The following is a 61,102-nucleotide window of genomic DNA, read 5'->3' as shown; positions in this document are numbered from 1 at the left end:
TATTTATCCAAATACAAAAATTGAAATGTGAAATTATACAATATAGTATTGCAAGTCTCAAGATGGAATGACTCAAGTATTTGGGGGTATGAGAGTGACTGAACTTGGACCAAGCTGGGTTTTTTATTATTCACCTATACTGTTATCCCCCCACCCCACTTCTGAATTTTACTTTAACATTGTTAATTATTATCTTCATTTGTGCTTGGAAATATGGAAAAATCATTACAATTTATTGCTTTTGTGACGAATGGAAATTTGATATTTTAAAATAAAGCGCCTGACCAGGCAGTGGACCAAGCATTGGACTGGGATGCTGAAGACCCAGGTTTGAAATCCCAAGGTCGCTGCCTTAAGCACAGGCTCATCCCGAGTGCAGGGTACCTGCCTTGAGAGTGGGATCATAGACATGACCCAGTGGTCACTGGCTTAACCAAGGGGTCACTCACTTGCTGGAAACCACTGGTTAAAGCACATATGAGAAAGCAATCAATGAATAGCTAAGATGCCGTAATGAAGAATTGATGCTTCTCATATCTCTCTGCCTTCCAGCCTGACCCTCTCCCTCCCTCTCTCACTAAAAAAGTATTAACTTCCTATGCCTCCTTACTAAATTAGTCTTCCAGTTCAACATTTCACCCATCCTCACCGATATAAAGGGACATAAATACATTTTTTAAAGTTTAAAAAATATACTTTTAAAAACTTAAATATACTTTTATTTCAAATAACTTTGAAATAAAAGAGATGTGCGGCTATCAAGTAGAACTTGGTAACAAAACTATATGACTCTAAAGTGCTCTTAACATGCACACACTAGAAGTCTGGTTGTTCTGAGTAGGCATGCAACGCTGTTCTATTCTGCCACATCTGAATGTGTTATTCTAACTGACCTACAAAACTCTCTTTGAAGTGGTTGATTCTGCCTGTGTATTACTTCCTCTAAAAGTTAAGAGAATATCTTCTATTGTTAATATTATTCCTTCCTTAAATATTTATAATTTCTAATCATTTAAAATAAATACAGATTTGCTTGACAATGTGGATCAAATTCCAAAAGATAGTTTGAATCTCATTTGAGTCTCAGGCAAGTCACTTTTCAGGAAGTTATCTTTAATGTCTATGCTAAATAAATAACATTTACACACAAGACAAAACCAGCACTGGCTTTTGTAAGAATCCAAAGTATAAGAATCCAAGCAAAATATAGAAATGAACAATTATTTCAAAATTCTAGAATCAAGTATCAGCATGTAAGAAATCTTTATTGAATTTTTCAAATTACATTATTCCTCAGTTTTAAATTCTATACTGGAAAAAACAGATGTAAATGTATCTGTGCAAATTAATTTAAAATTATAGTTTGGCTTAAAAGTCATCAATTATTCCTGCAGCATCATACTATATAAGCACACTAGAGTCATTATTCTACTTCTGCCATTATTCTTAAGTGAGCTCCCTGTATGCATCTACGAGCAACAGAAACCTAATTACTTCCCTCAAATAGGAATAAAGGGTTCAGATGCTACTGAAACAAGTTAATTTCTAGGGACCTGATGTTTATAAACATCAATGTAATTCAAGTAATAAGACTGCAAGGCTTATCTTTTCCCTTTATATGTTAGAAATTTCTTGTAGAAACCTTATCTGACTTAGGAGGAATAACAGGAGATGGCTACAACTCGTTCTATTCTTCCTATCACACTTAAGAAATAAAATTCATGCAATTTTCAAAAACTAATTTCTTATAAACCCAGTCAACAATTTCTTTTAAAAAGTAAAGTGTAAGCTGTTTTAAGAAATAACAACAAAATTAAAGTTTTAAATATTGCCATAATTAAGGAAAACAAAGAAGTCATTTTTACAAGCCCAAGAATCCAAGTTGCTTGTGCAGTGAAATTAAAAATCTATCACGGAATGATCATCCTGAGCTACAAATTAACATGTAGATTACCTTGCAAACACATCACCAACTGCTCATTTTATTTACATTAAGACAAGTATAACATTAACCGATTACAAGTCTACAGGTTTACTTGTTGGTAGCAGTTGAGCTTTTCCAATAGGATTTTTGGGAGAACCTTTATACCAGGCCCTTTCTCTCTCTGACGGTTTTCTAAGGACCCTGTTATTTATCCCAGGAAAAAAGCCCACATTATTATTTACAACAGATTTTAACATATCATAATTTGTCAGATCCTCCAAGGGAACCTTAGTTTGGCCATCAGATAACACTTTCTGTTTATAAACCCTGGTTGACCCAAGAGAAGCATTCATGGAGTCTGGGTGCCTCTTCACCCGTGAGAAAGATTCAGAAGTTAATTCCGTGCTTGATCTTAAAACTGCATCAACATTTGACTGTTCACATGATGCGGACTTCTGTTCTTTAAGTCTTGATTGGGCACATAAAATTGAGGAATCTTTTGATATATTTTCTTTACAAGAGGAAAGGGCACTGTCACAGCTCACTGATTTAACCAGAGGAGAAGCAGTATCATCAAGATGTGCCAATTTATGCCTTACAGGTTGTCTGTTATACTCCAGCAAAGAATTAATTCTTCTGACAGACTGACGGACAGGTGTGCGCTGAAATTTTAGAGGTGATTTAACTTTTGTCTTACTTGGTTCATTTAAAGAAAGCTTATTAAACCACTGTATGTGGTCTGAAACCTTCCCAGGCTCTGCTGCTTGTAAACGTTCAGAAACCACCGTATCACACGTCTCCACCAGTAACTGCTGTTTAAACCTTCTCCCGGGCCTCGGTTTTGACGAGTCGGACATATTACCTGTAATCTGCTCTGAGGAAGAGGTGTAAGCCTCATCCTCTCTAGAAGCTGTGCATTTCAGTAAATTCTCTCCAATCATGTTCTCCTCCTCTAATTTAGTATTTAGTTTATCCCTTGGGGATGGCTGTGTTTTTCTTTGTTTATCACTGGGCAATTCTTGTTTCTTTAAGTAATTATTTGAGATATTTAAATGAATGCTTTCATCATGTTCCATCTTCATCTCAGTTGCTTCTCCATCTGATTTTTGAGTTTGATGTAGTAAGAAATCTCTTTCTGGAAAACTATTTTCACCTTCACTAGTGTGGTGTTCCTTTGATTCTGTCACAGTCAAATCATTAGTTTCAAATTGATTTTTCCCTGGGCTATACACTATAGAAGATATTTCATTTACTTTTATTGTCCCCACATTAGTTAGTGATGACTGCCTGTGATTTATCAATGCATGAAGCTTACTTCCAGATTCAGAAAATGCTCTCTGAATTTTCACCAAAGTTTCTGTACTCAAGTTATTTTCACCCCCACTAAACAAGCTTCCAGTTATGTTGTTGTTATGCCTACTGTGTACAATAGAAGGGGTGAGTTCATATGAATTGATAGATAACTTTTCCACTATAATATCAGGCTCCAAAGAAGAGTTTTCCATCTCAAGATTTCCCTCTAATGGAGAAGCTTCGTTTGCTTCTATTTCTTGAAAACTTGATTTACTAGGTCCTGTCCAAGACATTCGGTAGCTTGTTCCATCTAGTCGCTTTGGAGTTAGTAAGTTTTCTTCAGACTTACTGATCTTTTTTGAACCTAAAATAAAGCAGTCCAGGGTTTTTAATCATTACATATGACCTAGTTTTAAAATATTATCCAAATACATGGTAAAGGTACTAAGCATTTAATTACAATAAAGATTTGTGTTGAAGTAATTTTTAAATGCCAAACACTTTCATATTTATATTTATAAGCATCCTCCAATTGTTCACAGAAAAATACAATGCCAGTTCAAATATTTCTATTTAAACATGAATTTTAAATTTCTAGAACAGTAAATTACTTAACATTTTTGATCATTAAAGGAACTAAAGATTATGTGTCAGTTATATCTCAATAAAGCTGAAAACATACCTTTACCTTTCTTTGTTAGTCTGTCATCAATATCTGGGCTAAAAAGTAAACCTGTTTTTACAGATTCAACCCTATCTTTTAAACTTTGTTGATTTGCAAGTCGTCGACCAATATTTTCATGTCTATTGACACCAGAGCACCCAATCTGTACAGAAAAAAATCAAAATGTTTTGGTTAAAAAACAAACCAGTTAATTTTCAAAATATTAAGACAAAGTAGATTTTTTATAGTTATCAAAATCCTCTAAAACTAATTAAAAATAGTATATACCATTGAGAAACAGTTTTCTAGCAATTATATTTGCATGCATGCTGATAAAAACTATAAGCATTTGACTTGGCTATTACTAGATATTTTATGATCCAAAATAAAAATAGTATCACATATTCATTAACTAAAAAGATTAAAAAAAAATAAGCAAAAAATTAAGAATTTATAATGAGTCTGTGCCAGGGTTTATTCACAACAGTGAAGGAAAAAAGGAAAACAAACAGGCAAACCCTAAGACCAAAATCTTACCTTCATAAAATTTATATTCTAGATGGAGAGATTCAGACCAGAATAAGATAATCAGGCAATTATATTGTATAATATATAACACAAAAGATGAAAAGTGCTATGGAAAAAAGTAAAGTACGGTACGAAGGACATAAAGGGGTAAAGGTGGGGATGCAACTTTAACCAGAGTGATCATAAGATGTCTTGTGGCCCTGGCCGATCCTTAAGTACTGAACTATTTTTAGTGCCTGAGGCTGCCTCGGACCAACTGAGCTATCCTCAGCATCCAGGGCCAACACTCGAACCAATCAAGCCACTCGCTGCAGGAGGGGAAGAGAGAGAAAAAGGAGAGGAAGGGGAGAGGGAGGGGAGAAAAGCAGATGGAAGCTTCTCTTGTGTGCCTTGACCAGGGTTTGAACCTAGGGCGTCCATATGCCAAGCCAACTCTATCCACTGAGCCAGCCGGCCAGGGCTAATGCCTTTCTCTTTCCCTTCCTCTCCTTTCTAAAATAAATTTTTAAAATAAGAGAAAAAAAAGAAATACAAAGGAATGCCTGCATAGTTTCTGGCCTAAGTGGCTGGAAGAATGAGTTGCCGTAACTGAGATGGTGAAGACTGCAGGTAGAAGTGTGGCTGGGAAGGGAGGAGTGCAGAAATAGAGGCAGTAAAGAAATGCATCTTAGAGCTCTATTTGGGGTGTGTTACACTCGAGATGTTTACTGAATTGACATCCACGTAGGGAAGCCAAGGAGGCAGATGTTAAGAAATGGCCAAGTTGTTCAGGAGAGCATTCTGGGCCAGTGATATAAACTTTGCAGCTTTAAGTAAATATGCTTACAACTGACAATCACCTTTGAGTGAGTGGATAGAGAAAAGAGAAGTCCAAGGATGAAGCTTTGGGCACTCCAAGGCAAAGGGGATTAGAAAAGTAACCAGTGAAGAAGGAAGAAAATCATGAGAGCGCAGTGTCCTTGAAGCAAGGAAAGAAAGTGTATTGAGGAGCAAGTGATCAGCTGGAGCAAATGTTGAAGGATCAAGTTAAACAAGGACAGACATTCGTCCAGCACTTGAGTAACAAGGAATCCATGCGTGACCCTGATGAGAGCAGTCGTGAGTGCTAGGGATGAAAGCCTGGAATGGATGTAAACTGAGTAGAAAAGGGGAAACTGGAGATATGCAAGTGTAAGAGGAGTAGAGAATGGGAAAGGAACTGGAGGGGAGGCAGGGTTGAGAGATCTTTCAGCATCAAGTCTACAGCTTTATGCCAAGATACACATCAATGAAATGGTGAAAGCCACTTACTACATCTTTGTTACTTTTCCCCAGACTAAATTTCAAACGAAGAGATCTTCGTACTTTTTCTTTACGACTGATTTTAGGAGAGAAACAGCCTGTTTTTCCTGATTCTACCCTAAAGAGAGTAAAATTTAAAATGTCAGTTTAAAAAAACTGGAGAAATTTTTGCTAAATAAAATTTGAGAATACCAGAGAAAATCATATTGCTAGTAATTCAACAGAGTAATAATTTCCTAAAATCAATTAAACTTTAAGATACCATATATGAATACATTGTATTTACATACAAAATGGTATTTCCTGTCTATCACAAGAGTTGGTCATTTTTATAACAGAATCATTAGCATAAACTAGGTTTTTAAATTAACCAGAAATTTAAAATAACACAGATCAACATAAAGTAGGATTTTAAGCAAGCAAACAACTCAAATTAGGAACCTTTCTCTAGGATATATAAAGGGCACCTGATTGCCTGACCAGGCAGTGGAGCAGTGGATAGAGCATCAGCCTGGGACGCTGAGGACCCAGGTTTGAAACTTTGAGACTGCCAGCTTGGGCTTGGGGTCAACCAGCTTGAGCGTGAGGTCACAGACATGACTCCGAAGTCGCTGGCTTGAGGAAGGGGTCACAAGCTTGGCTGGAGCCCCTCTCCCCCACCGGTCAAGGCACATATGAGAAAGCAATCAAACAACTAAGGTGCTGCAACTACGAGTTGATGCTTTTCATCTCTTTCCCTTCCTGTCTGTCTGCCTCTCTCTCCTTCTCTCAAAAAAAAAAAAAAAAAAAAAAAAGGACCCCACTAATAAAACTATAAACATGGAGGAAATTCTTAAAAATCATGATTCTCAGTATAAAGACAAAACATTTTATTAACCATCTATACCACGGGTCGGGAACTATGGCTCGCGAGCCAGATGTGGCTCTTTTGATGGCTGCATCTGGCTCGCAGACAAATCTTTAATAAAAAAAAATAGTGTTAAAAATATAAAACAATCTCATGTATTACAATCCATTCATTTCCTGCCGCTCATGTTCATGGTTGCGGGTGGCTGGAGCCAATCACAGCTGTCCTCCGGGAGAACACCAAATTTTTATTGGATAATGCGCAACGTACAGGAGTCATTGTATAGCTCTCAGGAATTACATTTTAAAATATGTGGCGTTCATGGCTCTCTCAGCCAAAACGGTTCCCGACCCCTGATCTATACCATATATTTATCGAATGAAAACAAAATATCCTGGATAAATTACCTGCAAACTTTTCTGTTTGCAATCCTTTTGCTTCGCCTCAGCACATCTGTACTAATCAAATGATTTCCACTCATGGCTACAGGAGAGAGTGAACTCTGCGATGACCCTTCCGGGCTCGTATCAAAGTGAACTATAAAAATAATCATATGTAACATACCAAGCATACTTATTTTATTTTTCAAAATAAAAACCATTAATAGCAATTAGAATTAAAGTCTTAATTTCTACCCCTAAACCACAATAAAAATCATATAATTTCTGTTTCAAAATATCAGGGGCCTAATAACAGAACTCAACTAAAATATATATATATACATCAATTTTCTTCTTTTTAGATGGCAATGAAAGGTCCAATTGGAGTTTTGCTTTACACTCATTTAGAAATACAAGGGAGGAGTGGGCACTGTTACCAACTGGAGAAAGAGAAGTTTTCAAGACTGACAAAGACTTGGTTTTGCCCCACTACTAAATGGCTTTAGGCTCTGAAAATAGATTTCTATGGCAAATATAAGTATTATTGTAATGTATATAAAATTTCCAGCACGGTACCTGATTAATACATAATATTAATTTATACTATTACCTAAAATAAATTATTGAAAAACAATTTAGAATCTGAGTATTCAGTCTATACTTGCTAGCCAACTGCTGTCCATCTGACTTCAGTATAATTTGTCCAATATTTTTGGCAAAAAAAAAAGTTACCTCTTAAACATGCCTAGCCAGCTTTGGCTACTGCCATGTTCTACGCTAAAAACTGGTGGTTACATGTCATTTTGATCAAGTTATTTAACCCTAGGTCATAAAATTAACTAAAAAAGAAATTAGAAAAACAGTAAAATACTTATGAAGAAAAGCTCCATATACTTTTGACTTATATTTGAAATATGCCCAAGATACACTCCACAAACATAAATCCTCTTAACCCTTTGAGTAGTGAGTTTTTTTCATGCTCGCTGACTCTGGGAGTGGGTTTTTTATTCTTCAAAAAATGAAATTAGTTCCAGTTAGTTTTATTAACTTAAAAACTGTTAAGTTTTTTGTTTAATAACCAATTTATTTGGTTTGTTTGATAACCAATTTATAGAAACAAGAACATACATTTGCCTTTTTTTAATTTTGTCTTACACATTTTTAAAACAAATCGATCATACTCTAGATGGTCAGGAGAAACGAAGACAAACATGAACATTTATACTACTCAAAGGGTTAACTCGTCACTAGTATTGACAAAGAATTCACGTGGGTCCCCAGAGACATCCACTTTTTGTTGTTGTTGTTATAAAAACAGAAAGTAATACGATGGTTACAAGAACCCTGGGATGCATATGACTAAAGAAAACTTTGGAGGTCAATATAATACATCCAAGGTAGTTTTATTCAAAATGGGCTGCAGGGACCACAAGGAGGCTCAGTCAGAATAGCTGGCATAATGCAGTTAAGTTACCACACATATGTGAAAGAAATTATATGTAGGTACTCATGGACTTTAGATAATACTGTTGTCTTTATACATTAAAAAAAATTTTTTTGCAGATGGAATTTATTGATTTGTGCCTTAGAAAGTAGGGCCAAAAAAATGGTGAGTTAAAATAATAAGATTACTGTTGTTGAACTCATTAATTTTTTACTTAAAAAATTGATTGATTAAGCAGGCTCTAGTAATATTATTAACATTTCAATAACACAAGAATGGTTAACCTATTTTGGGGGAGGCTTAGAGAAAAGGAATAAACAGGTTCATCCTTGGGGAAGATGTAATGCTAATAAACAAAGGCCAGTAAAACTACACTTCACATGTGCCATTTGGAAAAAGTTCTCCGAAGTGGAAAAGCCTTTAAATATCGAAAAAAAACCATAAAGCTACTTTAAAGAAGTTGAAGTCTTCAACTTCTGACTATAGAAAAGCTACAGACATAGCCTCCAAGTTCTGACCATTACACTTTAATGAACCATAGAGAACCTGTGAAGGACCATCAAGAACAAACTGTTATTCTGTTCAATTTCTAAATAAAATAGACAAACAGGAAAATAAAACTTTCAAATAAAAACAAGAGACTTTTGAGATCTCATAACCCAGTTAATGAATTCAAAATGGAGTTCTTAACATTGTCAGAAACCAATAAAAATCTTGAAGAATGAGAAATCATCACATTCTGACTAAATGTGAGACAAATATGAGATGGAGGACCCCAGGTTTAGCTATGGTTTCATTTTATTTTGGGTTGGCTGTAAGGTTAATATGAGCCGACGGTATTCTATACATGCTAAAGAAGCCAACTCAACCTAACAGCACACTAAAAGAAATCTGGTATTCAAAATGGCATGATCATATTGTATTATTCTCTGGAGCAGGGGTTGGGAACCTATGGCTCGCGAGCCAGATGTGGCTCTTTTGATGGCTGCATCTGGCTCACAGATAAAACTTTAATAAAAAAAATAATGTTAAAAATATAAAACATTCCTATGTATTACAATCCACTCATTTCCTACTGCTCATGTTCCTGGTTACGGGTGGCTGGAGCCAATCACAGCTGTCCTCCGGGACAACACCAAATTTTTACTGGATAATGTGTAATATACACAGGTCATTGTATGGCTCTCAGGAATTACATTTTAAAATATGCGGCGTTCATGGCTTTCTCAGCCAAAAAGGTTCCCGACCCCTGCTCTGGAGGCTCTAGTTGGCTACATTAGGAACTTGTAGTTCAGTAGAAAGTAAATGGCTTGGCTGGTAAGGGATCTGGAAATCACAGTACAAGAAACAGTATAAACAAAGTTTGTAAAGCTTTTATAAAAGCTAACTGAGCATAAAACATGCAACCCACAATGGTTCCTCCAATGGTACTGCCCCAACTCTGGATTCAGAGGTGATCAAACTTCCAGCAACCTCAACTCAACAAAGACAGTACCACAGCTATAGCTAGATGCAGAACTAAAGTAGAATTCAGGATGTTCAATCATATAAGACCTGAACACCAGTGCTATCCCCTGAAGCCCTAACTCTCACTCCGAGTCATTTATCAGAACTTTCAGTGGGCATGGCCATAAAACACACACACATTAATTATGCTGATCAGTGTCACTTTTTAAATTTAGGGGACTTTATAAAAATTCAGATTTGGTAAAAAGAGAATAAAGCTCTGGCTCAAGGGTGATATTAATATGAAACAGCACTTTGCCCAAAATAGACAGTCATATTAATGTTTACAACCCAATTATATAAATTATGTTTGCTACCTGATACTGGTGTAGAACTGGTACCAAAGAGATTACTCGGCAACAACTCAAAGTTAAAATTGTGTTTGATGGACTTCCTTTTCTTACTTGAGAAACCATGAGAGCACTCCACTGGCAGTTTACGTTTAGCATTTGGTGTCAGAGTCACTGGCGACTCAGACGGCTGGGCTGAAAAAAAAAGTCCATTTATTGTTTCTCCCATGAAATAAATAAAATAAATAAAAAAGCTTTATAAATTTACTCATAAAGCTGTTACTAAGGGCTAAACAATGAGTTGATATGTTTACATGATCAAATCTATGATATATAACTAAACTAATTCCATGCAATTCCATAAAATAAAAAGGCAAATTGCCAAGAGGCAAGATTCTTAAAACAGTAAAACTTAAACCAAATAGACTAAAAGATGCATATAATCCACATTAAAAAATATTAACATAAGGAAGAAAATTATAATCAAAGAGAAAACAAAAACCTAAATATCATTTTTGCTTTTCATTGTAACTGAGTATTAACCAGTTAATTTATTCTATCTGGAAAACAAAGAAAAATGATTATATTGTCTGTTACTGGGCTGAACAATTTCAGCCGCAAGCAAACTAAGATTTTAAAAATGAAATACACTAATAAACTTCTGATTCTAAAACAAAAATAAGATTGAGATATTTTTACATGTTGAAAAGCATGATTTAGAAGATTAAAGATATAACAGCCTAAAAAGAAATTCTTAACTGTAATTTGGGATTCATTATAGTCCATGTAATTAGCATGTCACAGCACAGTATTATATTACAGTATCTCCATTTTAATATTGGATTTGATTAAACCAAAATAACTTAAAAATTTTCATTTAAATAAATAAATACAAAACCTACTGATTCTTTCTTGTTGAGGTGTAATAGATGGTGTTCTGTTATATTTAAGTTTATTTAGTGCTCCACTGACAAAATCTGAAATGCAAGGCACACAGAATCATGTAATCAGTTATAACTTAATAATTACAATTACCTATCTTTCACCAATAATTCATATTAATATTTGTGGTCTTCTACATCTAAGTTTGTATCAACTTATATGTTTTTAAAGTCATTCAAGTTATTGAAAAGGAGTTATTTCAAAACAGGATAATTAACTAAGAGATATATTTTTCTTCCATTACACTTATATTCTCCTATCTATCTCAAAAGAAACAGAAGATATACAATACCGAATGCAATGTAAAATGAGTATTTATGATGTACAGAAAGAGTACAGAAAGAGTACAGAAGAGGAAAGCATTACTTGGAGATGAAGGGAGGAGGACATGGCAACCAGAGAAAGAGCTTTGCAGGATAAGCAAAACCTGGTCTGTGTTCTGAACAGTGATTTGAGGCTATGTGAATAGCATATAAAGGGCAGGTACATAAATACAGTATTTATGTATGTATACTAGAAACCAGTAGTTTGGTACTGTTAGAGGAAACAGTGAGCAGTGGATATGTTAAGAGATAATCCTTCTATATTAGAAGAACAGGGCTTGTGTGTCATTTTGAAAAACTTGAACTTCTCCAAAGGCTAAGGGGAGCAAAACTGATCTGCATTTTAGAAAACTACTCTAGCAGCAGTGTGAAAGTCAGACGGAAGGCAGCAAGCCTCTTTGGAGACAGGTGAACTAGCTGAAGGTTCTTCTAAGTACATTACTAAGTCATTCAATAATTATTTAATTTGTACCTACAATCTTTCAAGTACCATACTAGCATTAGATATACAACAACAAAACAAACATAATTTTTCCCTTTATGGACTTATTCTGAGAGGAAATGAACAATAAATAAGGAAATACATAACTACATAATGAAAAGTGTGTTAAGTAGACTAAAGAACAAATATAACAGATTTATACTGGGGAGTCAAAGGTGTCCATAAGGAAGTGGTTTTTGAGACCTGAAGAAGAGTGGAAATTAGCCAGGCAAAAGCTAAAGGTCTACACAGAGGCAGGAACAGTGGAAAACAGACGCAGAAAGAAAGGTATTAAGGAGATTAAAGTTACAAGATTTGGTGAGCAGTGTGAGCTGTGGGGAGGAGGAAAGAGTAAATGTCATATAAAATTCTGATTTTGATGACTGAGTAGACAATGGTGCCACCAAAAGAAAAAGAAAATGATGAAAGAGTTAGACGTGGCTATGCGACACTGAGATGGATATGAATCCATTTGTGGAAAGAGCTGGCCCAGAGAAGTAGACTGGGCAGTCATCAGCCCAGAAATGGTAGTTTTTAAAAATGAAAGTGAATGTCCCTGGCGGGAGAACTCAGTTGGTTAGAGCATCATCCTGAAGCACAGAGGCTGCCAGTTGGGTGCCTGGGCTGGGCACATACAGGAACAAATCAAGGCTGTTATCTCTCTTGCTCTTAAACAACAAACAAATATAAAAAATAAAAATGACATTGAATGAAATAATTTAAAAAGAGGACAAAGAGTAAGATCATCAAGTATGAAAGAATGAAACATTTAAGAGGTGTTTAGAAAAATCTCATTAAAAAATGAGACAAGCCTGACCTGTGGTGGCGCAGTGGATAAAGCATCGACCTGGAAATGCTGAGGTTGCCGGTTCGAAACCCTGGGCTTGCCTGGTCAAGGCACATATGAGAGTTGATGCTTCCAGCTCCTCCCCCCTGTCTCTCCCCTCTCTCTCTCTCTCTCTCTGTCTGTCTCTCTCCCTCTCTCTCCTCTCTAAAATGAATACATAAAATAAAATAAAAAAATTAAAAAACTAAACAGAAAAATGAGACAGAAGGAATTGTTTAAAAGGTAGGAAATCCAAGTGGCATGGGAGGTTTCCTTCGTCTCTCCCCTTGAAATCTGAACAGGTATAACTCAGTAAAGGAACCCCACCTCGGTGTACAGGTACACCTAAAAGATCCGCACATTGAAACAACTAAAGGTGGGCAGACAGGTGGGGGGAGGACAAAGCTCTGCAGCCAAGAGCTCACAGTGGGGCTCCAGAGAGGGAAGGGGTGGAGAGATTCGGTGGGCACTCTCACAACAACTGTAACCACGGCTGAGTGCAACAACCAGGGCAGCAGATACAGCTCTGGGACATTGCTGGTTCTCCCATGGTCCGCATTCTAGGCAGAGAAACAGAGACACAAAGCCCTGCAGTGCCGCAGCCTCCCAGAACTTGCCTCCCTTCGCCCTTGGTGCTGCGGTGCAGCATACATCAGCAGCATACCTGAGAACTGACACTAAAGAACCACTGTTTTCCAAGCCAAGGGAGTATGCCGTGTCTGGTCCCCAGAAAAGGCACAGGGGAAAGCATGTGGAAGCCCCAGGTCACCAATGCCAGAGGGGAGAACAAAGAAGACAGCTAGGCTCCCCCAGCCCACCACATCCCCAGTATCATGGCTACACTGACGACAGCCAGCATCAAGCCGGGAGTTAGCAGTGGGATTTCAGAGAGCTAAAAACTGCAATTCAGAGCCACCTACTGGAAAATAATAGAAAGACCTCTTGGAAAGTAATCTAGAAATAAGAGCCACTCACACTAATGCCTAGACAGAGGAAGAGTCCATGGAATACCATGAATAAACCAAGTTCAGGAACGACACAGTTCAGGAAGAAAATTAAAAAATCTCTAGAAATCAAACTTAAGCCCGTGCAAACGATATAAAACGACAAAGTATTCAGAATTGGTGTTTAGAAAATACTCAATGAGAAGCCAGGAAACACTGATAGGTAATTTAATATACTCAGAAAGATACTTAACAAACAAAATGAATACTTAACCAAAGAGATTGAAACTTTTAAAAAAACAAACAGAAATTCTGGAGTTGAAGAATTCAATAAATGAGATCAAGAATAAACTAGTGAGCATAGCAAATAGAGCTGACCAGTTGGAAGAAAGAATTAAGAGATATTCAAGATAGAAATCTAAGATAATGCAGAGGGGAGGAGACTCAAGGAAAACACACACACATACGAAAGAGCTCTATGAGAATTAGCTTTCTACACCAGAAAGACCAATATAAGAATAGACAAATCAGCAGAAGAAAGGGAGAAGGGAACAGGAGATCTATTCAAACAAATAATTGATGAGAATTCTCAAACCTATGGAAAGAGCTAGATCCTGGAACCCAAGAAGCAAACAGATCCCTAGTTACCTCAATTCAAAAAGGCCTTCTCTAAGACACACTATATTAAAACTGTCAAAAATTTAATGACAAAGAAAGAATACTCAAGGCAGCTAGAGAAAAGAACACATAAAGGAAAGCTCATCAGGTTATCATTAAATTTCTCAGCAGAAACTCTATAAACCAGATGAGAGTGGAACCAAATATTCCAAGTACTTAGAGAAAGGAATTACATGCCAAGAATAATATATCCAGCAAAGTTATTGTTTAAATATGAAGGAGAAATAAAGACTTTTCCAGACATGCAGAACCTAGGGGAATTTATCACGACAAAATCCCCATTGCAGGAAATTCTTCCTGAAACAAAAAACAAAGCACCACATAACTATGAGTAAGATCTCCGACAAACTTGCAGCCAAAACAGAAATAATTGGTGACGACAGATACATAAAAAGAGAAAGGGTAAAGGCTGAAGTAGCAAAGGAGGATAGAAGACAGAGCATTCCTAAAACAAAAGACGACTGTATACATGAAATCTTCTCAATAACCCAATAGCAACCACCCACCCAAAAAAATAAAACAAAAAACCAAAACAAAATACTGAGATACATAGCTTTAAAAAAAGAGAAAACACTGCTTGGCCTGTGGTGAAGAGAACATCAACCTGGAACACTGAGGTCACCAGTTTGAAACCCTGGGCTTGCCTGGTCAAAGGTACATATGACAAGCAATCAATTAACAACTAAAGTGAAGCAACTATGAGTTGATACTTCTCATTCCTCCACCTCACCCTGTAAAATTAATAAAATCTTAAAAAAAAAATAAAAAGAGGAAATGGAGAAAAAAAAGTATGGAATACCACCAAACAAAAGCAACAAACAGAAACACACACACAAAAAGAGCCAGTTGAGCCACAGAGCTACCACAAAACAAAAGATAAAATGGCTAGAGGAAATTCTCATGCCTCAATAATTATCATAAATGTCAATGGACTGAACTCACCAAAAAGAGGCGCTAAATTGTAGACTGGATTAAAATACAAAACCCAACTATATACTGCCTTCACATTAAGACACATTTAAGCTGCAAAAACAAACTTAGGCTCAGAGTGAAAGGGTGGAAAATAATTCTCCAAGCAAATAACTTCCAAAGAAAAGCAGATATAGCCATACGTATAACTGACAAAACTGATTTCAAGACAACAAAGGCAACAAGAGACAAAGATGAACATTCTATAATGATAAAGGGGACACTACATCAAGAAGATCTAACACCTCTTAAGATATATGCACTTGCCTGACCAGGCAGTGGTGCAGGGGACAGAGCGTTGGGCTGGGATACAGAGGACCCAGCTTTGAAATCCCAAGGTCTCCGGCTTGAGCGTGTGCTTATCTGGCTTGAGCATGGACTCACCAGCTTGAGCATGGGGTCGCTGGCTTGAGCACGGGGACACTGGCTTGAGCATGCAATCATTGACATGACCTCATGGTCTCAGGCTTGAGCCCAAAGTCACACTGGCTTGAAGCCCAAGGTTAAGGTGCAACAAGGAAGAATTGATGCTTCTCATCTCTCTCCCCTCCTGTCTGTCTGTCCCTATCTGTTCTTCTCTGTCTCTGTCACACAGAAAAGATATATGCACCTAACCACAGAGTACCAAAATACATAAAACAACTACTAAAAGAACTATAAAAAATATAGACCAAAACACAATCATAGTTGGGGATGTTAATACTCTATTCACAGCTCTAAACAGATCACCCAAACAGGGAAATCAATAAAGAAGTATCAGCCTTAAATGACATATTAGACCAAATGGACATAACTAACATTTACAGACCCCTTCATCCTGGAACATCAGATTATTCATTCTTCTCCAGTGTACATGGAACATTCTCAAGGATAGTCTATATGTTGAGTCAGAAAAATAGCCTCAACAAATTCAAGAATATTGGAAGTAAGGAAATCCACAAAAATGTGGAAATTAAACAATAAACTTCTAAAAATGGACTGGGTTAAAGAATAAAAGGAGGTATCAAAAGATACATTAAGACAAATGGGAATAACAATATGACATATCAAAATTTCTGTGATGCAGAAAAAGCAGTAACTTTATGTCATTACAGGCCTATCTCAAGAAATAAAAGAAATCCCACGTAAATAACCTAATGTTACATCTTAAAGAACAAGTAAAAGAATAAAGACAAACTGAAGTCAGCAGAAGAAAGAAAATAATAAAAATTAGTGAAGAACTGAATGAAATAGAGAACAAAAAAAAAGAGCTGGTTGTTTGAAAAGATTAATAAAACCAACCAACTTCTGGCTAGATTCACTAAGGAAAAAAGAGAAATGACTCATATACAGGCAGTCCCTGAGTTGCCAACACAACAGATACGTTCTGTAGGTTTGAAAATGTTCAAGTATTTATACACTCAGAAAGGTAAAAATAAATACTATTTTATAAGAAACATCTAAGTTGAATTTAATAAGTAAATGTGACAACTTACAAATTCAACATAAGAACCAACCTATAGAACCCATCTCCTTTGTAACCCGGGGCTGCCTGTAAACAAAATCAAAAATAAAAGAGGAGAAGTTACCACAGACATCAGATATACAAAGGAACATACTAGAGTACTATGAAAGACTATATGCCTCCAAATTCAATAACCTAGAAGATAACTTCATAGAACTATACAATCTTCCTAGACTGAATCATGAAGAAGTGGAAAATCTAAATGGACCAATAAACAAACAGTGAGTAAAGTAAAATAACCATGAAAACCTCCCAAAAAATAAAAATCCAGCACCAGATGGCTTCACTAGTGAATTCTACTAACATTCAAAGATTTAGTCCTTCGCAAACTTTTCCAAAGTACTGAAGAGGCAATAACTTCCTAACACATTTTACGAGACCAACATAACCCTGATACTAAAACCTGGCAAAGACAACACACAAAAAAAGGAAACTACCATATCACTGATAAATACAGATGCAAAAATCTAAACAAAATACTAGCAAGTAGAATACAACACTTTAAAAAAAATAATATACTACGATCAATTGCAATTCATACCAGGAGCACAAGAATGGTTCAACATATGTAAATCGATCAATGTAATATATGACATCAACAAAACAAAGAACAATCATATGATCCTATCAATAGATGCTGAAAAGGCATTCAGTAAGATACAACATCCATTTATGATTAAAACACTCAGTAAAATGGGTATAGAAGGAAAAGTGCCTTGACATAATGAAAGTCATATATGACAAACCCTTACCAATACCATATTCAAAGATAAAAAACTGAGAGCTTTTCCTCTAAAATCAGGAACAAGACAAGGATGTCCACTCTTACCACTCTTATTCAACATAGTTATAGAAGTCCTAACCAGAGCAATCAGGTAAGTAGAAAACCTCAAAGACTCCACCAAAAAACTAGCATACTAGAAACAATAAACAAAATATAATAAAGTTGCAGAATACAAAATTAATATACAAAACTCCACGACTTTCCTAGATGTTAACAATAAAACCTCAGGAAAAGAAATGAAAAATGTAATTCCTTTTACAATTGCAACAAAAAGATAAAATACCTAGGAATAAACTTAACAAAGGATGTGAAGGACCTATATACTGAAAATTGCAAGGCATTATTAAAAGAGATTGAAAAACACACAATATGGAAAGATATTCTGTGTTCATGGATTGTAAGAATCAATGTAGTTAAAATGGCCATATTACAAAAAGCAATATACTGATTTAATTCAATCACCATTAAAATGCCAATATCATTTTTCAAAGAAATAGAACAAAAAAACCCATCAGACTTGTACAGAACCACAAAAGACTGCAAATAGCCAAAGCAATCCTGAGGAAAAAGAATGAAGCCAGAGGTATCACACTGCCTGACTTCAAATAATATTACAGAGCTACAATAATCAAAACAGTATGGTATTAGCAGAAAAGACACACAAATGATACAGAATAGAGAGCCCAGAATAAAACCACAGGTATATGGGCAAATAATTTTTGACAAAGGAGCCAAAAACACACATGTAGAAAAGAAAGCCTCTTCGATAAATGGTACTGGGAAAATTGGAAAGGCACATGCACAAGAATGAAACTTGACTACAGTTTGTTCCCATGTACAAAAATTACTTCAAAATGAATCAAAGGCCTAAATACAAGATATAAAACAATAAATTACATAGAAGAATACATAGGTACTAAACTTATGGACCTTGGCCATAGAGAACATTTTCAAAGGCAAGGGAAATAAGGCAAAAATAAACAAATGGAACTATATCAAACTAAAAAGCTTCTGCACAGCAAAAGAGACTGATAACAAATCAAAAAGGCAGCCAAACAAATGAGCGGTGATATTCACACATAACAGCTCTGGCAAGGGGTTAATATCCAAACTACATAAAGAACTCATAAAACTCAACATAAACAAACAATCCAATTAAAAATGGACAGAGGACCTGAACAGACACCTCTCCCATGAAGGCATAAAAACATCCAACAGATATATTTAAAAATGCTCATCTTTACTATCTATTTGAGAAATGTAGATCAAAAGTACAATGAGATACCACCTCACACCTGTTAGATTGACTGTCATCAACAGATAGGTAGTAACAAGTGCTGGAGAGGCTATAGAGAAAAAGGAACTCTCATTCACTACTGGTAGGAATGCAAACTGGTACAGCCACCATGGAAGACAGCATGCATTTTCTCAAAAAATAAATAATAGAGTTATCATATGCCTCAGTATTCCTTCCATTGGGTATATGCCCAAAAGACCTGAAAACATTTGTTCACAAAGACACATGCACCCCATGTTCATCACAGCATTATTCACGGTGGCCAAGACAAGGAGATAACCAAAGTGGCTTTTGTTTGAGGATTGGATAAAGAAGATATGGTACATATATACAATGGACTACTACTCAGCCATAAGAAATGACATATTACCATTTACAACATGAATGAACCTTGAGAACATTACACTGAATGAAGTAAGTAAATCAGAAAAAGCTAAGAACTATCTATGGCTGGTGGCACAGTGGACAGAGCATTGTCCAGGAGTGCTGAGGTTGCCAGTTCAATCCCATGGGTGTCAGCTTGACCCCAAGGTTGCTGGTTCGAACCCTGGTCAGGACACGTATGAGAAGCAATCAATGGGTACACAACTAAGCAGAACGAAGCAATCAATGGGTACACAACTAAGCAGAACGAGTTGATGCTTCTCTCTCTCTCTCTCTCTCTCTCTCTCTCTCAAAAAAAAGCTAAGAACTATATGATTGTACTCATGTGCAATATAAAAATGAAACTCCTAGACATAGACAATATAAAAATGAAACTCCTAGACATAGACCCCTCCCAGAGGGAGGGGTAGAGGGGGCCAATATATGGTGATGGAAGATGGTTTGTTTGGGTCATGGGCACACAACGCAATATACCACAGAGATGTACACCTGAAACCTATATGGTACTATTACCCAATGTTGGCTCATTAACTTTAATAAAAATAAGTAAAATTTTTAAAAAGGAGGCAGGAAAACCATTAAAGAGTAGTATTAAAAACAAAAACAAAAAATAAGGAATAGAAAAAAAAAATCAGGAAGGCAAAGAAATGTTAAGTGGTCAGAGGTTCTCAATACAGGCCAAAACAACATACACTGAATTTAGCTACTAGGAAATTGTGACTTCAATAGGAATACTTTCATGAAAAAATATGCCCCTAATTTTCATTCACACTGAAACACAAGTCTTTTAAATATGTTAATTTACCTGATTAATCACTAATTACCACTCAAAATAGTTATTTAAATTCAAGCTTAGCTATAGCCCACTTATATACTGAGAAATCTTAACATTCTCAAGTGAAGTATATACAAACCAGAGAATACTGAAAACATCAATGAAGAGCCAAACATAGGCAATGCTTTAACTCGCAGCCAATGGCTAACCAATTCAACCTTCATGAAACCTGGATAGATAAACAAGGTTAATATGGGAGGGGGAAAGAAAAAAAGGAAAAAGAGAAAAGAGAGCCACAGCAGAAGAAACAACAAAGCCACGACCAAGAGTGAAAGCACCCGATTAGACCAGCACATCAAAATCAGGAGGAAGAAAGACAAACTTTTTTCTCTATAATCTGAAACCATCCTGACTGCATCACTGAAAGTCCAGGCCAACTCTCCAGAGAAAGGAAAAGTTATGTCCCAATTCCTGTAACAGTCTCATGAGCTGACTGTATGTATTTCAGGAAGTACCACACTAAGAAGGACATCATATTAATTAAATCAGCTCAGCACTGTGTTACAGTCCATGAAAGATAATTTGTTAGCACAAAAACAATAGAGAAGCACACATACTCAAATAAATACACATGCAAGAATGGGGGAAATGGGAAAATTATAACAGGTCAAATTCCTCTTGCTTAAGAGTTTGCTCATGGAATTAAGTGGATTCTGGAGCAATACAACTGTCATATCTAACATAAAATTAAGCTAGAGTAACTAATTCATAATAAACAGCAAAAAGAAGTTCTAGAGATTGACTATACAATGTGAATGTACTCAACACTACCAAAGCGTACACTTAAAAAATAGTTAAGATGGTAAATTTTGTTATATTCCACAATTTAAAAAGTTAAAAGATTCTTCAAACAAATGCAGTCAGATCACACTGATGTTTGTAGCATTTCAAAGTCAGATGCTAAAAAAAAATGCTTGCTATAACACAAAAAATATAAACACTGATGTTTTAGAGCTCCTGAGCAGTTTCACACTGCTAATGATATTCATGTATTTCACGACACTTGACAAATACTACCATAATCTGTTTGAATAAATACAGTACCTCTGGGTTTAAGCCAAATATTATTAACTCAACTAATTGTATTCATTCACTAGTTTACACCTATTCAGGAAAAAAACACTGGGCTGGATACAATGGTGTATAAAACATGATGTCTACTTTTAAAGAGCATTAAATATAATAGGTAAGAGAGTCATGCACAGGGAATAAATATAAAACCAGATGAAAACTACCAGAGTCTACAATCTTATAGAATGTAGAAAAAGAGATTTCCCCACTAAAGAAAGGGAGGAGGAAGCTTGTTTGACAAGACATTTAGGCTGAATTTTGACAACTGGATATAATTTGAACAGCAAAAGCAGATGGAAGTATAAATAGTATCAATAAATAGTATATGCAGAAGAAAGTGTCAAGAAAACATAGAACACAGACTACAGTACAGATTGCATGAAGGAAAAACAGGAAACAGTACAAAGGCATGCTGAAGCAATCCTGTGAAAGACCTGTGTCAGTATCAATGCAAGTTTCTGAAGGGTATGCCTGTGAGATACATGATTAGTTACACATCAAGAATGTCAGCTTTAGGCCCTGGCTGGTTCGCTCGGCGGTAGAGCATTGGCCTGGAGTGTGGAAGTCGGGGTTCGATTCCCAGCCAGGGCACACAGGAGAAGCACCCATCTGCTTCTCCATCCTTCTCCGCTCTTTTCTCTCTAGCTCTCTCTTCCTTACCCGCAGCCAAGGCTCCACTGGAGCAAAGTTGGCCCGGGCGCTGAGGATGGCTCCATGGCCTCACCTCAGGCTAGAATGGCTCCTGCCACAACAGAGAGATGGCCCGGATGGGCAGATCATCGCCCTCTGGTGGGCATGCCAGGTGGATCAAGGTCAGGCGCATGCGGGAGTCTGTCTGACTGCCTCCCAGCTTCGAACTTCAGAAAAATACAAATAAATAAATTAAAAAAAAAAAAAGAATGTCAGCTTTGACAGCAATGGCAGAACAGATTCAAAGAACCGGCACAAAAACCAGGAGATTCTTAGAATAAAAATGCAGTAAACACTGCAGATAGAATCTTACTGAACCTGAAAACTGGGAATGTAGCTGGTAAGAGTTAGGCACCAATGGCTTAAAGTCCAAGGGATTAGAGAATGGCAGTGCTGTTTATAGGAAAAGCACTATAAACTGGTGAGCCTAAAGCACCAAGGAAAAGTAGAAGTGAAGGTGTCTGCCTAGAAGACCTTTACTAAAATGGAACTGATGTGGTTAAATAGGAAAATTGTTATTAAATAAAAGTTTATATAAACTGTTAAAATAAAGTGAAATTGACATTTGCAAGATAATAGTGAATGATAGAGATCCAGTGTTTATTTAGATAACTGAAATATAGGAATGAATGAATTATAAAGGGAAACGGTAATAAAGATATCTGTGTCTGAGAATAGCTACCTTTGGGGTAGGAAATTTAATGGGTTGAATTGTGTGCTCCAAGAAATGTTTAAATCCTAACTCTCGGTACTTGTGAATGTGTCCTTATTTGTAATAGGGTCCTTGCAGCTGTACCTTGTTTTAAACCATTCAGTTTGTGGTAGCTGGTTACAGTAGCCTAGGAAACTGACACAGAGGCATAAGAGATATCTACAAAGGAAGCAAAGGAGAAACAGAAGGCGGCAATACATAAACCAACAGACTGAAAAGAAACGAGATAGTTAAGAACAATTGGTTCCAATACCCAAAAGATAAGAAATTTTCTAAGACACTTAGGAGGTATAGCCACAAATTTCTTCATCAAGGACAGAAGTCTTACAATTGATTTCACCATGATGAAGCTCTGGGTCATTTTGATTCTTCCTTGGTAATGTTCATTATTTAATTCATATTCCTAACTAATTCATATCTTTTTCAAATCATGGTCTCACACCTGGATTACTGTCACATGTGTCTGACTATTCTCCCTACCTCCAAGTCTCAATCCTTCAAACCAGACAACTTTCTAAAATATTTTAATATTATGCCTCTTCTCGTAAATCTTCAGTGGTTCTCCAGTACCTAACTTAATATGCTAATTCTTTAACGTGACACTGAGCTCACCATAATATCATCCTAATCCTTAGGATGAATACTTCAATCAAGCCATGCTGGTCTTTTTACATAAAGTAGTTACTTCTTCCTTAAATCTTTTTTCATAGCATTCTTCTCATCTAAAGTAGGATATAGGCATTCTTCAAGAAGGTTCAGTTTAACCTATTTGAAGAGCCCCTGACATTACAACCCTGGGAACTTTTCTTAAACACATTTGTTTGTGCTCAAGATCTAGCACTTACTATTAGATTGCATTATCATTTTTACTTTTCCATGAATATCCATGTCTTTCCAACTATGCTGTAAGCACCAGAAAGGCACACACGATAGCTTCTCTTCTCTATGTTCAAACGCATTTCACATGAAAGCAAACTACTGTACCACCACAAAACAGACTGTCAGGCTTACCTCCTACACTTCGTCTTCGCTTTCTCTTACAGTCACCAGGAGTTTCATATTCACCTTCTTCAAAGCCTCCCACTGATGGAGTAGCACAGAGACCATCAATACCCAACATAGCTGGAATCTTTTCCAGGATAAAATCTGGAACATGCCCTAAAGGAAAATGTTTACAATTAAGATCTTTCTTCTACTCCCCCTTGAAATGTTTAATAGCATACATCAACCTTCTTAACAGTTGTCCTCCCAGTTCACATGGAAGAAGCTCGAATCTCCTTCATTTAAACAAATCCCATTACTTAATAATGCAATCACATCTTACCAATATCTGATGCATAATCAATAAAAGTCTGTACTACTGCAGCCTGCAATCGGAGCTTTTTTTCTGTGTTGGCAGACATCTTTTCATGCCCTCCATTTGTCTGAAGAAGGTTTGGGGCAAATATCACTGCAAGATTGCTGCTATCCATCTTATTCTCACTAGACCTTAAATAAAAAAAGGTTTTATGAGATGGCACCAAAGAGAAAAATTAAGAGTTAAAACAATGTATTAAAGTACATTTTGAAGACCTCTTACTTTACCAGTCAAAATACAGTTACTCTTCATCTACCCATCTATATGACTGGCTTGAAATAAAACAGAACCAGAAATATACAGCTTCTATGTGATTAAATTTACATCATAAAAATCATTCAAACCATGGAGTCCACACTTTGTTTTTCCCACACAAATTGAACATGTTTGATTTTTAAACCCGCACACAAAATATGAAGTATTAAAAGGCAAGACATATGTCTAGAACAAGCAAGCGCTCTGACAGAAGGGAGAAGGGACAAATTTGAAAAGCAAAACACAGATATTTTAAAACAGTAATCTGAAACCAGTGGACAGAGAATCCTATAATCACCATAAGACATTAAGGCATTCATGATCACTCTATGACAAGTAAATCACTTGATATACTGTTTGTTTGTTTTTAACTTATATAGGATAGACTTCTTTTAATTTATTTTTATTTTTACAGTGACAGAGAGAGAGACAGATAGGGACAGACAGACAGGAACGAAGAGAGATGAGAAGCATCAATCATCAGTTTTTCATTGCAACACCTTAGTTGTTCATTGATTGCCCTCTCATATGTGCCTTGACCGTGGGCCTTCAGCAGACCGAGTAACCCCTTGCTTGAGGTGAGCCTTGCTCAAACCAGATGAGCCCGCGCTCAAGCTGGCAACCTCGAGTCTTGAACCTGGGTCCGCCATATCCCAGTCCAACGCTCTATCCACTGCGCCACTGCCTGGTCAGGCTAGGATAGACTTCTTACAGTAAGGAAATGTTTTCAGAAAATTTTTCATTCCAAATGAAATTTATTATCTATGAGTATATCCCAATATAAACTCTCATTTCCCAAACTTTTAATTACTACTTACCTAAGAGAAACATTCCTGAGGAAGTTAAAGAAGTATCTTAATACATCAATAGTCTGGTCAGGCATAAGACAGGAGACCAACAATGTAGCTTTCTTCTTTTCCTCTGTTCCTAACTGTTGCGCTTTGAAAAGAGCTTCATGCAAATCTGCTGGGAGAATGGGCTCAGGCAATTCCCTAAAAAACTGCTTAAGAAGTCCTGCAATGTCACAGGGAAGTGCAGAAGATAGGCCACTTTCACCTTGATCCAGTTTATTCTGAAATAGATAAAATAATCTTGAGCATTTGGGGCTTTAAAGTATATTGCAAATAGTATACCCTTTGTACACTTTAAAGAGCTTTCCTTTAATAAATTTTTTTTAAATTTTAATTATCTCTCCTTTTTAGAAAGCTAAAAACAAATCTTAATTTTTTTCATTTATAGGAACAAGAACCATAAATTTGAAAACACTCTAAACCTTCAATGTCTTATATAAATAGCTTGATTGTGGTGATCATTTCACAATGTATATGTAAATCAAAACATCAAGTCGTAAATCTTAAATGCATTTTGAATCATACCTCAATAAAACTGAAAAAAGCATTATATAAATTATAAACTCTCTTCTGTAAAAAGTTTTTCTGCCAGAAAAAAAGCTATTTGTAAATTTAATTTCTGTCAATAATTCATGTAATACTTTTTTTTTTTTTTTAACAGTCAGAGAGAGGGATAGACAGGGACAGACAGACAGGAACGGAGAGAGATGAGAAGCATCAATCATCAGTTTTTCGTTGAGACACCTTAGTTGTTCATTGATTGCTTTCTCCTATGTGCCTTGACCGTGGGCCTTCAGCAGATCAAGTAACCCCTTGCTCAAGCCAGCGACCTTGGGTCCAAGCTGGTGAGCTTTGTTCAAACCAGATGAGCCCGCACTCACGCTGGCGACCTCAAGGTCTTGAACCTGGGTCCTCTGCATCCCAGTCCGACGCTCTATCTCCACTGCGCCACCACCTGGTCAGGCTCATGTAATTCTTCTAAACAGTTCAATCACAAATAGCAAATCAAAGTGGTACAAAAGAAAGATTATAGTTCAAAAATATGCTTACCTTTAGTGCTTTTAGACGAATAACAGATCCTGATTTCCTAAAAAGCCCTTCAGTATGAATATGCTCTTCTAGAAATGTGCAAGCATCAACCAGAAAACTGAAAGAGAGAACTCTTTTCAGGTGGCAAGATAACCATCTTCCTAAAATCCTATTATTCTGCCAAAGTACATGAAAGAACCAGGCACTACACCCCTTTCAGAAGCTCTGATGCCATAAATCCCAATATATAATAAGAGTACTTGCTTCCTAAATTCCTGTCTAGACCCATCTTTTCACCCATGACAACTTCAATGAGCCCACTCAATTCTATTCTTCTCAATCCTCCATTTCTCTATTTCCACTCAGAGAACAAGATTTTCTTTCGCATTACCTCTACTCTATTCCATATCACAGTATCTACTCCACCCTCTCCAGACTCATCCCCAAGACTCTAACAAAACAACTCTCATCAGTCACCAATGGCCTCTTCCTTGCCAAATCCATGGCAAATTCATTTCTTAGTCTTGCCTGTATTACCAACTTTAACACACTCGACTACTCTTAGCTCATCTTAAAAATATTTTCTTACTCTTCTGGCTTTCCTACTGATTCCCTGACTGCTTCTGCTCATGTTTCTTTTCTGGATCCTCTTTTTCTGCCTGACTTCTACATAGTATGACCCAGAGCTCTAAGGCCTCATTCTTTTCTTCATTCTCTCTCTATATGTGATCTTGCACAGCATATGCAGCTTAAAATATCTACCGTCTACTCTACTACATTTGCCCCAAAATAAGGCAAGGTTTTTTTCTCATTACAACATTACCTCTCAGAGAAGTCAATTATATCCCAGTCATTATAACCCTTTTCATATTTAAAGCTGTGTGCACTCAATTTTTATACTGAACAATTTTTAACAATCAATGTTAGCTTTAGTTGCTTAGTTAACAGCTGGTGCCAACAAATTAGAATGGATGGCAGCTATAAGCAACTGAAAGTTACACTAGTACACAGTAGCTGAATATCACAGACAGTAACTGACATAAGTTTTTTTGTTTTGTTCTTTTTTTTTTTTAATTTATTTTAGAGAGGAGAGAGAGAGAGAGAAAGGGGGGAGGAGCAGGAAGCATCAACTCCCATATGTGCCTTGACCAGACAAGTGCAGGTTTTGAACCAGCGACCTCAGCATTCCAGGTCAATGCTTTATCCACTGCACCACCACAGGTCAGGCTGTTTTGTTTTCTTAAGCAAGCAAAAAAGTTATGACAAAGATGTAACCGTTATTCCTGGGAATATGACTTTGCAATTTCAAATGTTGAAAATATAAACAGACCTTTTATAGGTTATTTAAAAAGAAAAATATTAAGTGGTTACCTTATTCATTACTAAACCTTAAAATTCAATCCTGGGAATGAGTACAAATTAAAGTTAATAAATGAACAAATATATAGTGATGAAAAATGATTTGACTTTAGGTGATGGGCACACAACACAATCAACAGTTCAAACGCTATAGAAATGTTTACCTGAAACCTATGTATTCTTATTGATCAATGTCATCCCATTAATTTAACCTCTATATGACAAAAGTTTATTTAATTTAATTAATTTATTTTTTGGTGAGGACAGGTAAGGACAGACAGAAAAGGAGAAAGATGAGAAACATCAGTTCTTTGTTGTGGCACCTTAGTTGTTCATTGATTGCTTTCTCATATGTGCCTTGAATGGGGGGGCTACAGCAGACGGAATGACCCCTTGCTCAAGCCAGCGACCTTGGGTCCAAGCTGGTGAGCCTTGCTCAAACCAGATGAGCCCGCGCTCAAGCTGGCAACCTTGGGGTTTTGAACCTGGGCAGTTGATGCTCTAGCCATTGCGCCACTGCCTGGTCAGGCTTGACAAAATATTTTTAAATAAAGTTAAAATATGTAGTTCACAAAAACTTTTTTACATTACTATTGAGAAATGAAGTCATTTACAAGGTCAAAACAAATGTGTGGGTCTATTTATTTTTAAACACTGAAACACCATTTTGAAGTATTTATTCATCATTTCAAACTTTGCTTACCTTGGAATGTGTCCATATTTTGGTACAACAGAATGGGGCAATGCATTAAAAGATACTCCAAATATTTTACCCTAAAATGACAAATTTAGTTACTATCTAATACAAACATGAAGCATAATGTAAGTTTTCTTAAACATTAGGCAAATTAAAAACCTCAGGAAATAAAAAGATAGAATACAGAGGTATCATCTGAAGCCTATTTCTAATGTTCTGTCAAACCTTCTCATCTACTAATTAACTTAGAAAATGTACTGGTTCCCCTTGCCCCCTCCCGCCCCTTGAAGTCTTACTCTACAACCGTGATATAGTCTACCTCTCCTTTCCCGTGTGCTACTTGTTCAAAATATGGTAAATTCGCAATATCTGGGAATATTTTTAATTGTCACAACTCGGGGATGGTTCTAGTGAGAAGTCAGAGGTGCTGGTAAACATACAATAATGCACGCGATAGCTATATGCCCCGCTACCAATTATCTAGCTTAAAATGTCAAGCTGCTGAGGCTGAAAAATCCTGCAGTTTCCTCTCAATGCCCAAAAATCCCTGTAAAGAATCAAAAATATCAGTCTTCAAATTTCAGCTATTGGACATTTGGGTTGAATTAGACACACTTAACCATATCTCCTTGGATCCACATAGAATGAACATTTTAGCAAGACCTGGTAATGACAGTACAGAGTGTTTTGTTTTGTAAGCTAAATCTTCCTCAGAACTTACCACTACTCCCGTGGCTGCTGCTTCGGGTCTCCTGCGATCGCACTGCACGCGGCCACCTTTGACCTTGATGCCATAGACAGCCCGGAGCTGCTGCAACAGGGCCAGCCTCACCAGCCTCGGATCCCACATCCCGGATACGTGGCCCTGTCTCCGAGGCAGGATCCCAGTCCTGAACCTCGTTCGCCACCAAGTCTTCCAAGTTCCGAACACTCTCAGGTTTGCGTTCTGCTTTCTGATCACACGTACGGCACAGCCCCGGCCCCCAGCCACTTCCTCGGCTTGCTCCTCTATCCACTTCCACCAACCGTCTCCTCTTAACCCGTCGCTCTAGCCACACCTCTCCTTTCTTTCACTTAACCGACCTTCTTTCTTGTGGCACGATCCTTTCAGCTACTTACACAGACCTTCCTTCTTTCCCCCTGATCCTTTCGGTTCCTGGGACCAACGCCCGTTACTAGCTTCTCACCATTTCCGGCCAAAGATCCCCTTTCCTCCCAACCTGACTTTGTCCTCGTCTCTCTCTAAATTAGGACAAGTTTTCTAGCCCCTCCTGCGCCCGCAGCGTCAATTGACTGTTGTTCTCCTGCCCGAAACCCCGCCCTGGCCCAGCCGCCGGACCAGCCGGCTGCTCAGGCGCCCCTTCCAGACCCGGTCCCCGCCCGGGCTGGTCACCACCGTCACCCCGTTTTATAAACTGCTCCTTCCTGCCCCCATTAGCCTGCCTGCGGCTCCTGGCCCGCACATCTTGGTGCGCTCACCGAAGCCAGAAACCTCTCCTCATGCTTCTGCCGCCACCACCGTTTCTGCAGACACCTGGAGAAGCGGAAGCCGCGGAGCCTCAGTTCCAGCCCAAACTCAAATGGCAGCGCCAAACAGCATTCCGCTCTCTGATTGGCCCGCTCCTCTTTTCAAAATCAGGACCCCCGAGGGTGGCCAGATGCTGCCAGTCTAGAGAGATGGGAGCAAAGGGTGGGAGGGGGGGCAAAGTTAAAAAGCATAAAAAGGAATATAGTTCCACTTGCTCCTTCCATACTTTTTAGAGGAAACTATTCTATAAAGAGTAGTTTAATACACTTGGCCTGCGACTAAGACTTTTATTCGGGGAAATGTGGTAGACATCTCATTCTCATCCCCCCCTCCCCCCCCCCGGAACTTAGATGCAGCTGAAGGCCCTCTTACAGAGAACGGCTTCTACGGAACCCGAGTTGGGACCGGTTGAATCAGGATTCACAAATGCTGATTTTAGTAACCGTAATCCAGAGCTTTTGGCGGAATTTTTTGCTAGAGAAATTGGTCCATGTTTGGAGGACGGATGGTGATGCTCAAATCTTAGCTCACAGGTAGTTAAATATAGCGAAGAAAGCCTGTTATGAGAAAACAGTGCCGTAGGAATGCGAAGTCCATGTGAGGCGGCTGCTGCAGATACTTGTTTTGTGGGATTTGGAGTGAAAATACTGGAGAGGAACCCCGCTCAAGGACCACACATTGCTGAGACCTTGGTTGTCTTGTTGACAAACAAGACTGCACATATCCGGCTCTTGTCACCCCACCCCCGCAGTTTTTCCATTCTCAGAAAGCGGTGGCGAGCCCATCAGGGTGTTCTTTGTATTCTGGGATGTAATCATTTTAGGGCTCCGGTTGAATGATCTATTTGCACGTTTTGCCTTTCCTCCTATAGGTCTAAGTCCTTTGAGAAGGCTGGAGCCAGGTTCATGTTTACTTTCCACAAATTGTAGCCCAGACTTTGAAAAAGTTCTCATTGGATGTTTTTAGTCTTAAATATATATATATATATATTTTAGAGAGAGAAAAAGAAACATCGATTGATTGTCTCAGTTATTTATGCATTTATTGGTTGATTCTTATATGTGCCCTCGTTGGGGCTCAAACCCACAACTTTAGTGTATGGGAATAATTCTATAACCGACTGAGCTACGTAGCCAGGGATCACTGAATGTTTTTTGAATGAATGAAAGTGGGATTCCTATCATTCATTTATTCAAAAAACATTAAAAATAAAAACTTTCAGGTACCACTCTTATACAGTTGGGTAAACAAACAAAACACCTTGAAAATGAGAATTAAAGGACTCTAGATTTGGGAAGAGAGAAAGCAGGGTAACCTATATACCAAAGGCTATGTGTACAGACTTTAGATCCCTAGTTCTATGGAATGTTAAAAAGCAAATACCTCACACCTGACCATTGGTGGTGCACTGGATACATCGTTGACCTGGGTCACTGAGGTTCCCGTTTGAAACCCTGAGGTTGGGGCCTTGATTGTGGGATCATCGGCACTCCAATAATCGCTGGATTGAGCAAGAGGTCTCTGGCTCAGCTGGAGTCTCCACCCTGGCGCCCTCCCCCCCCCCCCCGCCTGCCTTGCTGGTCAAGGAGCATATGAGAAGCAATCTTTGAACAAAGAAGTGCCACTTATCATCTCTCTCTCTCTCTCGCTCAAAAAAGCAGATACCTCATCAAATAAATGTGAGAATTTAAACCAGTTTCTTCACCACGGGTTGACATTGATATTTACCATTAAGAGGAGGGAATTAGGCTGCATTACCTAGTGTTTGACAGCTGAATTATTTTTTGTCTCATTATTTCAGAGCACTTGGTTGGTATCTGAGGAATGAGTTTTGGTGCTAGCTACACCATGTTCCTGTAAATTCATTAAGAACACCTTTCAGGTCAGCTTTTCCCATATTTGGTGGGCTTTCCTATCTCTACTCACACTGTCTCCAAACTTTAGTCAAATGTTTCTGTGGTGCCCTGATCTAAGAAATTTGGACACAGTTGTAAATTATATACTTTTTTTTATTAAGAGGAGAAAATAAAGTGGATATGAGGAAAGTAATAGTTTGAAATCTTCAAAGGCCTTTTAAAGGTGGATAGTCCATCAGTCTAAAATGTCACTGGCAATTCTTACTTGACCTTTGAAGCAAGCAGACAAGGATAGGAAGGTTTATGCCATTCTCCAGAATAAGGCAGGGGTAGTGTGTTGTTTGTGTTCTCCAGGAGGCAGATGCCCAGACATGATTAGATGTACAAAAGATTTATTGGGGCAAGTGCTTGTGAAGGATAAATGAGAAGAAGCAGGAGTAGGCAGGGACTGTATTCAGATCATGAAGCATATCTGATACCTGTGAACAGGGAGGAAGAAAGGAAGATTGTATAGGAAGAACTTCAGCTGCAGCACAATTCCAAGAGACTCTGGCAAAACTGATGAGAAGTTCTCACTTAAAGTCACATGTTAAAAGAGTCTTATATCACACAGGAATGGGCCTCTACTAGGAACCCTCAGTCATTGGCTGGAAGCAACCCATAATGCAAACGCCTTGGTGGATCCAGAAGGCCAACATCTGGGATTGTTAGTCAACTATGCTCCTTGCAGCAGGAAATCTGAGTAGTGAATTTTATGGACATCAGGGGGAATAAAGTCAGATGACCAGGGTTTTGAAATCCAGCTCTACCACTTAATTATGGGAAAGTTATCTAACTTAATACCTCCTCTGTAAAATGGAAATTATTAACATATCCACCTCAAAGAGTTGTTATGAGAATAATATGACTCATGAAAAATTGAGCATTTTGCCCAGAGCACTGAAGATTTCAAAATGTTAACTATTATTATTATCACAAGTACTTGTAACTGGTACAAAGTTAAAAGTCTCAGCCCTCAGGGAGTTCTGACAGCTGGATAATATGTGGAAAGATAGGAAAAAGTCTTTACCTGTGTGTCATACAGTGTGTGTAGAACTCTGTTCCAGGATCTTTCTAATGTGATCTTTTCTACCTGCTCCTCAGAACAGTTATTCGTTTCTGAATCTCACTTCAAAATATTTAATATAAGGGAAAAAGCATCCCTATTTCTCTGCTAGATTGGCATGGCTAAAATGCACAACCCCCTCCCACTCTTTGCAAGTTCCCCTTGAAGAGTTTAGTGTGTTTATTTATTCTCTGTATCTTCTGCAGACATCAATAGTGCTAGTATAAACAGAGGAGACTTCCAGGCTCAGTCAGACAAATTACAGAATATTGAAAAGGTCATAGCAGTAAAGTACATCAGTATAATCCACAGAATATATGAAGCATTAAAATAATGCCCTGACTTTTGATGAGAATTTATAGGGGATAAAAACAATGAACTACTTCAGTGCATTTTTATGGCCAAAATTAAGAGACATAGATTCACTTAACCCTTCCCTGCCAGCAACCTTAAATTCATCAGATAACCTTCTGTGTTCATAGAATTCTGTCTTTGTGGAACTTTGGAACATTCCGTGAAGACAAAAGGAGAGACAATAGGTAGGTGATAATAGAACCAGCTGGTGAGATAGTTTCACATATATGAGACCAGGCTAATAGTTAAGTGAGTGTTGATAGTTTCTCAAGGATATTAGGTCCCTGACCCCCTGGGTCTATGATGTTGACTGGGTCAAATGCATGATTTGTCCTTCCATGGATCATGCAACAGAGACAGTTCTACACAGATTCATTCTTCTGAACCACACGAAGCACAAGTGGTTGTTAACTAAACATAGTGGCTTCGTAGCCCATGAAAAAAGTAGACAGAGAGAAACATGAAGCTATGACGCTGGCATCCGGAAGAGAGTCCTTGATACCTACAGGAATTCTGAGTGAAGCAGCGGTGGTACCTGATTGGGAACTATTTCTACGAAATACTCCCTGTGAAAAATTGCTTAAGGAAGAACTTATTCACTTGTACAATCTCATAACTAAAATTAACAATGGTATTACTGTCTAACCTTCTGCAAATTTAAAGTACTCATCCATCACAGCAACCCCATCAAGGGAAAACAGAGCGGGGTACTAGCATTTATTGTATTCAGCAGGCCCTGCACTGATCCCCACAGCAGCCCTACAAAGTGGGTATCATTCCTATTTTACTGATGAGAAAACTGAGGCTTTAAAAGGTTAAAAAAATTATATGCAGTCCTAAGCTATTAAATTGCAGGGCTCAGATTCCAATCTAGATCTGCCTAACTGCAAAAACCATGCTCTCTCTAAACAAAACAATGCTAATTGCAACACCTTTCCGGTGGGGGTGGGGCACCAGTGACCCTGCAAGCAGCCTTGACTCAAATGCCACGGCTTTTTGATTTGAGTGGTAACTGAAAACCTTTCTATCTAAAAATGTCTTCCTCACTAATCTTTGTAATTTCCTGTTAGGGGCTGGTGGCTTTGCTTTTAGTTCTGAATTTCCTTTAAAATGTGAATTATTTTGAGAAATGAGACACTGCACAATTGTTTCAGGTACTTTATTTTCTTAAAGGAGACCTTGATAGCATTAGACACGGGTCACCTGGGGAACAAAGGGGTAAAAAAAAATGGCAAAAAATAGAACAGTTTGAGGAGCCAAGTAATGAGTCTATTTCAGAATTTAAATGAGGTCAAACAGGCCCTGGCCGGTTGGCTCAGCGGTAGAGTGTCGGCCTGGCGTGCAAGAGTCCTGGGTTCGATTCCCGGCCAGGGCACACAGGAGAGGCGCCCATTTGCTTCTCCATCCCTCCCCCTCTCCTTCCTCTCTGTCTCTCTCTTCCCCTCCCGCAGCGAGGCTCCTTTGGAGTAAAGTTGGCCCGGGCGCTGGGGATGGCTCTGTGGCCTCTGCCTCAGGCGCTAGAATGGCTCTGGACACAACAGAGCGACACCCCAGAGGGGCAGAGCATCTTCCCCTGGTGGGCATGCCGGGTGGATCCCAGTTGGGCACATGCGGGAGTCTGTCTGACTGCCTCCCTGTTTCCAGCTTTGGAAAAATGAAAATAAAAATAAAAATAAATAAATAAATAAATAAATAAATGAGGTCGAACACAGTGATCCTTATTGCTTTTAAGTGAGAGGAGGGGAGATTGAGAGACAGACTCCCGCATGTGCTTGGACTGGGATCCATCTGGCAACCCCCATCTGCGATGATGCTCAATACTCAAATCAACGGAGCTAATTTGGAAGAAGAAGTCAGACCCTCCTACACCTCCACTGAGGAGGAATAAACAAGAAGAATGCAAGCGAAAGGAGCCAGCAGAGGTAACTGAGTCAACCAATTATGGATTACCTGCTTCCTATAGTTCTCTGAAAAGATGCATGTTCTCTGAAAAGATCTCTTGCTATACAGAGAAAGGAAGATAGAATTTATCTGAAACCCCCTTCCTCTTTCCTTTCTTAAAAGTTTTTAAGAACTGCCTGACCTGTGGTGGCGCAGTGGATAAAGCGTCGACCTGGAAATGCTGAGGTCGCCGGTTCAAAACCCTGGCTTGCCTGGTCAAGGCACATATGGGAGTTGATGCTTCCTGCTCCTCCCCCTTCTCTCTCTCTGTCTCTCTCTTCTCTCCCTCTCTCTCTCCTTTCTAAAATGAATAAATAAATAAAATAAATAAATAAAATAAAAAAAAAGTTTTTAAGAACTTAATTTATAAATTCCAATGCTTATTCTCTGGCCTCACCTAAACTCACCCTCCCATCTTGGAGTCATGTGAGTGACATGTATCTTTAGACAAAAGGATCACGAGACCCTTGCATGAAAACCTGTATTTTGTAAAAGGTATATAAGATGTAAGAAATCTTAACTTCGGGGAGCACATGTTTGGTTGCCTCTTTTGGGGGTCAGGCTGCTCTGCTGGCTAAATAAATCATACTTCTTTCATCAAGTTGTCTGGGCGTTTTTGTCTTCCTTTCATTCCTGCAATACTATCCGCAGCACCTGGGGCTGATGCTCAAACCAATCAAGCCACTAGCTGCAAGAGGGGAAGAGAGAGAGAAGGAGAAGAAAGAGGAGAAGAGAAGCAGATAATCTATTCTCATGTGTAGACTGACTGAGAATCGAACCTGGGACATCTGCTCACCAGCCAAAGCTCTATCCACTGAGCAGACCAACCAGGGCCCTCGTTTTTTTGTTTCCTAAAGAAAAACAAGTTTTGTGTTTCAGAATGTGCACACTTATAGCATGATATTGCTGAGAGAAATAAATGAGACATATTTACATGAGAGTGCGTTGTGATGTAAATGGATTAATATAAACAAGGTGTAGAGTGATAATACTTAAATTTGTAAATAATTTTAATTTTTATGCCAAATACACTCTATTCTTTGTGGCTCCATTCTCTTGACCATGCATCAAATATAAAGGGGGTGAAAAAATAGCTAGACACTAGAAACAAATTATATAGATCAAGGATTTGTTCTAGAAAATAATGTTTAATATTTCAAAATAAAAGAATTACATTTGAGAAAAAGATTGAATACATTTTTCATGAATCAAGATTATGTGCTTTCTTACAGGTCATTATGCCTTCAGTGGTTATTATTTCTGGCATCTCAAAGGTTTATTAACCTCAATGCACAAGAGCAACAACAAGGCTTGCTTTAAAATCTTTCAGTGGAGAGACCAGAAGATGGTGATGGAGTAGGTGGATGTTACAACTCCCACCTCCCAGAACCAAAGTGGATTACAACTTAACTTAGAAACAATCATCTTGAAAAACCAACTCTGGACTAAACTAACAGGAATCTATAATCAAGGATCACCGAAGAAACCACACTGAGACTGGTAGGAAGGGCGGAGATGCAGAAAGGGCTTCCCTGCTCCCAGGAGTGAGCAGCAGCCAGGAGGGAGTCTCATGGTGGGGTGGGTTACCCGGAGAGTTCTGAGTCCTCAGCCCTAGGACCAGAGCCCCAGCCTAGAGCACCAGAGACTAGAGGAGGTGTGTGGATAGTATTTAGCTGAGAGAAGAGCCAGGTTACTGTTCATGAGAGGGAGACAGAACTCTCAGACCCAGGCTCCATCTTAAAGGGACTGCACAGGAAACCACATTCACAGCCACTTACCTGGGTTGCTGAGAGGACTGGAGTTGCCAGAAGAGAGTGTAATCTTGGAGTCACAGGAAGAGACTGTGGAAGACAGCCACCCTAAGCCCTGTGATGCTGAGTTACTCCCCAAATCTAAAGTGGTAATTTTTCCTGGGAGAAGTAACAACAGCAAAGGGAAGCAATTACCCCGCCCACCAGAGACTCTCTTAATCCAGTCAGAGCAAAAAGCCACTTAGAAGCAGGAGGTGGGTCAGGGACACAGGTTTTGAGAGCTGAGGTCTCGGCTACACCTCCCCCAAAGCTGCTGAGTACCCCCAAAGGGCAGCTGGGCCTGGCTGCAGCAGTGGTGCCATGTGCTCTAGTGGTGGGGGCAGTGCCTGGTGAGGCGGCTCACAAGGCAGCTGGCACGCCCAGCCGTGCCTGTGCCCAAACACCCAAAGAGGCAGCAGTGGTGGTGGGCCGCTGGACAGACCACACCTCAGGAACACAGAGGCCACACTCACTAGCCAAGAGTAGATAAGAGACAGCCTAGGAATGCAGCTGATATTTACAACGGCACTTGGACCCAGCAGAGGCAGCCACAAATTCTGGATAGACTGTAGCTCCAAGAAGGTTGCTAAAGACCAGTCTTAGGCACTGATCCTCACTGGTTAAGGCCAAGTTCCAACCAGAGAGGTCCAGGGCTGGTACATTCAGCAACCAGATGTGGAGAGCATCAGCTCAGGACCTAACAACCCTAGTTAGAGTGGTATCTTAGGAAAGGCACCTCACACCTGACCCAGCTAAGGCATAGAAAATGCTGACACAACTAGCAAAAAGAGCAATAGCACCAGACAAGTAGCCCACAGCGGATTACAAACAACAGTTGATGCCAACCCAAGAAGATCTAGAAACAACAATCTGGAAGCTGGAGGCAGAAGACAACACCAACCTTATACTCAGCTAGCTACACAAACAGCACAGCCAAAGGAGCAGTCTATACACAGACAAAATGGGAAGACAGAAAATGCAATCCAAATAAACCAACAAGAGAAATCCCCAGAAAAAGAACTGGATAAGATGGAAATAAAGAAAATAACCAAGATAACGGATACGGACTTTAAAATAATAATTGTTAGGATGCTCAAGGATCTTAGAGCAACAATAGATGACATAATGAGCAACTAAATAAAGAGACAACAAGCATCAAAAGGACATTAAAATCACAAAAAAGAATCAGTCAGAAATGACAAATACAATATCAGAAATGAAGACTACACTAGAAGGAAATACTTAAAGTTGCAAGAGAAAAGCAGTCAATCACCTATAAAGGAGCCCCAAAAAGGATGACATCGAAATTTTCAACAGAAACACTTGAGGCCAGAAGGGATTGACAAGAAATATTCAAAGTAATGCAAAACAAGAGCCTACAACCAAGATTTTTCTATCCAGCAAGGCTATCGTTTAAAATTGGAGAAACAAAAAACTTCCCAGACAAAAACAAAACAAAACAAAACAAAAAAAACACCAAAAAACTCAAGGAATTTATTACAACCAAATTAATGCTGCAAGAAATGTTAAGAGGCCTGTTGTAAACAGAACAAAGGAAAAAAATTCTAGAAAAATAGAAATGTAGATTTAAAGAATAAAATGGCAATAAACAACAACATATTAATAATAACCTTAAATGTAAATGGATTAAATGCTCCAGTCAAAAGACATAGGGTAGCTGCATGGATAAGAAAACAGGACCTATACATATGATGTCTACAAGACACCCGTCTCAAAACAAAAGAGGCTGAAAGTGAAGGGATAGAAAAAAATATTTCACCCAAATAGAAATGAAAAAAAAACCTGGGGTAGCAGTACTTATATCTGACAAAATAGACTTTAAAACAAAGGCTAGAGTAAGGGATAAAAAGGTCACTACATAATGATAAAGGAAGCAATTGAACAGGAAGTTATAACTGTTATAAATATCTATGCGCCTAATATAGGAGCACCTAAATATTTATATATAAAACAGATTTGATCGACATAAAGGGCAAGATCAACAGTAATACTATAATAATAGGGGATTTTAATACCCCGCTAACACCAATGAATAGATCCTCAAGAAAGAAAATCAACAAAAAAACAGCAGCCTTAAAGGACACACTAGATCAACTAGATTTAATAGATATCTTCAGAACATTTCACCCTGAAGCAGCAGAATATACATTTTTTTCAAGTGCTCATGGTACATTCTCTAGGGTAGACCACATATTAGGACACAAAACGAGTCTCAATAAGTTTAAGAAGATTGAAATCCTATCAGGCATCTTCTCTGATCACAATGGCGTGAAATTAGAAATGAACTAAGGTAGAAAAATTGAAAAACATTCAAACACTTGGAGACTAAATAGCATATTATTAAATAATGAATGGGTTAACAATGAGATCAAGGAAGACATAAAAATTTCCTTGAAACAAATGAAAATGAACATACAACAACTCAAAATTTATGAGACACAGCAAAAGCAGTCCTGAGAGGGAATTTCATAGCATTATAGGCATACATTAAGAAGCAAGAAAAAGCTCAAAAAGACAACTTAACTCTGCATCTAAAAGAACTAGAAAAAGAACAGGAAGTAAAGCCCAGAGGAAGTAGAAGGAAGGAAATAATAAAGATCAGAGTGAAAATAAATGACATAGAGGCTAGAAAAACAATACAGAAGATCAATGAAACCAAGAGCTAGTCTTTGAAAAGGTAAACAAGATTGATGAACCTTTAACCAGACTCACCAAGAAAAAAAGAGAGAGGACTCAAATAAGTAAAATTAGAAATGAGAGTGAAGAAGTAATAACTGACACAGCAGAAATACAAAGGATGGTAAGAAAATACTATGAAGAACTGTATGCCAAAAAATTAGACAACCTAGGTGGAATGGTCAAATTCCTTGAAACATATAATCTTTCAAAAATCAATCTGGAAGAATCAGAAAACCTAAACAGACTAAATACAACACAGGATATTGAATACAGTTATAAAAAAAACTCCCAAAAAACAAAAGTCCTGGGCCAGATGCTTCACAGGCGAATTCTACCAAATATTTAAAGAAGAACTAACTCCTATCCTTCTCAAGCTATTTCAAAAAATTCAAGAGGAGGGAAGATTTCCAAGCTCCTTTTATGAAGCAAACATAATCTTCATTCCAAAACCAGGCAAAGACACTACAAAGAAAGAAAACTATAGGCCAATATCCCTGATGAACTTAGACACTAAAATCCTCAACAAAATATTAGCAAACTGAAGCTAGCAATAAATGAAAAAAATCATACATGATGATCAAGTGGGATTTATTCTGGGGAGGCAAGGCTGGTACAATATTCACAAATCAATCAATGTGATTCATCACATAAACAAAAGAAAGTAGAAAAATCACATGATAATATCAATAGATGTGGAAAAGCATTTGATAAAATCCAGCACCCATTTATGATCAAAACTATCAGCAAAGTGGAAATTCAGGGAACATGATAAAGGCCATCTATGGAAAACTCACATCCAACATCATACTCAATGGGCAAAAATTAAAAACAATCCACTTAAGATCAGGAGCAAGGCAAGGGTGCCCCCTTTCACCACTCTTATTCAATACAGTTCTGAAAGTTCTAGCCACAGCAATCATTTAAGAAGAAGAAAGAAAAGGCATCCAATTTGGGATATAAGAAGTAAAACTATCATTATTTGCCAATGGCATGATATTGTACATAGAAAATCCTAAAGTCTCAGTCTAAAAACTACTGGACCTGATAAATGAATTCAGGAAGCTTGCAGCATATAAAATTAATATTCAAAAACCAGAGACATTTATATACACCAGCAATGAACTGTCTGAAAAAGAAATTAAGAAAACAATCCCCTTCATTACTGCAACAACAACAACAACAACAACAACAAAATAAAGTGCCTATGAGTAAATTTAACCAAAGAGTAAATTTAACTTGTACTCGAAAAATTATAAAACATTGATAAAAGAAATCTAAGAAGATACAAACAAGTGGAAGCATATACCATGTTCATGGATAGGAAGAATAAACATCATTAAAATGTCTATGTTACCCAAAGCAATCTACAAATTTAATGCAATTCCTATTAAAATACCAATGGCATACTTTAAAGATATAAAACACATATTCCATTTTTTTTTTTCATTTTTCTGAAGCTAGAAACAGGGAGAGACAGTCAGACAGACTCCCGCATGCGCCCGACCGGGATCCACCCAGCATGCCCACCATGGGGCGACGCTCTGCCCACCAGGGGGCGATGCTCTGCCCCTCCGGGGCATCGCCATGTTGGCGACCAGAGCCACTCTAGCGCCTGAGGCAGAGGCCACAGAGCCATCCCCAGTGCCCGGGCCATCTTTGCTCCAATGGAGCCTTGGCTGCGGGAGGGGAAGAGAGAGACAGAGAGGAAAGCGCGGCAGAGGGGTGGAGAAGCAAATGGGCGCTTCTCCTGTGTGCCCTGGCCGGGAATCGAACCTGGGTCCTCCGCACGCTAGGCCGACGCTCTACCGCTGAGCCAACCGGCCAGGGCCAGAATGGCATTTATCAACAACACAGAATAAGTGCTGGCGAGGATGTGAAGAAAAGCAAACCCTCCTGCACAACTGGTAGGAATGCAGACTGGTGCAGCCACTATGGAAAAAAGTATGGAGATTCCTCAAAAAATTAAAAATCGAGGTGCCTTTTGACCCAGCTATCCCACTTTTAAGAATATATCCCAAGAACACCAAATCACTGATTCAAAAGAAGAAATGTACCCCCATGTTTATTGCAGCATTGTTTACAATAGCCAAGATCTGGAAGCAGCCCAAGTGTCAGTGGACGAGCGGACTAAAAAGCAGTGGTACATATACACAATGGAATACTACACGGTCATGAAAAAGAAGAAAATCTTATCTTTTGTGACAACATGGATGGACCGGTAACTATTATGCTAAGTGAAATAAGGCAGACAGAGAAAGAAAAAGATCGTGTGACCCCACTCATTTGAGGAAGCTAATGAACAATGTGAACTGAGGAACAGAAAAGAGGCAGAGGCAGGATCAAAGGGACCAGAGGGAAAATGGTCAGAGAGAAAAGGATGACAGCGTGGGATCAGAGAAAAGAAAGAGATTAGTGAAATTATATATACATAACACAGCATTATAGAGAGCAGGACAGCAAATCCTGGAGGGAAGGGGGGAAGGCATTAAGGGGAGGAGACAAGGGGGGTGTTGAGGGAAGCACAGGGGTGGAGGGGGAGATATATTCTGTGGGTCACTTGGATCTATGCAAACACAATAAATTAAAATCAATAAAAATTTTTAAAAAAGCCTTTCGCTGGAGAAGTTATATGTCTGGGCATGATTTTCAAAATGGTTTTGCTTAATTTTAAGAACACAATTGATGTGTCTATCAGTTTGACTTCTAAAAAAAAGGAGCTATCTTATAATTTACCAGCAGAGGGGAGTAAAGGAACACAAAACATCTTTCTGTTTGGTATAATTTTTGTAAAGAAACAGGGTGCAAAGCCCTCAAATCCATGCCTTTTTTAATTAGCCAGTGCATCCACATGAGCACATTAAATTTTATGAACTGCTCAGTCTGTAACTGAGGGAAACAAGTCTGTGGGTCACAAAGCATTGACTTTTTTTTTTCTTTCCTTTCTGATGAGGGGAGATAGTGAGGCAGACTCCCACATGCACTCTGACTGGGATCCACCAGGCAACCCAGTCTTCTTAGGCAGATGTTGGAGTCAACTGAGCTATTTTTAGTGCCTGAGGCTGACACACTTGGACCAAAAGAGCTATCCTCAGTGCCCAGTGTGGCTTAAACCAATTGAGCTACTGGCTCCAAGAGTGGAAGAGAAGCAGATGGTTGCTACTCTTATGTGCCCTGCCCTGACCAGGAATCAAACCCAGATGTCCATACACCGGGCTGACATTCTATCCACTGAGCAAACTGGTCAGGGCCAGCAATGTCTTTTGATCAGAAGTTATAGGAGATAAGAAGAATGAGCTACCTCAGAGCATTTTTACAGACAATTTTGCCAAGTAGGAAGTTGTATTTTCTAAGTTTCTTGAAATGATAGTGAAGTCAGTTTTACTCTACTAACATCATTTTTTTACTTACATTTTCATGGCTATTTTTGAATATTCATTTAGAATGAAATTCCAGTGAAACGCATTTTTGAAGGCAACTTGTTATGTATGTCATTGTGGATGAAAATTTGACTTCTACAAACCATATCTCAGACATATAATCTTTATGTTGATATAAGAAACACCCAAGCCTGTAGAAAATTTTCATAAGAGTTTATCTGAGCCAAAAATATTGACATATGCCAGGGAGCAAGAGCTCAGATGCTTCTTTTATGCATTTGAAATTAAGGAGGAAATGTAAGGAAAGATAGAGAAAGCAAGGTGAATTAATTAACAAGGTTATGTACTTTTTTTCATTAAAAAATTTTTTATGACAGGCCCTGGCCGGTTGGCTCAGTGGTAGAGCGTCGGCCTGGCGTGCAGAAGTCTCGGGTTCTATTCCTGGCCAGGGCACACAGGAGAAGCGCCCATCTGCTTCTCCACCCCTCTCCTTCCTCTCTGTCTCTCTCTTCCCCTCCCGCAGCCGAGGTTCCATTGAAGCAAAGATGGCCCGGGCGCTGAGGATGGCTCCTTGGCCTCTGCCCCAGGTGCTAGAGTGGCTCTGGTCGCAACAGAGCGACGCCCCGGAGGGGCAGAGCATCGCCCCCTGGTGGGCAGAGCGTCGCCCCCTGGTGGGCGTGCTGGGTGGATCCCGGTCGGGCGCATGCGGGAATCTGTCTGACTGTCTCTCCCCATTTCTAGCTTCAGAAAAATACAAAAAATAAAAAATAAAAAAATTTTATGACAAAGACAGAGAAGAGAGAGAGACATAGAGAGGGACAGATAGGGGCAGACAGAAAGGGAGAGAGATGAGAAGCATCAATTCTTCGTTGTTGCACCTTAGCTGTTCACTGATTGCTTTCTCATATGTGCCTTGATGGGGGGGGGCACAGCAGAGTAAGTGACCCTTTGCTCAAGCTAGCTACCTTGGGCTCAAGTCAGCGACCTTGGACCTCAAGCCAGTGACCTTTGGGCTCAAGCCAGCGGCCATGGGGTCATATCTAAGACCCCATGCTCAAGCTAGTAACCCCACGTTCAAGCTGGTGAGCCTGCACTCAAGCCAGATGAGCCTGTGCTCGAGCTGGCGATCTCAGGGTTTCAAACCTGGGTCCTCTGTGTACCAGTCTGATGCTGTATCCACTGTGTCACCTCCCAGTCAGGCTTATATGCTTTCTTAAGAGTGGTAATGCCTTCAAGGGTTATTCTGGCATCTCAAAGGTATATTAATCTCAGTGCACAAGAACAATGGACAGGGCTTGCTTGAAAAACCTTTCACTAAAGAAGTTATATGTCTGGGGCAGGCATGACCATGCACCATGACCAACCCAATTAATAGTTTATGATTTATTACAACACCACTTTTTGTTCACATTTATATGAAGAGGGTATGTGGGAATATAATCTGATACTGGTTTAAAAAGTACCAGAAAGTACACACATACTTTTGAGAATTTAATTATCTTCCTCCAGATGGATGCTGATTAATGTTCCAAAACCTTTCTCTATATCTTGAAAGAAGGTGACTTTTACAGATTAGATTGTATGAACCCTTACCTACAGGGAATATATCAAAGCAATCAGGGTCAACAACCTGAATTATATACTGAATTATTCCTGCCATAGGCATTAGAGACAAACAGATATTGAAGAAGAGGCCATTGCTATGAAAAGAAGAGCCTAGAGTTGAAAAGAAAAATAGAGTGTATTTTGCAATAAGATATCTCATAAGACAGAGGAGACCTACCACCAACAGGTGAGAATTTCAATATCTATCCAAAGTAATATTCACCCAGTTTCTCCCTCACTTCATTCAATTCATAGTTTACAATAAAATTAAAAGGTAAACCGAAGCATATTGAAAATGTTAAGAGTTTATTTGAGTAAAAATGGATTCCAGTTGGGTGGTGTCAAACCAGAAGTGGTTAGAAGCATTCCACTGACAGGAGCTAGGGAGACTTTTACAGAAGAAAAGGCAAAAGCAAAGCAAGGAAATGATTGATTGGCCATGGTTGAAAGCCTAGTTGGCTGTTTGTGATTAGTTGTCCTTAAGTCTTGATTTCATAATCGTGAGGCATTTACAAGCTTAGATTTTGGTTTGCTTACTTAGGCTGCCAAAGCCACTTTAGTCTAATGGTCTTTTTGCTTAATTAATTTAGCAATGGAAACCAGAGTTTTATGCTCTTACCAGAGAGATCTAATTTGGTTGCACCAGAGAAGGAAAATGTCAGCTTTAGAATTTATTGTTGGCCCTAGACAGTGTTAGAGCGTCAGCCCGGCATGTGGAAGTCCTGAGTTCGATTCCCAGCCAGGGCACACAGGAGAAGTGTCCACCTGCTTCTCCACCCCTCCCCCTCTCCTTCTCTCTCTCTCTCTCTCTCTCTCTCTGGTTTTCTATGTACAGTATCATGTCATTGGCAAATAATGATAGTTTTACTTGCTCCATCTATCTCCTCCCCTTCTGGAGCCATTGCTTGATTGGAGCAAGTTGACCCTGGGCACTGAGGATGGCTACAGGGCCTCCACCTCAGATGCTAGGAAGAACTCAGTTGCTGAGCAACAGAGCAATGCCCCAGATGGGCAGAGCATCGCCCCCTAGAGGGCTTGCTGGGTGGATCCTGGTCAGGGCGGATGCAGGAGTTTGTCTTTGCTTCCCTGCCTCACACTGAATAAAAAAAAAAAAAGATTTCATTGCATGAAAGTTCATGCATCAATTTGATCTTCATTGGCTTTTTATACAGGATCTAATAGTATTACTATCCTCTTTGTTTTAATTTTTTCATCTGTTAATATTTGAGAGAGAAGAAGAGAGAGATTGATATGTTGTTACACTTATTTATGCACTCATTGGTTGATTCCTGTATGTGTCCTGACGGGGGATCAAATCCCCCACCTTAGCAGGTCTGAATGATGCTCCAACCATCTCAGCTACTAGCCACAGTCTATCATCTTTGCTTTAATGCAGGGGTCCCCAAACTACGGCCCGCGGGCTGCATGTGGCCCCCTGAGGCCATTTATCCGGCCCCCACCGCACTTCCGGAAGGGGTACCTCTTTCATTGTTGATCAGTGAGAGGAGCACATTGACCATCATTAGCCAAAAGCAGGCCCGTAGTTCCCATTGAAATACTGGTCAGTTAGTTGATTTAAATTTACTTGTTCTTTATTTTAAATATTGTATTTGTTCCCATTTTGTTTTTTTACTTTAAAATAAGATATGTGCAGTGTGCATAGGGATTTGTTCATAGTTTTTGTTATAGTCCGGCCCTCCAACGGTCTGAGGGACAGTAAACTGGCCCCCTGTGTAAAAAGTTTGGGGACCCCTGCTTTAATGAATGTGCTATATATTTTGGTATTTATTTGGCTTAGCTGCATTGAAAATATTCATTTACTTTTTAATTTTAATTTATTGTGTTTGTAAAGATTCAAGTGTCTCATCGAATATATCTTCCTCTCCCCCACCCCCATGTTCCTCTTGATACCCCCTTTGTCCCTCACCCTCTTCCCTCCAGGATCAGCTGTCCTGCTCTCTTTGTCTCTGTGTTATGTATACCTAGTTTCACTAATTCCTTTCCCCTCCCTGATCGCTTCCTCTCTTCTCTTTCCCTTCTGGTCCCTTTGACCTCGCCTCTGCCTGTATTCCATTCCTTAGTTCACATTGTTCATTAGATTCTGCATATAAGTGGGGTCATATATTTTTCTTTCTCTGCCTGGCTTATTTCACTTACCATAATACTCTCCAGGTCCGTCCATGTTGTTGCAAAAGATAAGATTTCCTTTTTTCATGGCCATGTAGTATTCCATTGTGTACCACTGCTTTTTAATTCATTCATCCACTGATGGGCACTTGGGGAGTTTCCAGATCTTGGCTATTGTAAACAATGGTGCAATAAACATGGGGGTACATGTCTTCTTTTGAATCCAGTGATTTGATATTCTTAGGATATATTCATAAAAGTAGGATAGCTGAGTCTCTCTCTCTCTCTCTTTCTCTCTTTCTCTCTCTCTGGTTTTCTATGTACAGTATCATGTCATTGGCAAATAATGATAGTTTTATTTCTTCTTTTCTAATTTGGATGCCTTTTCTTTCTTCTTCTTGTCTGATTGCTGTGGCTAGGACTTCCAGAACTATGTTGAATAAGAGTGGTGAAAAGCAGCACCCCAGCCTTGTCCCTGATCTTAAGGGGATTGCTTCTAATTTTTGCCCATTGAGTATGATGTCAGCTGTTGGTTTGTCATAGATGGCCTTTATCATGTTGAGGAATGTTCCCCGTATTTTCACTTTGCTGAGAGTTTTGATCATGAATGGGTGCTGGATTTTATCAAATACTTTTTCTGTATTTATTGAAATTATCATGTGGTTTTTCTCCTTCCTTTTGTTTATGTGATGAATCATAATGATTGACTTGTGAATATTGTACCAGCCTTGCCTCCCCAGAATAAATCCCACTTGATCATGGTGTATGATTTTTTTCACATATTGCTGGATCCAGTTTGCTAATATTTTGTTGAGGATTTTAGCATCTATATTCATCAGGGATATTAACCTATAATTTTCATTCTTTGTGTTGTCTTTGCCTGGTTTTGGAATCAGAATTATGCTTGCCTCATAAAAGGTGCTTTCTTCCTCTTGAATTTTTTGAAATAGCTTGAGAAAGATAGGAGTTAGTTTTTCTTTGAATATTTGGTAGAATTCACTTGTGAAGCCATCAGGCCCAGAACTTTTCTTTGTTGGGTTTTTTGATAACTGTTTCTATTTCATTTGTTGTAATCGGTGTGTTTAGGTTTTCTGATTCTTCCAGATTGATTTTTGGAAGATTGTATGTTTCAAGCAATTTGTCCATTTTATCTAGGTTGTCTAGTTTTTTGGCATACAATTCTTCATAGTATTTTCTTACAATATTTTGTATTTCTGTTGTGTCAGTTGTTATTTTTCCACTCTCATTTCTAATTTTATTTATTTGAGTTCTCTCTCTTTTTTTCTTGGTGAATCTAGATAAAAGTTCACCGATCTTGTTTACCATTTCAAAGAACCAGTTCCTGGTTTCATTGATCCTCTCTATTGTTTCTTTAGCCTCTATGTCATTTATTTTTGCTCTGATCTTTATTTTTTCCTTCCTTCTACTACATCTGGGCTTTACTTGCTTTTCTTTTTCTAGTTCTTTTAGATGAAGAGTTAAGTTGTATTTTTGAGCTTTTTCTTGCTTCTTAAGTTATGCCTGTAGTGCTATGAACTTATCTCTCTGTACTGCTTTTGCTGTGTTCCATAAATTTTGATTTGTTGTATGCTCATTATCATTTGTTTCTAGGAAATTTTTTATTTCTTCTTTGATCTCATTGTTAATCCATTCATTATTTAACAACCTGCTATTTAGTTTCCATGTGTTTGAGAATTTTTGAGTTTTTCTCTTGTGGTTGATTTCTAGTTTCATGTTATTGTGATCAGAGAAAATGTTTTATAGGATTTTAATCTTCTTTAATTTGTTGAGACCACTTCTGTGCCCTTATATGTGGTCTATCCTAGAGAATGTACCATGAGCACTTGAAAAGAATGTATATTCTGCTGCTTTAGGGCAAAAGGTTCTGAAGATATCTGTTAAATCCAGTTGATCTAGTGTGTCCTATAAGTCTGCTATTTCTTTGTTAATTTTCTTTCTTGAGGATCTATCTAGTGATGTTAGTGGGCTATTGAAATCCCCTAGTATTATAGTATTGCTGCTGATCTTGCCCTTTATATCCATCAAAGTTTGCTTTATATATTTAGGTGCTCCTATATTAGGTGTGTAGATATTTATAATGGTTATATCTTCCTGTTGGATTGTTCCCTTTATCATTATGTAGTGACCTTCTTTATCTCTTACTATAGCCTTTGTTTTAAAGTCCATTTTGTCTGATATAAGTATTGCTACCCCAACTTTTTTAATTTTCATTTTCATGAAATGTTCTTTTTCATCCGTTTACCTTCAGTTTATATGTATCTTTTGTTTTGAGGTTTGTCTCTTGTAGACAGCATATGTATGGGTTCTGTTTTCTTATCCATGCAGCGACCCTATGTCTTTTTTTTAATCTTTTAAAAATTTATTTTAGAGAGGAGAGGGAGAGACAGAGAGACAGAGAGAGAGAGAGAGAGAGAGAGAGAGAGAGAGAGAGAGAGGAGAGACAGAGAGAGAGAAGGGGGGAGGAGCTGGAAGTATCAACTCCCATATGTGCCTTGACCAGGCAAGCCCAGGGTTTCGAACCGGTGACCTCAGCATTTCCAGGTTGATGCTTTATCCACTGTACCACCACAGGTCAGGCTGACCCTATGTTTTTTTATTGGATCATTTAATCCATTTACATTTAAGGTTATTATTGATATGTAATTGTTTATTGCCATTTTATTCTTTAAAGCTGTATTCCTCTTTTGCTATATTCTTTTTCCACTTTAATTTGTTTACAACAGGCCCCTTAACATTCCCTGCAGCATTGGTTTGGTTGTAATGAATTTCTTGAGTTATTTTTTGTCTGGGAAGCTCTTTATTTCTCCTTCAATTTTATTTATTTATTTATTTATTTTTAATATTTTTCTGAAGCTGGAAATGGGGAGAGACAGTCAGACAGACTCCCGCATGCGCCCGACCGGGATCCACCCGGCACGCCCACCAGGGGTGACGCTCTGCCCCTCCGGGGCGTCGCTCTGCCATGACCAGAGCCACTCTAGCGCCTGGGGCAGAGGCCAAGGAGCCATCTTTGCTCCAATGGAGCCTTAGCTGCAGGAGGGGAAGAGAGAGACAGAGAGGAAGGAGGGGGGTGGGGGTGGAGAAGCAAATGGGCACTTCTCCTATGTGTCCTGGCCGGGAATCGAACCCGGGTCCCCCACACGCCAGGCCGACGCTCTACCGCTGACCCAACCGGCCAGGGCCTCTCCTTCAATTTTAAATGATATCCTTGCTGGATAAAGTAGTCTTGGTTGTAGGTTCTTGTTCTGTATTACTTTGAATATTTCTTGCCATTCCCTTCTGACCTCAAGTGTTTCTGTTGAGAAGTCAGATGTCATCCTTATGGGGCCTCCTTTGTAGGTGATAGCCTTTTGTTCTCTAGCAGCTTTTAACATTTTCTCTTTATCGCTTAGCTTTGGTATTTTAATTGTGATGTGTCTCGGTGTAGATTTCTTCGGGTTTCTCTTTAATGGAGTTCTCTGTGCTTCTTGAACTTGTGAGAGTTTTTCCTGCATTAATTTAGAAAAATTTTCAGCTATGATACGATTGAACTAAGTCTCTATCCCTTGTTCTTTCTCTTCTTCTTCAGGAACCTCTATGATGCGGGTGTTATTTTTTTTCATGTTGTCACAGAGCTCTCTCAGAGTATCCTCAGACTTTTTGAGTCTCTTTTCTTTTTTCTGCTCTGCTTTCATGCCTTCATTCAATTTGTCCTCCAACTCACTGATTTGATTCTCAGCTTCATCCATTCTGTTTATATTTCCTTCCATTGTGGTCTTCATTTCTGATATTGTATTTACCATCTTCGACTGATCCTTTTTTATTATTTCAATATCCTTTTTTATACTTGCTATTTCTTTATTTAGGTGTTCGTAATGACCATCCATTGTTGTTCTAAGATCCCTAAGCATCCTAACAATCATTATTTTAAACTCTGTATCCAGAAGTTTAGTTATTTCCATATCATTCAGTTCATTTCCTGGAGATTTCTCTTGTGGTTTCATTTGGATTGCAATTCTCTGTCTTCTCATTATGTCTGTGTGTTTGGGTGTATTGTTTGTAGAGCTGGTTGAGTCTAGGGTTGGTGTTGTCTGCCTCCAATTTTCAGTTGTGTTATTTCTAGGTCATCTTGGGTTGGCATTAGCTGTTATTTGTAATCCACTGTCGGATTTGACTTTTCTAGTAGAGCTGCTTTGAAGTCTTGATTTGTTTGTTTTCTTCACAGTTTTTTTAACATGGTAGTAATCTTGTTTACTGATCTCAGCAGGCTCAAGGAAAATTTTTATTTCTTCCTTGATCTCATTGTTAACCCATTCATTATTTAATAACATGCTATTTAGTCTCCAAGTATTTGAATGTTTTTCTATTGTAGTTGATTTCTAATTTCATGCTATTTTGATCAGAGAAGATGCTTGATATGATTTCAATCTTCTTAAATTTATTGAGACTAGTTTTGTGTCCTAACATGTGGTCTATCTTAGAGAATGTACCGTGAGCACTTGAAAAGTATGTATATTCTGCTGCTTAAGGGTGAACAGTTCTGAAAATATCTATTAAACCCAGTTGATCTAGTGTGTCCTTTAAGGCTGCTGTTTCTTTGTTGATTTTCTTTCTTGAGGATCTATCCATTGATGTCAGTGGGGTATTATAATGCCCTGTTATTACAGTATTGCTGTTGATCTTGCCCTTTATGTCAATCAAAATCTGCTTTATATATTTAGGTGCTGCTATATTAAGTGCATAGATATTTATAATGGTTATAACTTTCTGTTAGATTGCTCCCTTTATAATTCTGTAATGACCTTCTTTATCCCTTACTATAGCCTTTGTTTTAAGGTCTATTTTGTCAGGTATAAGTATTGCTACTCCAGCTTTTTTTTCTTTCCGTTTGAGTGAAATACTTTTTTCTATCCCTTCACTGTCAATCTATGTGTATCTTTCATTCTGATGTGTCTCTTGTAGGCAGCACATGAATGGGTTCTGTTTTCTTATTCATTCAGCTACCTTATGTCTTTTGACTGGAGCATTTAATCTATTACATTTAAGCTTATTATTGATATGTAGTTGTTTATTGCCATTTTATTCTTTAAATCTACATTCCTATTTTTCTAGATTTTTTTTCCTTTCCTTTACTCTGTTTACAGTAGGTCCCTTAACATTTTTTTCAGCATTGGTTTAGTTGTAATGAATTCCTTTAGTTTTTTTGTTTTCTGGGAAGCTTTTTATTTCTCCTTTAATTTTAAATGATAGCTTTGATGGATAAAGAAATCTAGGTTGTAGGCTCTTGTTTTGCATTACTTTAAATATTTCTTGCCATTCCCTTCTGGCCTCAAGTGTTTCTGTTAAAAAGTCTGATGTCATCCTTATGGTGGCTCCTCTGTAAGTAATTGACTGCTTTTGTCTCGCAGCTTTTAGTATTCTTTCTTTATCTCTTAATATCTCTTTGGTATTTTAATTATGATATGTCTTGGTATAGGTCTCTTTGGGTTCCTCTTTAATAAGACTCTGTGCTTCTTGAACTTGTGTGACTTTTTCTATTATCAATTTAGGGAAGTTTTCAGCTATAATTTCTTCAATCAGGTCTTCTATCCCTTGTTCTTTCTCTTGTCCTTCAGGAACCCCTATGACATGGATGTTGTTTCTCTTCATGTTGTCCCAGAGCTCTCTTAGAGTTTTCTCAGACTTTTTGAGCCTCATTTCTTTTTGCTGTTCTGCTTCCATGCTTTCGTTTATCTTGTCCTCTAAATCATTGATTCGATCCTCTGCTTCATTAAGCCTGCTATTAATTCCTTCTAGTGCAGTCTCCATTTCTGATATTGTATTTGTCATTTCTGACTGATTCTTTTTTATGATTTCAATGTCTTTTTTGATGCTTGCTATCTCTTTATTTAGTTGCTCATTATGTTCATCCCTTGTTCCTCTAAGATTCTTGACCATCCTAACAATCATTATTTTAAACTCTGTATCTGGTAATTTGGTTACTTCCATCTCAGTTATTCTTTTTCTGGGGATTTCTCTTGTTGATTCACTTGAATTGTATTTCTCTGTCTTCCCATTTTGTCTGTGTATAGACTTCTCTTTTGTGTGTGCTGTTTTAATAGCTAGCTGAGTCTAGGGTTAAAGTTTTCTGCTTCCATCTATCAGTTGTATTGTTTCTAGATCTTCTTGGGTCAGCATTGTCTGAGGTTTGTAATATGCTGTGGGTTACGTGTCATCAGCTACTGCTCTTTTTCTTTTTGTGTGTGTGGTTTCTGTGCCTGGGTAGTGTGGGATGGTCAACCTGTCTATAAGGATCAGCTTTCTCCTTCTTAGAGCTCTCAGCAGCTCCATACAAGCTACAAGTGCTGAAAGACTTCCCTCTGCTTTTCAGCTGTTACAGCTCCTCTTGGAGCTGCCTCGTCTTTTCAGAGTTCTCTGTGGAAAGACTGTAGTGTGGGCCCGACAGCCTTTACTTAACCTACCCATGCACAGATTGCAAACTTGTTGGGTTAGCGCAGCTGAGGTTGAGAATACTACATTAATGGGATCTCCTATTTCATGGATCTCTTGGACAGTAGCTCAGTACAGGGAATGTGGTCCCTACTGCAGGGCCTAATTCTTCTGCCTCTGCTGGATACCCAAATTTTATTTCTCCCCAGTAGGTGAGCTGCAGGAAAGTCTGAATTCCTCTTAGTTTCTCTTTCTGCTGCCTCTAATTGCTGGCTACTTGTTGGGCCCAGCAGGGAACTCTAGGGATTTGTGCAAGGGCAGTGGGGTGGCTTGCTCTTTTGTCCCAGATGTCATTCTATCCAATTTTTTTTTACAAACCTCAGTAAGTGTGGCCACAGGAGTGTGATGGGTGTGGCCTCCAAAAATCAGAGGTGGAGTCTGCCCACTGGTTCTCTGGGGGCAGGGCACATTTTCTCAGCAGTGGAGTGAGGAGGTATAGCTTGGGTCTCACCAGAAGCCCAAATCACTGACCTGCCCCCTGCTTCTTAGCCATTCGGAAGGACTCTTTACCCTGGCTGGATGTGGAGAGATTTCTGGGGGTGGGGAAGCTGCCTTTCCCCAGACTGGTGCAGGACAAAGGGATTGCTCCTCCCATGTATATGTCCACTTTAGCCCTGGAGAATGACTCTGTCCAGGTGTTCCAGTCACCATCACTGTGACTCTCCCTGTACCTCCAACTTTATACTTTCCTCATGCAACTTTAGTCCTCTCAGCTCTCCTTTCCCCTGGAGCCCCAGGCAAATGGTTGCAAGTAAGATTTTCTGTGCAGGCCCTTTAAGACTGAATCTGCCTCTCTGAAAGTTGTCTCCCCCTCACTGACAGAAATCCTGCTCTTTTCACCACTCAATGTTGTCTGGTTGCCTCTTCCAGTCACTGGGGCTCCAAGCTGGGTCTCTGGGCCTGGGGCTGAGGCCCTCTACCTCTCAAGGTCCCTCTCCCTGCAGTGAGAGTCCTTCTGGTCACTCCACGGCCCTTCACTCCTGGGGATGGGGCAGCTCCATCTCCACTCTTTCTACCAGACTCATTGTGGCTTCTTCTGTGATCCTCGGTTATAGTAGAGTCTTCTTTGTTTCATCCGAAGTTGGTTTTTTCATGATGGTTGTTTTTAAATAAAGTAATAATTCTATTTGGTCCTGAGAAGTAGCTGTTGTAACATCTGCCTACTCTGTGGCCATCTTGGAATCTCAAAAACCTTCTATTTATATTGATAATTTCTTCTCCCAGAACCTAAGTCTTGATAGGACTTCATATCTTATCAATTGACCTACCAGGGTTCCAGAGTGGAGTGGGAGGTATAGTTTGGGTCTCACCTCAAGGTGTATCTTCAATTAATAAGATGATGCATAATGAGAGTAGTTAAGTAGTAAAGTTCACTTAGTTTTCCAGAGTTTAAGGGATGCCCTACTAGACAACATGGAAAAAAGAAAGGAGACTGTCCTAGATCTAAACTACACACCTGAGAATGACTTTAGTAGGTTTCTCACTCCTTAAATTAATAAATGTAGATGTATTAAATAGCAAAAGATAGTAACCAATAGTGGGACACAAATAATTTAACAACTAGTTCCTTGCCCTAATGGTCATTTTAAGTATAAAAAATGATACACCAGCCCTGGCTGGTTGGCTCAGCGGTAGAGCGTCGGCCTAGCGTGCGGAGGACCCGGGTTCGATTCCCGGCCAGGGCACACAGGAGAAGCGCCCATTTGCTTCTCCACCCCTCTGCCGCACTTTCCTCTCTGTCTCTCTCTTCCCCTCCTGCAGCCAAGGCTCCATTGGAGCAAAGATGGCCCGGGCGCTGGGGATGGCTCTGTGGCCTCTGCCTCAAGCGCTAGAGTGGCTCTGGTCGCAACATGGCAACGCCCAGGATGGGCAGAGCATCACCCCCTGGTGGACAGAGCATCGCCCCTGGTGGGCGTGCCAGGTGGATCCCGGTCGGGCGCATGCGGGAGTCTGTCTGACTGTCTCTCCCTGTTTCCAGCTTCAGAAAAATGAAATAAATAAATAAATAATAATAATAATAATAAATGATACACCAAAAGGTAGTATATTATTTCATACATTTGATACTTAAATAAGAATAATAAAAGAGGTACACAAAACTAGATTATGTTATAGGAAAGCATTTGAAAATAGTAATAAAAATATTAAAGAAAATTTGTTGGTTGAGAAAAACCAACAAAACTGTTAGTTAAGATATTTTCATATTGCTTCTTGGTTGGCATCCTCACTTGTAATTTTTTTTTACCTGTGAACAGAATGAGCATTACTATGGGTGCTTAGAATATGCTGTTGCTCAGATGAACTTTAGAAAAGTGTAAGAAATATAAATTTGTGACTTCCACATTGAGTGGCTGTCCAGGTGCCCAACTTAGAGAAAACCCTGATTACAAGTGTTATTTTAACAACTGGTTTGTTGAACTCACAAAAAATTAGGTAACTGTTCTGCTAAACTGGTGCGAACCAGCTGAATCCTACCACTCATAGTAACTATTTCACAGGTTTAGAGATAAATAAAATTAGGTATGCAAGATTCTTAGACTACATACCTCCAATCATCATAATCCATCTTAGAAATACTGTTCTAAAAAAAAAAAAAAATAGTGGCCCTGGCTGGTTGGCTCAGCGGTAGAGCGTCGGCCTGGCGTGCGGGGGACCCGGGTTTGATTCCTAGCCAGGGCACATAGGAGAAGCGCCCATTTGCTTCTCCACCCCCCCTTCCTCTCTGTCTCTCTCTTCCCCTCCCACAACCGAGGCTCCATTGGAGCAAAGATGGCCCGGGCGCTGGGGATGGCTTCTTGGCCTCTGCCCCAGGCGCTAGAGTGGCTCTGGTCGTGGCAGAGCGATGCCCCTGGTGGGCAGAGCGTCGCCCCTGGTGGGCGTGCCGGGGGAGTCTGTCTGACTGTCTCTCCCCGTTTCCAGCTTCAGAAAAATACAAAAAAAAAAAAAAAGATAAAAAAAAATAGTGTTTGGTAAGCAATAAATGTTATAAATCTAGATTGTTACACAAAGCACATTATCATCAAGAATTTTAATAGTAAATATAAGTATAAAAAATAAATATTGTATGTCTTTATTACCTTCTCATACTCATTGCCTAAGGAAATATTCCCTTGAAAATCATAAAAATTGTTTATACCTAAGTACTATATATAATTCTGGCAAATCTTTTCTATTTTTCTTTAGCAACAAACATGATACATCAGTATAATGGATAGAATTGTTACTAAGTGAAATCACTCTAAAAACTCTTAAAAATTTCCTGGCTTTCTGTTCTGGAATGGATATAGGTACTATTTTTTGCATCATGAATTAAACGACTTGACAAATTTCAACAATAAGGAAACAAATATGCTTTGATTTTTATGGCAAATTTTCCCTTTTATAAATACTGCCAAATGTATGTAGGAAGGAAAGAGAGCAAAATGAAGAGTGGAGTTATATTTGCAATTAAAGTAAGGTTATTTCTGGTGTCAGGCCATTTTGGTAGATAATGTTAGTGACATGGTTGCATAGTAAGCCTGTCATCAATGAACTACGGATTTCTGTTTTGGCAGGATGTCCTAAGGAGCAAATATCTTGGAGAATCCTGCTATTGTTTTTGGATCATTCAAACTAACAGGTGATTTTTGCAAACGATTTCATTGGAATTTAAATGGCTAAGAGAGGACTAGAAATTTAAGTTGTAAGATTTTTATTTCTCTCTACCAAAAAAAACCTCAATTTTTATTTCTCTTGTTTTACTAATGGAGAAAGATGTTGATACATATTCCATCTCTGCAGAGACTTGCTGTGAAGTGCAAGAAGAAATGACTCCACTTACTCAAGAGAGATGTGGGCCCAGGAACATCTGTTCTTCCCTCTGCTGGCCCAATGCTCATGTCTCTACTGTGCCTTTGAGCCTATCTAGCTTTTTACTTCAGGTTTGTGGTTCATTACCCCCACCCCATTTTTATTGTCTTCCATTTCAATTATTTCCTTCTCCACTGGCTTCTTTCTCCCAGTGTAAAAAGTTCTGGAGATCTATTGCACAACAATGTGAATTATATTTAACACTACTTAACTGTAAACCTAAAAAAATTCTTTACTTATTGATTTTTAAAGAAAGAAGGAAAAGAGAGACAGAAACCACACAGTGAAAGAAACATTGATTTATAGTTTTACTTTATTAAGCATTGATTCTTGTATGTGCCCTGACCAGGAATCAAACCCACAACCTAGACATGTTGGGAGGATGCTCTAACCAACTCAGCTACCTAAATGGGGCCTTAATTGTGTACTTAAAAATGATTTCTGGCCCTGGCCGGTTGGCTCAGCGGTAGAGCGTCGGCCTGGCATGTGGGAGACCCGGGTTCGATTCCCGGCCAGGGCACATAGGAGAAGCGTCCATTTGCTTCTCCACCCCCTCTCCTTCCTCTCTGTCTCTCTCTTCCCCTCCCGCAGCCGAGGCTCCATTGGAGCAAAGATGGCCCGGGCGCTGGGGATGGCTCCTTGGCCTCTACTCCAGGCATTAGAGTGGCTCTGGTCGCCCCGGAGGGGCAGAGCATCGCCCCCTGGTGGGCAGAGCGTCGCCCCTGGTGGGCGTGCCAGGTGGATCCCGGTCGGGCGCATGCGGGAGTCTGTCTTACTGTCTCTCCCCGTTTCCAGCTTCAGAAAAAATACAAAAAAAAAAATGATTTCTATGGTAAATTTTACGTTAACATATTTTTTTGCCACAATAAAAAATATCAGTAAATTGAGATAGATAATGCATTTGACATAGAATAGATGCTCTCTAGAGGCTAAAGGCTTGGTTGAAAGACTAAACATTCATGATTTTTTATTTAATGGGTAATATCAGCCTGAATGCCTTCATATCATCTATCTTGAGTGTTCTTCATTGTGAAAAATTCCATTATGTAAATAACATAATTACTTGAATATAATATCAAAATATGAAGGTGTAAAGCAGGGGTCAGGAACCTTTTTGGCTGAGAGAGCCATGAACGCCACATATTTTAAAATGTAATTCCATGAGACCCATACAATATGTTTAACACTAAATACAAGTAAATGTGTGCATTTTATGTAAGACCAACACTTTTAAAGTACATTAAGTCTCTGAATTCTTTTTAATAATGTTGTTATGCTGTTGCTAACCAATGATGAATAAAGTACTTCTTACCATTAATGTGACTTCTGGTGCTACATGGTTTAGCTGATGGCTTTGTAGTCTGGTTGATACATGGTGAGGTTAACCTTCATGCAGGCGTTGAGACTTCCATTTGTTAAACATGATCATAGGTTGGTCTTAACATTCTTTAGATGTGAGAAAGACTGCTCACATGCATACGTAGAGCCAAACATTGTCAGTACAGCAATATTCACACACTGCAGTGCGTGGTATGTGACAGGAAGCGCGTTCCAAGTTTTGACAATCAGCCAGTCCACGGGTTGAAGTTTTTTCATTTCTCCCCACTTGTGTTTGCTCGCCAACTCTGCTTGCTGTCGTGCAAGTCTTTCCAAATCTTCATTCAGTAACTTGAACTTATTCATTCACATGTCTGAGGCATTCAGGTCAGCAGCTTGTAGCTCAAAATCTCTGACGGAGACACTGGGGATGTAACTCAGGTCGGCGCTGTCCACTGTACACTCGTGTGGATGGGTGATGAACTTAAAAAGACGAGTGTGCTCACAAAATTCTCCAAAGCACGCTTTGAATGACTGCAGGAGATTAGATGTAAAGCCCACTAGCTGCTGGAGATCAAGATGTTGAACAGGGTCACTTGTTGTGCATGCATCTTTAAACTCTTCCAGTTTTTCAAAGTGTAGTAAATGATCTGTTTCAATGTTGGTGACAAACTCTTGTTCCAGCTTGTTTTCAAATGCAAACACTGCTTGTTGAGGGGATAAGACTGTATTTCCAATGCCTTGCATTTTCACATTGAGCTGGTTCAGATGGTCAGTCATGTCCACAAGACAGTAGAACTTCAGGAGCCACTCAGTGTTAGCTAACTCAGGATGCTCGACGTTTTTCATTTCAAGAAAAGTCTGGATTTCGCTCAGACAAGTGCGAAATGGCTGAACAACTTCCCTTTTGACAACCAATGCACATTGCTGTGCAGAAGCAGACCAGGATAATTATTCCCAACTTCATCCAGCAGTGTTTTAAACTGGCGATCATTTAAAGCTCAGGCAACAATAAAGTTGACCACCCAAATGATCAGCAACATCACCTCACCATGCAGCTCGCCACACATCTAAGCACAAAGTGCTTCCTGATGAAGGATGCAGTGAAAACTTAGGATGGGTCTCTTTTCATGTTCATGAAGAAACACTGCAAAACCTGTTTTTCCCCATTATGCATGGAGCACCATCAGTACACTCCGAAATAAGTTTATCCATCGGTAGATTTTTTTCTTTAGCAAACTCAGTGAAAGAGTTGAATAAATCCTCCCCTCTTGTTGTCTCTTTCATAGGCGAAACAGCAAGACTTTCCTCACATAGTGTGTAACCGACAGCATACCTTGCAATCACGCTGAACTGGCATAAATGGCTTGCATCTGTTGACTCATCCAAAGTAAGAGAAAAGAATGGTGCTGCATTTATGTCCTTCACTTGTGTTGCCTCAGTTGGATTTGCCATCATGATGGTAAGATCATGAACAGTTCTCACTGACAGAGGCATGTCTTTTATTCTTTTGTTTATTTTGTCTTTATCTGAAAACTCGTCAAAAGGTTCATTGGCAACATCAGGCATGAATGTTTTGGCATACTTCCCATCTGTGAATGGCTTTTCATTTCTCACAATTGCTAAAGCACCAGCAAAGCTAGCTGAATTCCAGTCACCTTGTTGGGTTCAAACACGAAATTGCTGCTGACTAGCTTGCGCTCTGCACAATAGCTCTTGACATGCTTTCTTCCTGCTGTCCCCGCTGGATATTTTGACGCAAATCTAGTATGGTGTGTGTTGAAGTGCCACTTTATATTTGACCATTTCATCGATGCAATTTTATCATTGCATATTAGACATACTGCAGAACCTGCTCTCTCCACAAAGGCGAATTCTTCAGTCCATTCCTGCTGAAAAGTACGATACTCCTCATCTTTTTTTCTTTTAGCCATTTTCTTCATCATAAAGGTTTCTGCAATTAGCTAGCTGACTACTTGATTAAAAGGAGGGAAATTTACTTCCTGACCTCACGACGGCTGATGTATGTTATGCATTATCCAATAAAAATTTGGCGTTGTCCCGGAGGACAGCTGTGATTGGCTCCAACCACCTGCAACCATGAACATGAGCGGTAAGAAATGAATGGATTGTAATACATGAGAATGTTTTATATTTTTAACGTTAGTATTATTTTTATTAAAGATTTGTCTGCGAGCCAAATGCAGCCATCAAAAGAGCCACATCTGGCTCATGAGCCATAGGTTCCCAACCCCTAGTGTAAAGTAATACTATTAGTTATAATATGATATGAATAACCTGAAAATTCCATTTTCATTTTCGGAAAAGTTGATCTCTTTTCACATCTCTATCTGCTTATGTTTCAAGTATACATAATAATAGAGCTCTTAACATTTAAAGACTAAGAAGTAATCCTCTTGGAGCTCACAGTGCAAACATTATGACCCAAATGCAGACAATTATCTTGAGAATTTACAAAATAGTTCAAAGGGCACACATGAAAATATACACATTTGTGTGTAAGAGCACATACACATACAGACACACACACACTACTTGCTAAAGTTCACAAAGCATTCATGTGTCAGGTTTTTGAATAATTATATAATGTTGAGAGAAAAAAATTAAATAATTTCATAAAAGGCATACGTTGAGAAAAATGTTTCTAAAGAAAAAAGTGAATCTGAGACTTCAAAATGTCTCTGCAGATGATGTTTTATTGAGTTGAACATAGAAACCTATACCCTAATAAAAGTTTTTTTAAAAGTTGACATAAAATCTCCAAACAGCAATCACCTAGCAACCAAAAAGTGGACCTCAGTTTGAGCTGATTCTCTAGTCTCCAACAACATGTTAAGCAGCAGGAAACACCTAAAACTTTCCCATTAGGGTTTCAGAAATTTCCTTTTTCTAAAGCTA

The 61,102-nt window shown here is 38.8% G+C and overlaps 1 protein-coding gene across 2 annotated transcripts; it reads right to left on the bottom strand.

The window, feature by feature from the left end:
* Positions 1–1,108: 1,108 nt before the first annotated feature.
* On the bottom strand, positions 1,109–29,708 carry ARHGAP11A (Rho GTPase activating protein 11A). Of its 2 annotated transcripts, none has more exons than XM_066277215.1 (12): positions 28,867–29,708; positions 28,152–28,222; positions 26,111–26,207; positions 25,028–25,281; positions 23,922–24,085; positions 23,609–23,755; positions 11,060–11,134; positions 10,185–10,352; positions 6,945–7,074; positions 5,700–5,808; positions 3,900–4,044; positions 1,109–3,581 (listed from the first exon to the last, which is right to left on the bottom strand). In XM_066277215.1, exons 1-12 carry the CDS (start codon positions 28,993–28,995, stop codon positions 2,017–2,019), a joined length of 3,054 nt encoding a protein of 1,017 aa, XP_066133312.1. In that variant the 5' UTR covers positions 28,996–29,708; the 3' UTR covers positions 1,109–2,016. The 2 variants fall into 2 exon arrangements, with proteins under 2 accessions (XP_066133312.1, XP_066133313.1); XM_066277216.1 differs by having other exon boundaries at positions 3,906–4,044.
* Positions 29,709–61,102: the final 31,394 nt, after the last annotated feature.

The sequence above is a fragment of the Saccopteryx bilineata genome, chromosome 4, assembly GCF_036850765.1.
Source record: "Saccopteryx bilineata isolate mSacBil1 chromosome 4, mSacBil1_pri_phased_curated, whole genome shotgun sequence".
NCBI lineage: Eukaryota > Metazoa > Chordata > Mammalia > Chiroptera > Emballonuridae > Saccopteryx > Saccopteryx bilineata.
This window is presented reverse-complemented; position numbering and strand designations above follow the sequence as displayed.

What these genes read in the sequence shown, in the direction of transcription:
- ARHGAP11A (XM_066277215.1), bottom strand. Translation starts at nt 28,995, where the DNA reads ATGTGGGATCCGAGGCTGGTGAGGCTGGCCCTGTTGCAGCAGCTCCGG. An exon ending in TTCGTCTAAAAGCACTAAAG is followed by an intron (nt 25,282 to 26,110) that starts GTAAGCATATTT and finishes TATCTATTTCAG; the next exon opens with AATAAACTGGATCAAGGTGA. An exon ending in CAGTTCTACACCAGTATCAG is followed by an intron (nt 7,075 to 10,184) that starts GTAGCAAACATA and finishes TTATTTTTATAG; the next exon opens with TTCACTTTGATACGAGCCCG.